The 60,948-nt window shown below is 37.9% G+C and overlaps 1 protein-coding gene across 2 annotated transcripts; it reads right to left on the bottom strand.

Moving 5' to 3' along the window:
* Window positions 1–301: 301 nt before the first annotated feature.
* KIF5B (kinesin family member 5B) lies at window positions 302–36,027 on the bottom strand. Of its 2 annotated transcripts, none has more exons than XM_040547160.1 (26): window positions 35,618–36,027; window positions 26,856–26,943; window positions 25,579–25,652; window positions 24,869–24,973; window positions 24,465–24,513; window positions 24,093–24,148; window positions 23,902–23,989; window positions 22,457–22,581; window positions 20,995–21,099; window positions 20,431–20,576; window positions 18,325–18,473; window positions 17,048–17,241; window positions 16,178–16,246; window positions 14,885–15,091; window positions 13,607–13,750; window positions 12,598–12,786; window positions 11,609–11,726; window positions 11,212–11,273; window positions 11,006–11,115; window positions 10,534–10,635; window positions 8,477–8,537; window positions 8,311–8,382; window positions 8,072–8,176; window positions 7,200–7,416; window positions 5,269–5,401; window positions 302–2,847 (listed from the first exon to the last, which is right to left on the bottom strand). In XM_040547160.1, the coding sequence occupies exons 1-26, from the start codon at window positions 35,741–35,743 to the stop codon at window positions 2,841–2,843; spliced, it is 2,901 nt and encodes a 966-aa protein (XP_040403094.1). In that variant the 5' UTR covers window positions 35,744–36,027; the 3' UTR covers window positions 302–2,840. The 2 variants fall into 2 exon arrangements, with proteins under 2 accessions (XP_040403094.1, XP_040403095.1); XM_040547161.1 differs by having other exon boundaries at window positions 12,598–12,783.
* Window positions 36,028–60,948: the final 24,921 nt, after the last annotated feature.

Genomic DNA, 60,948 nt, shown 5'->3' with positions numbered 1-60,948 from the left:
TGACATTTACAAAAAAACAGTATTACAGCTTCTTGGTTCATTCAAAAGGGACGCTATCCCCAGCCCCTGGTTATAACAAACTTGGACAGACTTTGGGCATGTCACCGTCCCTCCCTCAGCTTAGGCTGGGTCAATGAATGCCTGAGCAGGTTGTAGCTTGCAGATTTACTTGTTGTAACTGCAGATTTACAATGATCACAATTTAAGCAAAGATAGCTGGTCAGGAAACAAGTAAAAAGAATAAATAAATAAATCAGGACAATTTGACACACTGATGTCAAGACTGAATAAATACACAAAATTCAAAGATTTTTCTTCTCTTTATTTAAACACAAATACATTTACAGCATGCAGGTAAGTTAAAACTATATGGCGTCTTCCCCAAACCAATTGTTTTAAATGCATCTTAAGTGTACTGAAGTTAATTCATATTCCACAGGTAGACTTGTCCTCTCATGTCAAATTTAGAATTACGCACAGTAGTGAGTCAGCATTTAAGTTATGTAAATAATTTAGTTGTTCACCAGAAATAAATATTATTTCACTGAGTTCCTATCCTAAACCATCTTTAAAAAAAATATGATCTAGAGGAACATAAAAGTAAGAACCAAAGACTGCAAGTTGAAACAGCAGTGTTGAACATTCCCTGTATAGACTGAATATTAATTTACAAAAAACAGTAATTGTCCTGTCCAGCTGACCTACGACAGTCAAACCAGAAAACAAAAAGTATATATCTTATTTAACACTTTAAGAGGCAGTTCTTGGTAAACTTCATAAAATGTTTAAAATAAAAAGTTTAAATATTATAAAAAGGTACACTGAGCTACAGGTTATCATTTCTTTATTTTAAACAGGAATTTTCAGCACCAAAACCCACGATAACTACCTACAGGAATAAAACCCCCATTCACAGGCATGAGAAAAAAATCCTGCTTCATTTGAATGCATTTTAAAGAAAGTGGGGTTTTGTTTTTGATTGTAAATTAAAAAAATCAAGGCCTGAAAACCTGCAGTTAACGTTGAGGAAGATAGACAGTATTGTTTCCATTATGAGAAATTTCCATTGAAATAGTTTTTGCTGTTCCTTTTCTTTCTGCAGAGTGCTGTCTTTAGACATGCTCTAAAACAACTGCAAGTTTGGAGTGTTTGGCAGTCTTAATGAACAAAACAGTCTTAAAAGCTGAAAACTCCCAAATACTGAGATTTCTGACTGAAACTCTCAACCATTAAAAACATCAAACTATTAAAAATTCAGTCTACTGTAGATATAGAAAACAAGTGGTTCAAGGTCTAAAATCTGACTACACTCCATCATAATATAAATGCTTTGTCTATTTATAATATAAAAGTTGAAAGTGATTTGCTGCCTGAACAGTTATAGAATCTCTACCGTTTCCAAAATAACTGATGAGTACCCATCAAAAAATTCAAACTAACACACAAAGTGGTATTAACAGGGCCTGGAAAGCTATCTAAATTCTTTCGGCAACATTAAGTTCCTTCTTTCTCAAAGACCTGGAAACTAGTTTCTATCCAGAAGGAGGCTAAAAATTATAGTGGCTAAACCCTATAAATAAGTTAGGCAAATTATACTAGAAAAACCTAAACCCCAGATTCTGCTCAGTGGAAGTATTGGAGCTCAAAAACAACAAAAAAAAACATTTCATTTCATTAGCCACTTTAGAGGACTTTATTGCAAAGAGAAGAAAAATATTCAACAACTACTACTTTGGACATTTCATATACCTACTTACAAACGGATTACAAATACAATTCACTATAGTGCTTTATTTATTTTTATTTTAAACACACCTCTGGGATTTCCAGATCCATAGTTTTAAAAAGCTGTATCCTTTATAAGGTGTATCTGAAATTGTTGCTGAAATTGATTTTAATTGAAAGTTAAAACTTTAGCCGAAAATTCCAGTACTGTGTATGCAGTGGAATATCAAATTAAATTTTAGATTGTGCTCATTTCACTATTTTACAACAGCGAAAGTGAACCATCACAGATGTAGACAAATGGATAAACAGGCTCATCAGAATGAAGCAGAATGTTTTCACTCTACCAGACTATACTGTGTGTAGAATCAGGAACAGGACAGATGAGATAATCCATTGCCAGAGTCTTTTGTAAACTTCAGTTTACTCTTATTACTGTACAATATTTAACTCTAAATAACCCGATAAACGGGCATTTAATCAGATAACAGTTACACAGCCTTGTTCATATTGAACTCTTTAGTTCTGTGGTGCAGCGCTCGCAGTGCCTTATGGCAGTTGTCGTAAGCACACTTCAGTATTCTTACACTGTACAAAGAAATTTAGTTCCAATGCTCTATGTAGCATTCCAAAAGAAAACCATAATGTAATGTAGAGTGCTGTTCTAATTCAGTGGGACATGTAGTGTTATGTGAAGTGATAAAAATGAAAATATACTTAAACACTGTTGCACATTCCCTAAGACAATGAAATGTACACAAATTAAGCTAGAAAAATTGAACTAAGATTTTCTTAATGTACATTCAGCTTGGCACAGTGCAAACTAAATTTAAGACATGAAAGACAAACCGTGTAATGAGCAGAGCTACACTTTAACTAACATGTCATTTTTCAAGACGCCAAAATTGCACTCTAGTTTGTTTTTTGGGGGGGAATATGGGCAGGGGGTAGGAAATCAGTTAGCAGAATTTGTAGAAGGGGAAAAGAGCTGTACAGGCCAGGTATAATTTATACATTTTCAAAAAATAATCCTACAGTCCCCAAAGGGAGAGATTATTGTCATGGAATGACTCCCTCTATACGATATCCAAGCCTCCTTACGCTGCATTTACCGTTCAGCAACTGTAAATGAGAAAAATAAAGAAGTGTTTGTACCTCATAAACCAAGAAAGCCAAGCTATTTATATTTACAGTAGATCACATTCATTATTTACATCGTTTTTAAGAGCTCAGTTCTCAAACCACTTAGATAAATGCTAACACATCTGCTTCAGAATAAGACATTATGCAATGCTGGAAGCATTTAAGCAATGCTGGCTGTTACCAATACAAATTTACACCAAGATAAGCTGACTAATGCAATCAAGACCAGATACCCAAAGCAGTGAACATTATAATCAAGCCAATTACAACCCATCTCCATTTCTTACAACATTGCTACTTTTCCAGGGAAGGGGGAGAACTGCCTGGGTACCACAAACCCACCTAACACCTGCTGCAAAGTATTGCCTTGGCTCTTTTGGGAAGATGAGCTGGGAATAAAGAGATCATTTGGCATTAATTACGCTAAAAATGTTTGATCTATGTGAGGAAATAACAGCTTTTTTTTTTTAAACATTTCCAGAATAATTAGTTAAATGGGGGTCTCCAAGTGTTAAACAGCACACCATGCTTCTACTGTACCAAAACTCCTACCCTAACCAGAAACTCCGATGCTTAGTATCTGTATTAATCCTCAGAAAAAAAGATATAATAGACACTACTACAGAGAAAAATGCTACTGACTGGTTGGTTACCTAAGTATTCACAAACTCAGAAGATACTTATATTTAATAATAAAATGAAGTTCAACAAAGTTTTGTTCCCATACTTCCATAAGGGAGAGATTCTTCCAAAACCAAAAATGAGACAGTTCGAATAAAGACAGAGCAATGAGCTTCATTTAAGTGCTAAACTCAGCTTGATTCTACAGCAGTGGGTAATGTGCCAATGCCAGTAGTAGGAAAGCTTTACAACTGCTTAAGGGATCCTGTACACATTATGTAGTGGGGTTTCTTTTATTGTTGTTTTGTTGTTTGTTTTAAAAAGGGACTTTAGCCAATACTTGTATTTCACTCCCAGATGATTAATCTACAAATAGTCCAGAAGTCAAAGTGCTAAGTCTCCTATTTAAAATCCCAGTGGCCAACAGTGAAAGCTCCTTCTCCAAAGCAAGATACAAGCTCAAAATTGAGTTAGTTATCGCTGATTATATCAGCGATAAGTACTCTTAAAGACGTATAAGACTAAATAGACTCTTTGCTGGAGTTGTAGACAACATTATTTTAGCATGAGTTTCCACACGCTTTAAGCATCTAAAAATATATTAAGTCAATCACACCTTCATATGCCTCTGCATTGGACAGCGGAGCTAGACTGATTTCATAGTTGAAGTAGCTGCAAGATTACATTCACCTTGTCAAAATAATAATCAGATGTCCATGAATTGCCAGCTGCTTGATCATTCATATTAAACCTTATTCAAGGTTAAAGTACATAGCACTTCAACCTCTACTTTAAGAGAGGCTACTGAGCAGAACCAGGTACCCTAACTAGTTCTACTGCCTGATTTTCTTCACTAAATTGGATGGAAAACTTTGAAAAGACATTCAACTAATAAAAATAAATGAATACAAGATTAATAAGCTGCTCTGGTGCACTTCAAAAAAAAGGCAGCCCAGGATTTAAGCGCCACACAATCGATTACTTTAGGATTATTTTCAAACTGAAGATGCAGATAACCTTAACTAAGAATTTCTAGAAGGCATTCATATTACAACACTCAAAAGTGAAGACGATGACAGAAGATGCAGTAAAGCATTACTCTTGGGTAACTAACAGATCAACTACAACGCAGACATTAATTAAAAGACTTGATTCTGCAAGTAACTTACGTATATTAAGTACCTGACTCAGTGTAATGATTTATGAGATTAAAGAGAGATTATGAGACATACTTGAGAGGTATTCCCCATTTTTAAAGTGCACATATTGATTCCAATTACCATAACTGTATTTTAATTAGGCAACAAAAAGTTTACTGGATAAAGACATGAATTTTTCCGTTAAATGCTTCCAAATTACTGACACATGAAACAGTGCACAAAGTTAGTAAGAACAACATAAGAATAGGGTCACTTTTTTTTTTATTTCATTGCTGAATGCTTTTTGAAGGGAACCATTAAAAAATACTATTGAGACAAAATAATATGAACTCTCCAAACTCTTCTCAAAAATTAGCTATTTGCTGTGGCTGATAACGATATCCAATCGACTGTTTTTACATTTTGTTCTACTTCATCGTAACTCAACAACTACCATTTTACAATAAGTGCCAGTTTTCGAACAAAAACAGAGTTAGTGAGGTGCATTGTTCCTCTAGCTATAAATTCCTGAAATAAGTTAATTTGATTACTCAAGTGATTTTATACAACAGAATGGACTGTAATAATACTAACAAAGAGTGGTCACACACTTAAAACAAATCCTACAAGCCAAACTTACACTTTGTCCTGCCGTCCTCCACCTCCACGCAGTGCAACTGGCTGGCTGTTTTGAGTGAATGCACCTCCCCCACGAATTGCACTTGGATGAGTTGGAGAAGCTGCTGGATGCTGGCCAGGACGGATAGGCTTAGCTGCACAAAACAAGACATGAATTACAGATATGTACATAGCAATTTCATCTTTCATTATTCAAATTTACTAATGATTCATTTTACAGTGGCCTAGAAGTAATAATCAAAATTGAATGCACTTTGAATTAGAGGAAAACAAGTTTAGGAGATGGTATTCCAAGAACCTGTCAGACTAGTCTCAAATATAATCAGCTCTGAAAAATAGACAAGGTTTTCCTTTTATTGTCCCTACTAGTGTTAAAGCTAACAAAGTTTCTGATAATGATTTTCCCCACATGTATTATCTACCCCACCTAATGTATTTCTTTGTAAGAGTCCTATTTCTTGTCAGTAAGAACTCAGACAATTCACCACTCGAGGTTGTGTTATGTTCCTACAAAGAACCATTATATCCTGCTGTTTCTCTCACACCTCCTCAATATGTCATTAGTTTATTTTGCTCTACAAGCTAGTTATTTTGCTCTATGAGCAGTTCTGCATACTGGTTACTCCACAAATAAACACCACTCCATCAAATACTTACCAGCATATATTATGTAATTTGCTATATTTTGGAATTCATGTAGTTTTGACAGGAAATTCACAAGCTGCATATGCTTTCATAAATTGCTTTCAGTCAGTTTTGCACTAGCTCTTAACAAGACATACACAACTATATAACCATAAGAGTTCCGCCACGTTAAACAGAAAATACATAAACAGATATTAAACTACAGGTAGCAACTACATCAGAGAAACACTTCTCAACTTCTGCCTTGCAGCAAACTAATCTCTTGGAACACGTGTTCAACCAGACACTTACGTACAGGAAGCTTTATACCCGTGGTAAACTCACTAGAGAATTGTTTGTTGTCTTAGAGATCACTTGACAGAAAGATAAAGCAGGAATGCATCAGTTTTTGAGCTGCCACTTGAGGAGACCAAAAAACCCATACCAAAACCCCTCCCAAAAAAAACAAAACGTTTTAGTCTGGAACAGCTCTTTACAAACCTATGGAATACAAGCAAAATTCAACTCCAATGTTCATTTCAGCTGAATCAGAATTTAAGGTAAGTATGTTGATTACTGAAGTCCTGATACAGGTGGATCCCATAATTACTGGTACAACAAAAACATTGTAACAGGCACAGGTAAGTCCTTCACAGGTCCCACACCCTCCTGGTCCTCAGTACTTGACAGCATAATAGCAGGTGGAAAGGAGGACCAAGAGTATGACTGCATTCCACCGCACAGAAACTCTACTATCTATCATTTTTTTTGGCTAAGAAGGGCTACTGAATATTACATGTTTTGGAACAAAGAACCAAAAATACTAGATTAAGGATTTTTGGATGTTAGTTGGGGGTTTCTGTCTGCCCCCTCCCAACCAAGATCTAAAGAAAGCAAGACAGTTTTTGTTGTTGTTCTTGAAGGCAATGACAATCTCTCACATTGCCTTGAAACACCTACTTAGTCTTAGAAATTCTTATGAAATAATGTTACAGAGCTAAGACTCTGTATTCAGTGTATTGTTTTGTTCTAGGAAACAACACACATACAGGACAGAATCCTAGGTAAGACTTTCCCAGCTTGTAGAAAAGTCCAGCTATCAGAAGTCGGTCATAGAAGAGACCCATTTAATAAGAAGCACACAACAAAATGCGCACACAGTCTGACTAACCACAATATAACTCGTGGTTGAAAATACACCATGTTCATGCAAGTGAATACAACTATGGTTGAAAAACGCACACATAAGAAGATAAAAAAATCAGGAGAGAGACAAAAGTTTTAGGAGCCAAGGGATTCTCTACTAACCAATTTGTGCAGAATGTCCTCGTCTGGCCATGTTTTTGGATCTTACAGCTTCCTTTATACGGTCTACTTCCTGCTGATACCGCTTGCGATCACGAGACGCATTCTCTTTGGCTTCCTTCAGTGCAGACTCCAAAGCTTTAACTCTTTCAGCTGTAGCCCTAAGTCGCTTCTCCAGTTTAGGAAGTTCACAGCGAAGATCTGCATTATCACGTACCAGCTACAAAAATTGAATCTGTTATTTTCTTGGTGTCTCTCTCCATGGGGAGAACCAACCAACCAAAAACCCCCACAGACTACTGCATATATACTAATGTGATAAAGTTTCATGGTATACATATATTACAGCATCACATTGCTGTATCTGTATATTTATGTGTGTGTGTGTATATATATATATATATATATATAAAAATAACTGTATATACAGTATAGTCGGGCTACTATACTATGCATACTTAAGCTTCTATTAAGTCCAATAGCTCAGCACTAAGATTATCATTTGAAAGCCCGTTACTGTGGAAGGGCACGCTATCCAACATAGGCACTTGAAGACTACATTCTTATTAGTCAGAGGGAAACAGGCAGGCATCCCTCAAATTGGAACAGTAACTCTAAACGCTAACTTTTGATCTTCCTTGATTTTAATGCAACTATTTTGTTATATACCCACATGCACTTAAAATGTCTATTAAACGAGTCTATAGGAAAACTTTAGTCTATTGTTTTATATCCAGAAATGCATTCCAGGCATGAAAATATTTAATTATAGAACAGTTACTTTATGACCAATAGTTTTTCGGTCACTTCCATAATAACAAAGCTTAAGTAGCTTATCTGTTTTTAATTAAACTTGAAATTAAGCCTCATTGTACCTGCTTGTGAACCTTTGTAAGCTGTTCAAGATTATTCTCAAGGAAAGAAATCTTCTGTTTCTGTGCAGCACTGCCTCCTGTATCATCTGAGTCAATCTCGGCACTCTGCAGTAACAAAGGCAGAGGGAGGAAGAAAAGATGCTGAATACAAATCTGAACTTACATGTTAAGTTGAGTTTTAAACTGAAATTTACACAACAATCTCAAAGACACCAAGTTTCTTTACAGTATCACTTTACCTTTTTCACTCTAGTGGCCAGATCTTGAACAAACAGCTTTCGAAGATTGTGGAGAGTCTGAAGTTCTTTAGCCTACAGTTAAGGAGGAGGGAAAAGACAAGAGTTATTTCTGAAGGAAAAAAGTAAGTATTGACATTTACTTTGGAAAGTATTCTGACTAACTTACCACAGTCTCTTCCAAACCCTTTAAATCTTGCCTCGCTTGTTCCCGCCTGTCCTGCATAACCCTAAAAGAGAATATATTCAACCTGAAGCATCTGAGCAAAACTGGAAATGTTTTAGGAGACAAGAGAGTGGTAAACACTATATGGTATAAATAGAAAATATCTTTTTCAGCTGAAGTCCTCAATTAAGGGTATCACCAATGGATGACAACACTCAAATCCACATGAGGTGGGGGAGAAAGTTGCAGGAAGAAAAGAGGTAGTACTTTTAACACTGAAGGAATACAAACACGTACTTTCAGCATAAGTTATAAATGCATAATATATAATGCATATATAAGCATAAATGCATAAATTACGAATTTCTAAAATGGTTAAAGAAAGATTTTCAGAATCATGTTCAGGAATGTTTGGGAAAAATCTTATCCTGCAAAATGCTGTTAGCTTTGACCAACTGTGAAAGTGTTAATTAGTACCAAGGGATGGCCTTAGGATTACTATTTTTTTTTTTGTTCCACCACCTCATCCCCATTACATTTGCCAAAGTTTGCATCATAAGCAGTGGAATCTCAGTTTCCAGGAATATAACCTAATGACACTACTTTTCAGAGCTGCTGTCTTCCTATTTAATGGGAAAGCACTGACTGCACTGCTAATGTTCTCTCAGAATTATATTGCAGTGCATGTCTTACTCTGACAGGACACAGGGAAGGGATTTGGACTTCTCTTTTTATGAATCAAGGTCAGAAAAAGGCGACCATGGACTGGATGAAAACGAGCCACTCCTATTAAGTGGCCAGAATATTTGAGCTTCTTTTTCTCTTGAAAATTCTCCTCATCCAGTTATGTTACCAGACCACAGTTAAATGATTAAACATCTGAGGCAATAAAAACATTCTGAAGAATGTCATTATCCATTTTCCAGACCTCACTGGAAAAGTCCTTTGCCATGCACATTTATGATATACAACGGAAAATAACTGGATTGAGGGGGGAGGACATTTTTAATGCTTCTTACGGGTCTTTGGAAGAACAAGGTTTCTAACACAGCATGTGCCTTTAAGGGATTAACGCGCGCTCTCTCTCTATATATACACACACACACACATTTTAGCCTGCAAAATGAAATGAAAACCACAAGTGCATTTATCAAATCTTGTAAGACAAGAAAATCTATTGTAATTGACACTGAGTGGCATAAGAATAAATGAGAATAAGATGGATTCACAAGACCAAAGCACTATTAAAATTTAAGTCACTTAAACCAACGTTGTATTTCATAGTAAGCCTACTGAAAAGAATGTGTTATTGGTTACTCGTACAGACCAATCAAGCCTGATTGTATGAACTTTATGATTAAAAACCTGAAAGTTGCCAGGTGCTTCTAAAGAAAAACTATGTGCTTTTGAAAAAGTTAAGTATTTTTAACCTCTGTAAAGGTAAGTTTATATATGCCAGAAATGGGGTGCTACTCATAGTCTAGTAAAATTCATAGATTATGGTGAAATTTCTTGAAGTTCATAACTGCTTTTCAGCTTGACCTGTGGAAGCTTACCCACAAGTGGAATTCAATTTTAAGTTTTGCATTAACATTTCAGTCTCTATTTCAAGAAAATACATTATTTAGTTACTCCATGAAGTACACAGCTGTTGAATCTCAACAACAGGCCAGTTTGAACCACCTGACTAATTAAATTGCACAGAACCACAAAGAATATTGAAAACATTGTAAAGTCAAGGTAAGCCTCTTCCAGTCCTAGAGCATGCAAAACTTAGCTTTAAAAATGAAAAAGTTAACTGCTCCAGCTTGTAGGATATTAACACAACGAGATTTGATTTGGCCTTTGTATATCTTTCATTATTTTAGTTCCAATTTTATATACTAAGGCAGTGAAAAACAGTGAAAAATGTTTTTAAAAAGTTGTTCAAGAAGGCGCTGGAGCCTCTCTTTAATAAGAATATCATATAGTGAAAGGGACTTCATCATCCTATCAGGTCACTTGTTTTAAAAATACAAATGTTCCCACACACATTTGTTTTATGCTTGATTATCACTTACGTAAGCTCATGGAGTTTTCTACTTTTTTCCTGATCAGTTGCTTTCAACTTCTCGTGCTCAACTCTAAGACGTTCTTGTTCAAGCATCATCTTCTGATTTTGGCTGAAGACAAAAGTACATGTTAGGTGTGTTTTTAAAAGGACAGGAAAGAATAGGGAACAGAGCTGCACATCTTTGTGATATCTAATGAAATTAATCTAAAGCAGAAGAGACCTTTGCCTTCTCCCTGTCACCAGAAGCATCAAACAGAAGCCCATTAAGCTGCAATCCAAATCAAATTGTCAACACTTAGTAACCAAGGCTTCTGATACGTTGTGATGGGTCAGTTGATTGAAACAAACCACATCCAGTAAAGCAACACTAACCACATACTGCTGGAGAAAACCTTCGCCACTTCCTTCCCACCCTACCATGCTTCTGTACTTGCACAGTTCAGACATTTGGCAGTACCAAAATGACGACAATTGCTTACTCTTGGAGTTCAGTGATAAGTTTCTCCTTTGCATCAACTTCATCTCTTAGGCTACTGATTTGTTTCTGATGTGTCTCACGATGGCTCTGAATCTGCTGTTCCACAGCTTGCTATTGTAAATAAAACAACCAAACAAACATGTATTATATGCTTTCAGAAGTTGTTATACTTCATTTTGTTTAAGGAAACAAATTAAGTTAACTTACCTTGACTTCATTTGCAGTTTGAACCTTATTTAAGTGCTCTTTCTCCATCTCATGGACTTTTTCTAGTAGGAACAGGGGAGAAACGACATTTCAGCCAAGTAACTTCCATCTTCCCTATAATTGCCTAGTAATTCCCTCAGCCCAACACTTTAAAATCTGGAAAAACTTATCTACCTGTCCCCACACGTACCAGCTGAATGAACAGCATCTTGAATTTGATCATATCCTTAGCACTTCAAACAGCAAATATGCTTTTCTATTGACTAATTCTATATGTTCAGTAGCAAAATGCTATCCTGGAGCTCTTCTCTTCAACCCAGACAGAAGAATTTCCTATTTATTATTACATATTTAAACTTGGATGGGGCATGGACAGACTATAAAAAGCTATGCCTACCCTGTGCTCTAAGTTGAACTAGTTCTTCATTAAGGGAATCCACAGACTCTTCCAGCTGTCTCTTCTTCTGTTCCACATTCTGAAGATATTCAGTCAATGACTTGATCTTGGCCTCATGCTTGTAGAAAAGAAAGATTCATTTACTTCAGAACTAGATACCATGGAATTACTTCTTTAAAAAGAAGTATAAAGTGTTTATGCAGAAGTAACCTGATCTCAAAACAAAAATGGTGCCAACTAAACTTTCGAAGAAGAATATGACTACTCGAGTAGATCTGTAATGTGGCTTGTAAGACAACGTCTTAAATTCATGCCATTCAATGCAATGAAGTAATTTTTTTGCTGGGAGAATAAGTGCTTTTGAATGTTAAACACTATCAGAGGAAAGTGACTCACTGCATTTAGAAAACAGTACTGAAATACACATTTTCTGATATAAAAGATGACCATCTGTATGGTCAATATAGAGAAAATAATAATACCAAAATATAGAGAAATTAAGTTGTGTATGTAGGTCACAATTTTGGTAATTGTTCAAGAAGATCAGCAATGTGACTTCAATCACAGTGAAACGGCTGATCAGGCATTAGAAGCAAGTTTCATCTGCTATGCAAACCTACTGTAATATCACTGTGCTAATGCTACCTCTCCCACTTTCAGCTTGCTGCATTAGAGCAGAGTACAAGACAGTGCCTTCTGTAAGATTTGTATTTGTACAGGATCCTGTGACAGAGAACATACACACACTAGTATTTAATACAATTGCTGCAAAAGCATTATCAGGCTGCAGACATATTGCAGAAATTCTGCCATCCTGTCATATAGTTACTCAGAAGGACCCAAACTGAAAATTCAGGACACAGCCGAGTCCTGTGGCTGTTCAAACGCAACTTACTTTGTTAGGTGTCAAAAATGTTACTGCAACTTTCTCCCCTTACAGGTTAATGGGATTCAAAAGAACATTTAGGAAGATCTCAAGAAATATTTACCTGTGAAATACGGAGCTGACATGCAGCTAACTCCTTTTCATTTTCTTCCATTTTCTTATTGCTTTCAGCTTGTGTGCCTTCTAACTGTTTGCATCGTTTTACCATTGTTTTTACTTCTGATTTCATTTTGCTGATGTACAGTCTTGCAACCGTGAATTCTTCATCTATCATGCCAGTTCCCTCAGGCTGCTGAAAATTGTAGAATCACATTTAGAAAGCTTAGATACAGAAACAGAATTAAAGATGAGGTGGAACAACTTAGTGCCTAGCATCCCTACACCCACCCACCCCAGCTGGTAATCAGAGTACTTGGGCACCAAAACATAACTTCACATTACCTAACATTATTCACATCTGCTGGGGAACTTAAATGAATAGCCAATGTACCTGGAAGTACAGCACATTTAAAAGATTACCTTCAATACCCCACTTCAACACCCCTTACGAGCTTAACACTTACAGACCTGACTCAGCCATTTATAACTTGTATCTGCAGGTTATAATCAATAAGTAATGACTGGTATAATAAACCCTTGAAAATAACTACTAGCTGTTGTGTTGTTCCCCTCCCCCTGTCCAAATGCTTTTGTTTGCACAAAGGTAGCGAGTTGCTTACAACACTGCTTATGTTCCTGTCCTACAGTCATTTTCTCGATTTATCTTTTATTTCAGTTCCATGTTCCATTTTTAAGGTAATTAACATCTTGATTGCCACTGCAAGTCCAAGATGATGCAGTTGAAACTGTCACGTGAAATGGTTCTAACAACAGTATGAATGAAAACACTACTTCAGAAATCATATCTGCTCTATCTTGTCTGTGCGCAATCAATTTCTATTTGGGACTTAGTAAGCCACAGTAGAAGCAAGGAATGACCTTATGCCCAAATTACTAGTGTGTATGAGGGTTACTATAGTAATTATTTTTACTGTACTAAGAAAACTGACCCTACCCATCCGTAATGTATGTGTCTGTGTGTGGCATTAAAAGTTTCATCAACTAAACCTTACCTTGACATCATTATTTCCTACTGCAATTCCTATTTCTGCAAGATCTTTTAGTAAGGAGGCCATCATCTCTGTTGCTCGTTTCTTCTGATGGTTAGTCATTTCTTTAAGTTTTTGAAGCTCTGCATCTATACTGGCTAAAGTGACCTACAGTAAAAGTAGTTGTATTTTAGTAAACAATACACATCTTTAAAACTAGTTTCATATTATTTAAAATAGCAATATATATTTGCTAAATTAAAACAACTACTGAAGTATCACATTGTTTTCAAAGAACATGTTTCAAAAAAATTTAACCGAAGTAAATATTCCATGTAATAAATACATAGAAGTTCTACAATGACACTATTTCTGAAAGAAAAGTTGCATACTGTGGACAGAGGCCTTCAGCTCACAAAATGTAATCTTACAACTCAGCAACAAAATTTATGTCAACTTTGTTAAGCAGTATTCAGAGTTATACTGGGTTAAATATTGCAGAGGATTGCATTTATAGGAAAAAAGGTACGTGGACAACAAGTCCAACACTTTTTGCTATATTTGTAGAGCTCTTAACTCTTTCCTGCTTGGAAATTAAAATATGACACCTAATTCTGAGTGTCCATAAGCACTGCAGTTACTCTAGAGTAGACTTACAGTTGGTTTGAGCTGCTGTGGTTGCAGTGGCTGCAGCTAAAGCAGCTTGCACACTCAGAAGTTGGTGGCTCTTTGCTGATCAGTTTTAAAAAACACATCTGAAGTTCTACAGCAGGAGAGTTCCAGCTAGTGATACAAAAGGATAGTTACTGCTTGGGTTAGCTGTGACAGACTGAGAACATTGAACTGTCTTTACTTTTATATCCATCTCTCAGTTCTGTCAGCTTGCATCAGCATCAAAACTGTGCAATAATCTTGGAATGTTATTGAAAGAACTAGCACAGTTGCCATGGATAGTTTCACTAGACCTGTAAAGATTAGGTGGCATGAAATATACTGTCAGAGCAAAGATGGAGAAGACGGAAACAGATTTTGACAGGGCAAGAAACCTTTCGGGCCACATCAGCCAGGAAAGAATTCTCAGAGGTTTATACAAGGGAAATGAAGGGGAAAAACCCGTATAAAAATTTTATCAGTCACTTAGGTCATCAAATGAGTTTTCTGGTATAGAAACAGGTTTTAGAATTAAACTCACTTTCCCTTGTGAAAACCTTTAAGTGACTCCAAGCAAGAAATACAGCTTGGAGATACAAAGCAAGAATTCTTTTATTGAAGACTCAGCAATTTCTTGACCCATTTTCTTACCGATTTTTGATTGAGTTCATCACTAAGCAGTTCATACTCCTTTGCCTTATCTTCTACTTCCTGAGATTTCTGATCATAATTGACAGCTAATTCTTCAAGGGCTTGTAGCACCTCTTTCACTTCCTCTTTAGAGGCATCATTTTCAGCCTGAAGGCGATTCAACTCTGCTTGCAGGTTGTCTTGGTCCCGTCTGGTTGATGCTAAAAGCTACAACATTGATAGAGATTTGTTTAAAACAAGTCATTACCATCAAGAACACTGCATGAACAAGTAAAATCTTAGTAATGCTTTCAACTACTGTAACTGCCTATATCTACATTTTTATGATGTCTAGCATAACAAAACAAGGACACCGAGGACAGAAAGCGAGGTACACTTATACAGAATTCCTCAGCTTCTGAAGTCTTTGCAAAATGGAAATGATTACGGACGAAGGCACTTAAGACCAGCAACTGGAAATGTGTATGGAAAACTGCAAAAAGGTCACCGAACACTACTCAAGTCTGAAATTGTCAGCAGGCTAGGGATTAAACTTTCAGCACTTTAACACTGTTAGCTGCTGACAAATAGCTAGAACAAAACGAGGAATTGATAAAGACGCAGGTTTATTTATTTAAGTAAAGAGTAAATAAAAAAAAAGCTCCAACTTCCTGAGTCCTTAACCCATTTTCTTCTTGCCCTATACACCAAGATTTTTTTTCATTTTATTTTTTAGACTTCGTAAACATAGAATTATTTGCTCCAATATCTTGGCTAACTGAAATTGCTAGGTACTTTCCCATATAATTAACTTATATCACTGACAGCATGCACATACAAATGGTTCAAATATTCTAGCAAGTGCAGACTGAAGTAGCACTGAGATACTTCTCTTTTTATTAGGGACAATGAAATTCCACGCATATCCCCGCCCACCATCTGTCAGTACAGCAATACTGACCAGAGTGAACTACAAAACGTATTTCTTACGGTAAACCAAGGTATCTTTAGTTTTGACAAACTGCTAGCTTTGTAAGAAGGAAACAGGAGCCAGTGTCTTTATATAAAAGATTTCAGTTCCTTCTGCCTTCATGGATACTCAAACCTGGCTACATTTGATTCAGTTTACTCAAAAAGCACAGCATGAGCAGGAAGAATGAATAAGCAGATCATTTCGAGTCTGATTTAAAGAAAACTATTATACAGTAATAATCAACTATCTTACTCCCTAGGCATAAACTACAACCTATTCAGAACATCTCGAAAAGAAAAGTCAATGAAAAGCAGTATAAAGACGCAAAAAACAAAACTCACCTCCTCCTGATCCAACATTTGTGTTTTCAGTTTTTCTACTAGTTGGCTCTGCTGATTAATTTCTTCATCCTGCAGTTGAATTAAGACTGTGTTCAATACACTGACAAATACTGCTGAGAAAAAATAATCTAAGAGAAGGCAGCATCAGGCATCTAGCCTTTCTATATTCTGAGGCAATTAGACAACTCAAAGCAATAAACTTAAGAAATATTTTTGAATCACAGGCTGACCCATTTAGTATCTTAACATATACACCAAGTATAAAACATTACGCTTCAAGGACAAAATTCTTACGTCTGTGCTTTTACAAGTCTTCTCCAAGTTGTTCCAGCTTCCATTAAATAAATCAGATATAATTTAAAGATTTTTTTTCATATTTAGTACTACTGCTTATGTTTGAAATTATGTTCAATGTATGCATATCTTATTTGAAAGTAAGGGGTTTTACTTCCGAATACCTTTTTTATTCCTTTTTTTACTCATTATTTTCCTCCTTTTGGTATAGAGTTAATCCAAACTATCAGCTTGGAATGGCATACGCCCAGAAAGCAGAAAAGCTATTGAAGATTCTCATGAGCTCTTCCTTCTTATTTTCCTTTTTACCTTTTTCCCCCCCCATATGCACTTTTGCATTCAGTACACTTTTTAGTACTTTCAGCAAAGTGTGGAAAGGGTGCTCACTTAGTACCAGATAAAGCAATTTTGATATTTCTTAATCAGAACTTCAGAAATAGAATAAGCACTCCTGGCAAATATTTAAACAAGCTGTGCTAACAAATGAAGACTGACAAATTAAGCATTACATAACGTAGCTCAAGAAGGATTTTCAAGATGTCTTACATTAAATAAGAATGAATAAGAATGGCATACCTTGTCATCCAGTTGTTTGTATAGTTTGGCAATTTCCTCCTCACATTTTCTTCTCTCAGCATCAGTGAAATTGCCAGTTACTCCAATTGTGGTTGCTGGTTTATCATTAACAATAGTAATATCCTTGTCCACTGCAAAAGCTTCTAAGTTGGCCTTCTCCTTGTCGAACTGTTCATCAACAGGTACAGTCTCCCCTTAAATAAAGGAATACAAAGCATTTTTACTTTGATAGGTAGCCATCTTTACTGCTAAACTGATCTACTACTTCCTGTTTAAGAGTATTTGTTCAGTTACACTTTTATCCCTTTATGTTCATTAACCCTTTTCTGATGAGAACACTTGTCTAACTTTGCATAAAAAATGCCACACATTAGTTAAGGCACTTCTCTGGTAAACTAACCAAATTCTTTAGTAGCTAATTACAAAACACTTTATGCAGTCCTTGGATGATATGGGCTCTTTCCAACATTCCAGTGTCTTGTGTCAATATTCTTAAAGCATTATACTTAACTTTTCAGGTGTGGCCTCACACCATCTCTACACAAGACATTAAAAAAAAAATCACATCTCTCTCAACTTAAGTGAGACCATTTTTTTTTTTTTAAATTTACTCTAAGATGCGGTGCAGGAGTTGTCTGCATGATTGCAGAGACATCTTCTAAAGCTGCAAACTCCAGAACATATCTGTAAATAGTTTCCATGTTTCTCTTTTCCTGAATTTATGGTTTCATAATTAACTTCCATTTTGCCAGACACTTCAATCAAAAAGAACTCAATCATTCAGAGAGGATGGGCACACATTATCTACTGTTAGCACTATTTTTTTTTGCCTACAGAAGTGTAGGAGCTATAAACAAGAACAAAACCTTATGAGACTGATGTGAATTAGAAAGACAAAACTTTCATCAGTTTCTGCAGTTACAATTTTATATATGTGTGTGTGTGTGTGTGTGTGTGTGTGTGTGTGTGTGTGTATTTGGGACGTATGTATGAGGAATGATATGCATTTTTAATAGTTTACCTAGGTCCAGTTCTTCTAGTAAATCAAGCATTGAAAAAGCTAATACCAACATACTTTCAGACATATTTACCAGTATGTGATTATTAAAAGCTGTTCCAGTGAAAAACAGAAAGCTCCAATGTCAACCTAACATCCTCAACTTAATATCCTAGCATTAATATTCTTATTTCTGTCTGACATGGGGTTCTTCAGTACTTTTGGTATCCTGAAGACCGAGTATCAGCTTTTCTGAAGTTTGCACAGAATTTCTTCTTACCATTCCGCCATCTGTTGAGTTCATTTTCTAGCCACTGTATGGTGTTACGCAGAGTCTTGTTTTTCTCTTTTTCTTTCTCATACTTTTTCTTCCATTGTTCTGCAGTGAGCTCGACATTGACACAAACTGTGTTCTTAATGGTCTTTGCTCTGCATAGGAAGACAGACTTCTGAAACTGCGTGTTTGTTTTTTAATTATTATTTGAAAAAAGAATGTAAGGCTTTTAAGTGAAACTTTCACATATTGCTGGTAAATGTGTAAACAACTTCTACCTCTTCCAAAAGGTTGTCTCTGCTCTGTGCCAACTCAATATTCTTTCAGTTGAATAGATACAACCATTAATGGACAGAGTAATACAATAAGCTTTGAGAAGACTGAAAAATCTCAAGCTCGTTGAGTTAGAAAAGATTCAGCTGTATACTTTCACCAGAGTTGGGACAGTGCACATCTTTGAATGAAGGGCAGCATTTACCGTATCTAAAAATACATTTCTCCAACATAACATAATACTTTTTTTTAGGGTATAAATAATTTATTTTAAGGAACTGCTCATTTCAACTAAAAATCCAGTGACTAGATCTCCACTAACCAAAAGAGGTATATGAGTTGTAAAGTTCAAATGCATTTAATTCAGGTGACACACGGTCAGGTAAATCTCATCCAAATGCATCAGCTCTGGAGACAAAACTACAAGCACTAATACAACTATGTGAAGTTAACATGTAGCTTGTACATCAGTGCTGTACCTTGCTTATCTCATAACTCTTACGTATAGCCTTCCACCACCAAATAGCCCCCTCCCCAAAGATGAAAACAGAAGAAAGCTTAATGGTAGTTAGGAATGCGCCCCAGCATCCAGTATTATGACTCCTATAAGCATCTTTTGCAAAGTCTCATTGGGACCAATTATTACTGAAAGGCATAATTTCCTGCTAAGTTACGTAATATTTACTTAACCTTCGGTTACTACTCCTGAGGGTTTCACCATAAACTGAACACCCCCAGAAGGCTGAGATAATATACCAGACTAATTATGGTGACTGATATAGAAATACACTCCTGCAGCTCCTCCAGAAGTCAAAAGCAAGGAACAGTGAATCTACAGAGCTACAGTTGGAAGACATTTCCTGATATCTCATGCTAGAAATACTACGAGGGAAGGACTTCCTAGATTCCAGGAGACCAAACAAGAATTCCACTCCTACAGAATACAGTCATTACTAACACAGCTATTAAGTGCCTATACTCTGCCAGATTTTAAGGAGTTCTAAAGTCATCTAGTCTACTTTCCATTAGCAAAGTCTTCTCTGAAAAGTTGAAAACTGTATTGTTGAACTAAAATGAAAGAGGTAAGCTAACAAAAAAACAGATGAAGTAAATGAAATGCTGATAGCTTTTGTAATCTGCTCCAGTAAATGCCGTGATTAAATCTAGCATTCAGAAACTGGAATATTAAGGTGGAACGTTAACAAAAGTGTGGCAAAGACGACACACCTAACCAAATATCAGATTTTGAATAGGTACTTAAAAATTCAGTTACAAATTACATAGGAATTTACAAGTATTAACTCAAATGTTACTAGAATGCTAAGACAGGAAACAGACTAGAAAATGTAATTCAGTACACTATCAAAGAAAGGGCAGCAGACAACAGGCTCTCCCTTATATCTTCCTGACTCCAAGACTATACGTTAAACTGCATTTTGAGCCAAACTATATGTGGTTCTTCTTGAAATAGCGGCTTCAGGATCCTGTCCAGTTTAAAGATTTTTATATAGATCACAACACTTAGCCATGTGTGCACTGAAGAATTAAGGAAAGTAAACACTAATTAATTAGGTTTCGGAATCTTGACTGAGTAGCTTATTTCTCATTCTGCATTTATTTCTGAGTTTAGTGAGAACAAAGTATTGAGCTACACTTACATGTGCAATCAATTAGCAGTTAAGATCTCAAACTACATGTTTTTTAAGAATGGACTTTGTTTATTTTTAGAGGTTTACTTTATCAGTTGTTGTTAGGCAGGATACACATACACAATGCACACATAGTGCTTGCTTTTCTTGTGAAATTCTGTTTCTTGTCCCTCTTAAGTCATTTACTCACCTTTGGCCAAAGAGAAGAGTAGATTTTGTTTCAGATTCATTGTATGAAGACGGAGAACAGCAAATAACAATAGTGGTTCTGCAATTACCACCTAGTGAATCTTGAAGGATTCTAGTCATCTTGCTATCACGATATGGAACATAAGTCTACCAAGAAAACAGTTAAATGAATCAGTTAGTTTTTCAGATATGTTATTTAATTTGTTGAAGAGCTATGTTTTATCTAGGTATAGCCTCATTAGAAAGATTAAATTCTACTTTAATTCATAAAGCATGCAGTTTTATGAATTCATGAAGTTTGTACAGGATGACAAAATCTTTTCACGTTTGTTAACTTCTTGAGTACAAATAAATTTTTGGTGTGTTTAGGTCCCTTAAATACAACTTTTTTATTCATCAGTGACAACACAGTACAAAAGTAACATTTGTTTGCAATGTATTGGTGTAACTGGATTAGTTTAAGAGACTCCACACACATCACTGAGATCAGTGAAGAAATTCTTCATAGTATATTGTACAGATACAAGCCTTTAACCTTGAAGCATAAAAAAAAGAAAACACTTACACTGCTTTCAGCCAAAGCTGAGATGACATTTCCAAGAGCAGATAAAGACTTGTTGATGTTCTTAGCTTCATCCAACACAGCACCTTCTGCTCCAGTTTTACTAACCTATACAATATTTTAGTAAGTTACTAGATACATCTGCAAGAAAATCTTCCACATTTAATACAAAACTTGAATAATTTCCTCACCTTTAAGTCAGTCTTCCTTACTTATAAGGCTTATGTATTCATAAGCCAGCTGCATTAGAATAAGCAAATTATTCCTCAAACCCCATCCCTGATTCACCCTTAGTCCAGTAGTCAACCTTAAAAAACAAGCCAAACACCCATGAAAAACACTACCACACAACCCACGCTGAATATAGCACGACATCTTATTAGCAAGAAAACCAAAACAAAGCCTTATGAGAACACAGATTTTAAATGATGAATTTGACCTACAGGAATGCTCTAGGAACTTCTGTAGGCATCAGCAAAAACGTGGAAAAAAGTTATGTCCTGACAATTCTATTTAACTTAGCTCTTCTGCCTCACAGCCAAATTTGACTCATGGTTCTATAACCCTGCTTTTACTATTCTTCTCATCAAGCTGTGATCATGAACACAAATAAACAATTCTATTTGCTTATGGTTAAGGTAACCCAAAACAAGGCATGAAAAACTCATTTCTTTCAAGAGGACTTGCAAAATTGCACAACAAAAGTTTGTAATATATGTTGAAAGGAACAAGGCTACAGAGAATGGAGATCTGCAGCCTGATCCTTTAAAGTTTGTTTTCACTTTAGTACTTCCAGTTTCATTTTTATTAAAAAAACTAAAACAGATGACCACGAAGAAACATTCGGAATAAAGAAAGGATCAAAGATGACAATGTTATAGAACAATGTCAAAGGCAACACTAAGCAGGACAGACTGGAGACAAATAAGAATAATCCCAGAAGGAAAGAAGGAATAACATCAAAAATTTAAGTCTTAAAAAGTTACAGTAAGAAGGGTAACAGTAGTATAGAATAAGCAACATGGTACGTGACGTTTCCTTCCCTTCTTTAAACCACTAACACAGGAAAGCAATCTGTCATTTTAATGTTCATCAGAATTTCAAAATAAGGAACTTGGTACCACTACAAAAGAAAATGTAGATATCCCATATCCATAAATACCCTTTTGACTCCAGTACCTGTCTAGCCAACACACCTATACCGTTTTTCTTGCTCTCAGATACTGAGATTGAACTCTAGCCTACTTCACCACCCTGTTCCATATTTACAAGCCCTCACTCCAGAAATGCAAATATGCTTAGAGGTAGTATTTAACAGCCAGTAAAGACTAGGACCCCATTTCAAGATCAAAGTTAAAAAACAATTCACAGATGACAACTGAACAGTCAGTATTACATTACTGGAAAGTGTTCAATTGTGAAAAATAGATCATTCTTTAAAGCTGGAAAAGGAATGTAACGTTACCTTTTCACTACCTGCCAAATCCACAAGGTAAAGCTTTCCACTTAGCTTCTGTTCTGTTTGAGTATTCTCTTGTTTTACATTAATAAGAAAAATACTATGACTTCGAGAGCTGTGTTCATTCATATCTATAAGAAGAAATACATAAATTGTCAAAAATACTTGTACAACCACTCTAACTTCACTAAATAGTATCTTCCCAACAGAGAAGCAAGAAATTTAAAGCAAATGAAACTGTACGCAGTATTCTCCCTACGACAGTAGAGGCAGCAAGCAATGGTACCACCTAACTGAGTAACAAAGATCCAGTCTCCGTTGGGCTTCTATTAATACCACAAACATGCTGATAAGGTTGGCTAGCCTGTCAACTATGGATGTCACACTTAATATACCGTATTAGAGCAAAAGGCACACATTCGCTATGATACCACAGCACTTTGTTTGCAGTATATTGCATTTAATAGTTTCATGAAAATTTGAACTAGATGGCCAAATTCTCTCATCTCTTTCTGGTTTAAATACTTACTGCCCCCCTCTACTGTGAGGCATGCAGGGTAAAAACTCATATTGAACCTGAATTATTTTAAATCATTAACAAAATCTAAGCTGACTGCAATCTAAATGATGATGTTTGTCTACTTCTTCCTTTTAACTGTAAACCTTTCACAGGCTTAAAAGGACCAGCTAACTGATGCCACAGAAGCAGCTCAACATGAAAGAACACCCTTCTTTACAAATTTCTGCTATTTCTCTGTTGCTTAGCCTGGTCCCCATTTCAGAAGCTGACCACCTACGAGCAATAAAGCAAAAGGGAACTTTTGCATTATCAGATTTTTTTTAATTCCCAATTCTTAACCAAAGAAATGGGATTTTTTTTTTACTGCATGTTCTTTCTTCTCCTAAATAAATGGGAAGAATAACTGACAAACCTCCATCATTTTCTAATCCTGATTCTTATGGAGTTCGAAGACCTATGACGTGACTCCTTGCAACTCAGCTGCATGCCTCAGGCCAAAAGCTTGGGACAAAGGGATGCTGCTTAAATCTGCAGCGTGTCTGAATATATATTCTGATCAGCTCTTCTTAGAATTTGCAACAAAATTGACGAACTGTAGTTGAGCCACTGTGCCTTACTTGTAGATACATAGGTTAATTGTAACTCCCCAAGCTGGTATTCTGCACTATTCCTAACATAGAACTAAACTTTTTCCTCTAATGATTCAGAGCTCTTCACTGATCACTTAACTTCTCTTTCCAATCCAAGCCTAAGTAATAGCATCTAACAAGAAACAAATTGAAAGACTTGTTTCTTAAGAGACATGCCGAAACTGCTTGCATTAGACCTTTAAAACACCATGATTTAGTTCACCATTTTAGTCTTCCCCACTTTTTGAGATATACCAGAAGGCAAACAATAAAGCACTAAAGGAGATAAGGATAACACTTACTTGTAACTGCTACATGTCGGTTTGACTTTCCTTCATCTATAGTATCCATAACTTCTTCTGGACTACATACAAAACGCTCTGTGCAACCCTTTAAAAAACAGGGAAACAAAGGGTAAAGTACCAACAAGCCAGAAGTAAAAGGTGTACACTAGAAGAGTAAGAGACCAAAATGGTATCAGACCGACACTAACCTTTACATAGGGAACTCTATTTTTGTCTTCATGAACAGAAAGATTGGTCTTTGAAACTGGAAGAGAAAAAGTTCTAAAGCTAAGGCATCTATGATTTTTTTTTGCAAAACAAATGAGACATTTACTACAAGTCACAGATGTTATTTTTCAGCAACTTTTCAAAACCAAACATGCATTAAACAACCACTACTTCAGCTTTAGTTGCATCATACAGATTAGCTGCATGCTTTCTCATTTTGATGTACCTCTAACATACAGGTTACTATTAGCACACCACATATTTATCTTAGTATCACATTACAGCTTTTTTTTTTTTTTAAACATTTCTCTCCAGACAGATTTACTTGCTATGTTCAATAATAGAAGGCTTACCATCCAAAAGGTCCCTTATTTTATCCAAGTATATTTCAAAATATGACACCTAGAAGTGTGGAGGGAAATAAAGATATAGCATAAGAAAGCAAAAACACTTAACTTTTCAACCACAGAGATCCAGTATGATTATTATGAACTAAAATACACCTTTAGGAAGAAAATATTTTGATCAAAAGCTTCAAGCACTATCAGCACTTCCACTAGTTATCAAGATAACTACCATCAACATTTAATGGAAACGAGATTGAAGTGTTAACTTAATTCTTTAAGAAGTGCCAGTTACTTCTGAAATAACATTCAGATTTTCCAAGTTACAGGCATTCAAAACAGATACAGAACATCCATTTAACCAGACTACTTCTAGTTGTAAGAGATTAAATAATTAACACAGGAAAGTTTACCTTAATATGAAATTCAAGATTCTCATCCATAGAGTAAATATAATTAAAAATGTCTTGCACTATTCTTGGAATAATTCCCATTCCATCTGGGTCGTGAAGCTTCCCCTTATTAGAAAGGAAAACATCAAAACATTCATACCTAATCCAACAGCACCAGGTACTTGAAGGAGAAACAAAAAGTCAGACAAGCTAATTTTAAAATGCTGGCAGGTACAGTGTACTTATGTTATCTGTAGAGGAAATGTTTGACTGGCCATTTAGGCCCAGCTTTTGCCAGGAGTGAAAAGATCAACTTCAGAAGTCTCCCAAACAGCTAAAAGTGAGAAATCCACCACGAACAATATTCTTGTGTTTCTAAAGCCAGCTACTGAGGGCTGAATAAATACAGTAATTGCCATTCCCAGTCCTGAAAAACATTTTGGGTATCAAAATGTTGCAATGGAAAGAAAAAGAAAAGGAAAGATCTAGATGCCCCATCTCTGCAAGTGTTCAAGGTTAGGTTGGACAGGGCTTTGGGCAACCTGATCTATTGGAAGATTTCCATGCCTGTGGCAGGGGGAGCTGACACTAGATGGTCTTTAAAGGTTCCTTCCAACCCAAACCATTCTGATTCTACAAGAACAAGCTGACATCTCTCTAGGAAAATAAGACTATTGTGGTGAAAATAGATGACAGTGATATTAAGATAAAATTATTTCAAGATTTCTTACTTCCATAGTGTGTGTCTTTCCAGATGATGTTTGCCCGTAAGCAAATATTGTACCATTGTACCCCTCAAGTACATCTAGAGGGAAAGAGTATTTTCATTAGAGTTAATTTCCTTTAGAAGAAGGAAAGTCAAATGAAATAGAAACAGAAGCAGACAGTTTCTAATACATTTATCAAGTTAAATCATTCCATGTTTGGGAACTCAGTGTGAGATGGGGACGATGTTCCTCCCTACCCCTTTAAAAGTACAAAGCCACCACTGACTCCATTTTAGAAGTTTACTCTATTAGATTCCTTCAGCCATAAAAATCCAAGATTTCAGAGTCAGGAACAAAAAGGAAATCAATACAACTGCTGGGTTGAACAGATTGCCTTTGACAATTCAGAGGAAGAAATCATACATTAGAATGTTACAGCATTTGCTGCCTTCACAGTAAAGTTTAAGTGTCGGATCGTTAAGGCAATAGGCTATGCCCTAAGTTTCAAGCACCTTACTCTTCAGCCATAGGTTCGTATTTTACATCATGAATGAACCAACCTGAAGCTTTAAATTGGGGGTAAGGCCGTTTTGTTTGTTTATTTAACAGTCAGTTACTGTGGAATCACATCCAACAAGCAAACAAAGGGAAACAAAGATTAGATTTTTAGATGGGGGAAGAGGAGCAAAGGGGCTGGGTACAATTCTTCGTTAACTCCATTTTTTAAGGAACAAACTTCTGATCTAATCCTGATTACTATTTAACTCACTGAAGAGTTAATGTTTGCAGGAGCATGGATTTTTAACAGCAATTTACTTTTCTGATGATTAATACGAGTCTGAAAAAGAATCACATCAAAAGTCTTCTTTAAACTGTGTATTAAATAAAAAAGCTAAGAAAAGATCAATAATCTACACATGGTTTCTCAAGTTTCCTTTCATCTTATATTCCTCCAAACTAAAACAATTGTAGGATGTTTTCCAATATCAAAAAATAATAAAAACTACAAGTTATTTTCAAACAAAAGACACTTTTATTAATTTCATACCAATTATTTTGAACAATCTTTTGCAGAGATTTTTAAAAATATAACGACAGGTAAATATTATCAAACATTGCAAACAACTGAAACAGCATTTTTTAGCGCTGACATAACAGCTCAACTACAGGATGATTTTATACTGTTATGAACCGTGTTGGCTCTTATTAAACAATCTGAAGGTAAAAGGAAGCAAGAGAAGTATTAATTTTCAACATCAAAATCCACGCAAATGTGACACTTACAGTTTGTTCCACCTTACCTTTGACAATCTTTTTAGCACAATCATTGTATACTTGTTCCTGTGATGTGTTTGACTGGAATACACGGTCAAATATATATGGCTTGGACTGTAGAAAGAGACACAGAAGAATTACTTATAAAAAAATCCTCTAAGTACAACTGAAAGGTGTTTGTTCATATAGTTTAGAAGTAGCCTATTCGGTCTCAGTCCAATCTTATGTTTTATTTTAAGCACTTCAAGGCTGTAGTGAGGAAATCGGCTTATGTATGTGTATGTGTTGCCTAACTCTTCACACGCTTGCCTACAAATAAGGCCTTGAATTAAATATATTTGGTTTCAAAGTGCAACCTAAAGAGTTCTTCAAAACTACCCTGCCACATGACTTCAACTTACTTGATTTACGATGTAAACCAATGCCTAGTCTGTACATCTGAGAACCCTTTATTGCCTTCTTTATTCTCTTCCACTCCTCTGGTAGTGTGTTTACTCTGGTAAACCCAAATTACCAAGAACAACTTACACCACATCACACAGAATAGCTGTCGTCATAATATTTGTTAAAAACCTCAAACCAAAAGAAACACTGAGATCACCTACAGTCAGCACAAGAACTATTTCTCCATACATGATAACCCTACAATAAAGCTCCATAAACAGAAGGAAAAGGCCATTTTGGGGGAAGGAAACCTTTCACAGAAGACTCATTTCAGAAGACCCCAGAAGAGGAAGCTCTGACATAGCTTTCTGAAAGGAATGTTGGATTTTTATAACAATTATAACCAGCTGACAGACCATTAGGATATGAATTATTATGCTGATCTTAAGCTGAAATTTTCATAGCATTTTTGGACCTTGATTTAGCATCTCCGCAGACAGCCGAGGTTTACACAGGTTCTAAATCAGTTTCTACTGCTAAGTTCACTGTAACTGATAAGTGCTCCATTTTGCCTAAATTTAATTCATCAACATCCTTTCCCTCCCCCAAGGATACTCTGGAACTGCCTCCCTGGCAGCGAAACAAGTCTAGTTTCCATCTTTCACCCACCCACCACATTCCCCAGCCTGACCTTCCATTTGCCTTTTAATAACATCTAGCAGAACACCAAACAAAGCTTGTTAGATCCAACGCGTATCCATCTGCTTAGAGGGCTTGAATTCAGATAGATGAACTCCCTCTTGGAAAAAAGAAAATAATTACAGAGTTCACAGTGTAAATATGCTTAAGAAACCACAAGACTCAGTGGGCAGAAACTATCCCTAAGGTGCTAAAGTCTGCCAGAACCTTTCTTTCACAGGAGGGAAAACACAAGCCTTCCCAATTACTCATGTTAGCTTTGAACGCACCTCCAATTCTTATGTTCTAGAGGTAGAATAGATGCCACTACACACACCAGAAGACAAACAACCAACAAGTCTAAGTAACCCTGAGGTAAGAAAATAAAGGCTGAGAACATGTTATGTAAAAAGGTTAAGTCACTGCAGAAAAGATAGCATTAGTTATAAGTCTCTCTCATTAGCAGCTATAATTTCAGAAAGCCTTCAACTTCACTGCAAGTAACACTGCAATTTACCCACATCACAAAACTTTTGGCAGATTTGTTTCACGCTCAGGTTCATCTGTGTGTTTGTACGCACAGAAGTAATACCCCTTTTGGAGGAACATGCTTACCGTTATACAGTGGAAAAATCGAGTGGGGAAAGCGAGCGCCCGACATCAGTGGTGCGGCCGATAACTAGCAGGAAGGGATATCACCCAGACAGACCCTGCCAGGCCATGTGAACCACGTTACATCTGACAAGGCCAAGCACCAGGTCCTGCACCTGGGTTTGGGCAATCACCAGTATCCATCTAGACCGAGCGATGAATAGGTTGGGAGCAGCCCTGCAGAAAAGGATTTGTTGCTACTGGAGGATGAAGAACTGGATATGAGCCGGCAATGCACACTTGCAGCCCAGAAAGCCAACGGTACCTTGGGCTGTATAAGAATAGTGTCCTGCAGCTCCGGAGCACAATTCTCCCCCTCTACTTTGCTCATTTGAGACCCCACCTGGAGCGCTGTGTTCAGCTCTAGGGTCCACAGAGCAAGACTGACAGGGGCCCGTTACCTGGAGCTGTTAGAGTAAGTCCAGAGGAGTACATAAGGATGATCAGAGATCTGGAGCACCTCTCCTGTGAAGACAGGCTGAGGGAGCTGGGGCTGTTCAGCCTGGAGAAGACGAGGCTCCGGGGAGACCTTACAGCGGTCTTCCAATGTTAATGGGGTTAATAGGAAAGATGGGGAGAGACTCTTTACCAGGGTGCGTAGTGACAACACATTTTTAAACTAAGAAAAATAGTAGATTTAGACTGGACAGAAGAAATCAATGAGGGTGGTGAGGCACTGGTACAGTTTGCTCCGAGAAAGCGTGGATGCCCCATCCCTGGAGGTGTTCAGGCAGGCTGGATGGGGCTTTGGGCAGCTTGGTCTAGTGGGAGACGTCCCTGCCCACAGCAGAGAGCCTGGACTAGATGATCTGTAAAGGTCCCTCCCAACCTAAACCATCCTGTGATTCTATGATCATTGCAAATAATCTGTGCAACATAAAATTTAATTAGTTTAAATCGTTAAATTCTCCAAACTATTACTCTTGAAAATATTTAGATAATAATTCCAATTAAGTTGCATCTTATTAAAATTTCCAAATATTTTAGAATAATTAGGGAACGTTCATGGACAGAATCTTCTGACGGTTTATGCAGCTACTATTAACAACACCATCTTCTCACAGATCCCAACACAACTTATCTTTGCTGTCCCCAACTGAGCATGACAGCTATGAGAACAGAAAAGTACATTGAAATGCAAACATTATTTTCCATACTATATGTATTTGAATGTACACACATTTTGTATATTACTACAGAATATATCCAATGCCAAACAGCAATTTTTTATTCCCTTCAAAGAAATCCAGCTAAAAAGAACTAAATGAATGAAACCAGCCCACTTTCCAGTACAGGAAGATGCCTTGTTTATAAAGTACAGCAGGCAAGAACTGAGCTGGTCTGTAACTATCCTGCAATCTACTGGTTCTGAAAAGCTTTGCTTCTCTAAGTTTTAAACACTGTTCAGAGGCAAGGTTCTCCCCCTACACATACACTCTTCTGGCAAGCAAACGTTGAATGATTTACACTCTTCTTTTTCATCTGTGTAAAAGGAAAATTGCGTTTACTAACTCAAGACTAATCCCTAGACACAGAACACTTTGAGACTAGTTACTCTAATTCGGCTGTTCTCTTATGAAGGCATCTGAATGGTAACTTGAGAGTATCTCATAATTACCGTCTCTTTTGGTTTACAAAATGTTAATATAAAGAATAGCGCATACGATGAATGCCATAGATTAGTAAGATGAGGAAGTCAAGCTGCAAGGACCTCACGCAGGCAATAATGCCTTTAATTGGAATTTGTCATGTGCCTCGCAGCTTTCCCTGTATAAATAAAAGAGATCAATCTCCCTCAACAACCGCTACCAACTACAAAAATTAATTACAACCAAAAGAATCCTCAAAAACAGCCCTGTTCATACCCCATCCCTTGCGGGTGGTACGTGGTATATTTGTTTACATGCCCTCAGCATTACACTTTTCTAGATGAAGCTCAAATACAACTTCAAAGCATTCAAAACCCCAATTACATACTTTCCTCCCCTCCCAGACTGCAGTACATTTCTTTATCACACCTATGACAAGCCCACATCAGAGGTATGTCCCTACTCCATCATTACTGAATCAATACCTCACCAAGTAGGTTTAACCAAGCAGGTTCCTGGATAATTACGTTTTAAGAATACAAGTTACTCCCACCTAGTGTGGTTTCACATCAATGACATCTGCATACCATGTCTTATCGCTGCTCTTACAGTCTACTTTCTGCTGTAAACAAAGGAGGAATAGTATCACACAGATTACCCTGCCCTAGAAAGCCTGGTCATTACCTTTAAGGGATTAATCAAGACAGATTAAAGTGTCAGATATTTTTTTTCCTGTATCAGATGCCTTTTCTTGCCCAAGAAGTAAACAGTTGGATGATACGAAGGCAATGAAAACACAGGAGGCCGAAGCAGCATTACCACAAGGTATCCACAGTGGTGGTAGTAATATATTGTCACTAGTGGGATATGATGCTGCTTTGACATACTCAATGTCAACAAATTTTCAGCAACCCTACAAAAAAGATTTAAACATGTGCCCTATAGATGACACAAAGCATCAAGCAACCAAGCAGAGCCTCTGACTTCCTCTCTCCAGAGAGGGGATTTAACACTTACATTCACTCCTTGCCTGGCGTTTGTTCTGCTATCAGCCACCAGACAGCTCTCGTAGCTCTTTGTACTAACGGAGGTTGTCCCACAGCAAGAACTTTGCGAGCACTCCACAGCCCTCAGAAAGTACCTCTGCCAACATGACTGAAGCGGTAGCTGAACTGAACACAGGGTTTACATTCAAACAGAGAGTTTTGCAGTTAAAGACCAGTTGTTTTTCTCCACTCGCTAGAACAGACTGCTGAAACACCGTCATACGTGCCCTAATTTCACCTTGGAGGGAGGCTGAAGCAAGAAGTAACGGGCCTACCTCTCACCTTTACATTTTGCAACTTTAATATTCTTCCCAGGAGCACAAAATACACGAAAAGAAAAGGCCCACACTGCATGATCTCTGGAAAGTATGATGTCAAATACCTGACTCAGTTCTTCCCATCGCTAAGCTAAGGTATTACTGCTCGAACACACCTACCAGTGCTTTCTTCTTGTCCTAGCTCTATGCTTAGGAAACTGCAGCTGATACAGAACAGTTAGTGAACCTCAGCTCTGCCTGCCCCATTTTTCTCTTATTTCTGTGCAAATATTGCAATTCAAGTATCAACATGAACACAGTTAATTTTTACAGCAGTTATTTATTGAAGAAGGACTAAAACATGAGATTTTTTTAAAAAAAAAAGTGACTGGAAACTCAATTTCCAGCACGAAAACAGAAGTTTTGGAACAAGAGTTTCAGCAAAGCTTTGCTTTAGCATAATGTTTCTTCTAAAGAGAAAAGTCCATGCTGCTGGCATAAAAACAGTCATTGAATTTCAGAACGAAAGATAAAGATGAGACAAGCGAGGTGTTTTAAACAAGCGGTACAGCAACCACTGAGCATCATCCTTTAAATATTACAGTAAGCTGAAGTATTTGCTTTCTGTTAAATTGTTACACCAATATCCTCTGAAAAACGTCTCAATTATCCACCATTTCACAGAAGTATTAAAAAACAACACTGAAAGAACACCATTGTTTCAGCTACAGATAGTTATTTTCTATTTATGTTTGAAGTTGTACTGCAAGCACTAATTATTTTGTGTTTCTAGTTAAGCGTGTACTTTCTTTCACACTAGCAAAAGAACACAAAAGTTTTTTCAAGAACGTACTTTGCTTCTTGCATTGACATGGTTCAGCACAGCCTTTCCTGCAGCAATGCACATGAATTACATTTTCCTTTTGAATAATCTTGTGCCAAAAGCTCCGGTAATAACAAGTGATCTTCATTAATCTGATTCTAATGCAAGTTAAACCTAGCTTTGCTCTCATTTACTATCCAATATTAGTTTAAAAGGCAACAAAAAAGAAAGCTAAATGTCTCGAATTCTTCACAGGGGTTACAGCTTACCTCTAGAAAACAGTACTCTATACAAATATGAAAATACAGGCAGGTAAATCAGATTTTTTTCTTAAAAAGCATAGAAATAGTTAATATACTATCATAATGACTTGAAACATCTGGAGGGCAGAGGGATACCGCCTATTTGTGTGACTGCCCATAACACCTCAACGCTTCAGTCACTTGATAGTACTGTTCTCAGTTTAGGTGTCAGTCCGAAAAAGACCAAGTGTGACTGTATTCAGTGATTTATCTTTTGGACAGTTGTAAGATAAGCAAGACTAGGTATAGAAATATTTTTTAAAAAGGTACAGATACGCTATGCAGAACTACAAAGTTATCCAGTCTCAAGTAGTTTTACATTTAAAAAAAACACAAAGGACAATCACACCTATTATAACTTTGCTGTTCCTCCTTGTTCCATCTTATTCAAAAGCCTGAAACTCATGAACAAATTCCTATCAACTGTAGCATAAAGGTAGATTTATGATGTTTAACATAAACATCACATACTCATAACAAGCCACCTCATTGTCCATTTTAACAGAAGCCTTTTGTTTACTTTAAAAGAACCATTTAAAAATACTTTGTCATGTATTAAAATAGAAAAAAACTCCTTTAAATTAATAATGTAAAAGCTCTTTACTAGCTTAAAAAAGAAAAAGTTAACTTGTGGAGGGATAGCAGTTTGTTCCAAAGTCTACTCTTCAGAACAGACCGACACCACACGTCCCCTCAAATTGCTGCTATGCACTAGCTACAATTAAAACAAGCGTTTTATCTAACACAGATGAAAACAACTCACTTGTCCAGAAAGACAACCATGCCGTAATTACACAGGAGCTAGGAAAAGAAGGGGGAAGGGAGGACAGATAGTTCAGAGATGACAGGGGAGTCAAGGAGGGAGGAGGGAAAGGGTTTGGCTATAGTCACTGATCTGCCTCCCCACCCTCCTCCACAGAGGAGTCAAATCCGCAGTCTGCTACACGCTCTGCTTCCACTGCCTCCTGGCTTCCACCTCCTATCTGCCATTCCAGGCAACTCCCAAATATTATTAAAGAAGTCCTCACTGTTTCAGCATAGACTTGAAAGGTGAAAGTCCTTTGGGCTACTCAGTTCGAGGCAGCTAAGGAAAGCAGCTATAAAAGTGGCTCAGCTGCTGTTCAACAGGCAGCCAAAATCACTTGCATGAATAAATACGGAAATCAATCAGCTGATGGCAACCAAACATTCAGCCTGTGGAGGAATGTTTTTAGAAACTGTTTCGTGAGAAGACCTGTTTCTGTTACCATCCTCTCTTTGGCAATTCCACAACACACAGGAGAGGTGGTTGACTACATTGTTAAGTTGGAAGGTCCAAGACTTTACAAGCTCTGTCAACTTCTTTTTTAAAAAAAGTCCATGGGTTAAAGTAATTGCCTGAACAGTTTTAGATAATCTAGTTCCAACTTCGAGAACATCAATCTTGTCATATATCCACTATTATAAAAAAAAAGTCAAAACCCACAAGACATCAATCCTATATTAAGATTTTCTGAAATAAAATTCAAATACTGCCACTGCTACCCAACCTAATAATTTTGGGTGGTTATCTTTCCAAAGTCAGGCACAGCAAGTCCTGCATCTGGGACCACTGAAGGATTTTTTAGTTTTAACCAATGCAGAAAACACCAAACGGAAATTTTAACTCTAAATGTTAATTCCCTGCCAAGTCCCAGCAGAGAGCCCCACATGATCCCTCTGGAGCACACCATCAGACTGTTCTACACAGATTTAGAGCTATCTCAGCCTAATTTACATTTTAGATATTTTTTAAAGTGTATTTAAAGAGCATGTAAGCAATGTAAGTTTTTCTTGGTCTCTCTAGCCCATGAACTACTTTAAGAAGATGTGGAAAAATTGTTTAAAAAAAGTCTGAGAACATCAAGATTTCTAAAACTAATCTTGTATTTTAAGCAGAACATACACTGTCATACTGAATGGATACTCATTGATTGAAGTGAGATCACTTATTCTAATTAAGTTTTCCATTTTCCAGGCTTGGTTCCTTACTCTGAGGAGTTTACCTGTATAGCTTAAGTAAGAGATATACTCCAACACACTGACTTGCCAACTGAAATAAGTCTCAAATTACCTTATTTCATGAACTTGCTGCCCTTCTTGTAGCTCCAGACTCATGGAATTCTGTATTTTATTGACAATTTTGTTGAACTTTAACAAACTAATATTTAGTAATTGATACTAAAAAGGAGTACATTACTAGATTGCCTCGCTTCGACTTCAGGTACAGTGAAAAAGGAAGCTACTGTTGGGAGTCTCAAGAAACAGTATCCCAAAGACTAAATTTAAGTCTGATTGTAACTGAAGTCTCCAAGTTACTTTCTGCAATGCAAAACCGACAATATCTCTTGAGAAAAAAGTATTTCTATGAAAACACAAGTTAAAAGTTTGCAAAAATAAACACTGTGAATAAAGCGCTTGCACAACGCTAACCAAACCAAGCAATGAACTCCCGTATTTTAAATTCTAGCTCCCCTCTGTAGCTAAATATGACACTCTGAACAAAAAGGAGAGGATTATCTTCTCCCCTGCAAGATTCTGATTGTTTTATAACAGGCCTCATACTTCACAAGGTGGCTTAATTAAAACGCATTTATAAGCGTGTAATAAGCCAAATTATCTCAGTTTATACTGGTTTGAAAAAAAAAAAAAAAGTTATCGGCCGATGACTGATTTACAGACGAGGAGCCCCGACGAGCTGGAGCCCGCATTGTTCCGCGTTTCTTCGCACAAAACCTCTCCTCAGGCGGCCGGGTCTGTGGCAGCAGCTCCGGTGCTTGCACTTTGAAGGCGTTCGGCGGCCAAACCCCCTGCGGCCGCCCAGGCCAGGGGACACCCCGCAGGACACGGCGCCTGCCGGCCGCCCCCACGGCTCCAGCAGCGCCTCAGGGTGCGGGGCTGGAGCCTCCCCGGCCCGCTGCCCCCCGCCCGCCCCACAGTCACCTCATGGCCGCCTCCCCCTGCCCTCTGCCCCTCCGTGCCCACCCCCGGCCCCCATCCCCAACCCCGCCCGACCCCCCCGTGCCGGGCTGCCCCTCACCGCGATGACGACGGTGTCCTCGCCCTGGAACTTGGCGATGTACTTGTCGCCGCGGGTCACCTCGGACTCGTTGAGGGGCCTGAAGCGGCACATCACTTTGATGTTACACTCCGCCGGGTCCGCCATCTTAGGGCGCCGCCGCCCGCGGGGCGCTCAGCTCGGCTCGGCTCCGCTCCGCTCGGCCTACCGCCGCTGTCCCCACCCCTCACCGCCACCGTCCGGCTCCGGGCAGGGTCTCTCAAGACACCTCCGCCGCCGGGAGGCCCGAGATCCGCCCGGGCAGAGGGGAACGGGGAACACGGAAGGGCCCTGGCCGGCCGCCGCCTCCCGCTCTCACTCCCGCCCCAATATGGCAGCCATGGCGGCGCCCGATGCCGGCGAGGCCCGGCACCGCCCCCTCCCCCCTCCCCTCCCCGGGCAGAGCATGGGGGTGACGTCACCCTCCGCAGAGCCCCGCCCCGCCGCCCTCCTGGGGGCGGGCTCGGGGTGACGCGAGAGCGCTAGGGCGCAGGCGCCAAGGCTGCTGTGAGGGAGGGGCGGGGCTTCGGTGAGGGGCTTGTCTCTGGGAGGGGCGGGGCCCCCTGAGGAGGGGGGGAGCCGAGAGGTGCCTGGTGGCCGTGAGGGCGGCCTCACACGGGCCGTGCCCTCATTTTGGGGGGAGTAGGGTTTGGTCAGGGAATCCGAAGTGTGAGGTGAAGGTTTCAAGCAGGAGGTGGATGTTGAAACCCACATCCACATTTCGTGGATCCTCACCTGTGTTTAAGTGTTACAACCGCCCTTTGGTGTTTTCCGCGGTGATCAAACCAAAAAAGTCCTTCAGTGGAACCAGGTGCAGCACTTGCTGTGTCCGACTTTGGGAAAACAAGGCTGTAGAAATGCCTTTTCAGCCCAATTAAAAAAAAAACAAAACAGTATTTTGTTTTGGTTGGTTGGTTTATTCGAAGTTTTATTTAGTACTGATCACAGCTTTAATTCTAGTCGACAGAAACTTATGGACCGTGGGCTAAAATGTTGTCAGGTAAACCCCTGAGATCAGAGATAAGAAGTGTCATGGGTTTGCCACCATACCTCCTACATCCCGGAATAATGTGAACGTTCAAATTGGGGCAAAGTACGAACTCGCAGCTCAGATCAGGCTGCTTCCTGACAGAAATCACGAGGTATGATGGAAACTTCTCATATAGTCTTGAAATTAATAAAAAAGGGAGCTTTTTTCTTAAATTAGTCAATGTCCAGAATGACTGTACCAATGCCTCTCCCTTTAAAAACAATAAAAGAATGAATTTTAAAAGAGACCATCTGAAATTAGCCTCCATTTTCAGGGGCCTTTGCAGTTGAAGGATTTGAAGGGTGTATTTACATGTAGGTTAGGTACACAGTGTGAACATTGCTTCCAAACTAATCCAAGGGACAGAAAAATTACCTATTAATCTAGTTTCATCTACATTTTTTTACACTCTAATACAAAGAATATTTTTGTGTCTAGTTTGTTATGAGGTAAGAAATGTCTTCCAGATTGAGTTCATGTTGTAACAAGTTTATTTTTCTGCTGTAGTTAGTTCTGCAGGACTGTGCAGTCTTATTCAGGGCAGCAATAATTACACCTCCCAACCTATCAGTACATGTGCAAATAGTTGTCTGGTAAGGCCAGGGTGTTTACTTGGTCTTCAGAAGGTGCACTGCTGCTTCACAACACCTAGCTTGTGATATATGGACTTCTGTCTACAGTGTTTATCTGTGTTTTCAATAAAACGTTTCAAACATAGTCATTGTTAGCCCCAAGATGTCGTAATGCCTATTTCTGTTGATTGCTGTTTTAGAAATTACAAATTTATATCAGTCAGTAAGACATATTAACATGTCTAATACAGTTATTTCTGGGATTATTCACAGGCTTATGGCGAGGAATGTTCTTGTACAGCTGCTGGATTTGGATTGTCACAGATTTCCTATGATAGGAGGGTATTATTTTTATGAAGGGCATGTAACATATTTATAACTTTTCCAATTCATTTGATTTCATTCATGAGAAAAAAATAAGTGCTGGCTGCAAAATCAACAGTTTTATGGTTACTGCTCCCAGAAGTGTTTCAGCTGCTGAGACATCCTTTCCTCCAGCCTATTTAAGAAACTTCAAGTTCTCATTATCCATAACCAAAGGGGGTGTATCGTTAGCTAGCTTTGCTGACCTGTAATACCCAATGTATGAACATCTCAGTAAGGAAGAAACCTCATAGTGACTTGATTTGAAAGAAAATAGATGTTTGGGCTCACTTACCTTTTAAATGTTTAAACAGCAAACTTCACAAAGAATAGAAACTCATGAATAGGTGATTACTCATTTTAATTACGATGGAAACAAAAAATACCAGGAAGTGTCAACTATGGAGAAGAAACTGCCCACTTCTAGGCTGTTGGTTCTAGGGAAGCTCATTGGAGAACTGACTGATGGTCTTTTGTATACTGGCTGTGGGAGGTCTTCTTATATGAGCTCTGTTGAACTAAACAAGCACGTTCTCATATCCATTTCAGGTATTCTGGTTTGAAGTTCCTCGTCTGTGATCAGCTGTTCAAAATATTCAGCATCCATCGTTTTACCAGACCTACTTTAAGTCTGACATGACGCAGCGTGCACAAATAGGGCAGGATGTGTCTCTGTTGGCTGTAATGTGTGACTCTTTTTTACAGATGTGGTGTCATTTTCTTGAAAACAGAGCAAAGACCAAATATCCTGGTAAATTTCTCATTTTGTCACAGTTACAAAAAGCTCCTCCTTTTCAATTGGAAATATATTTACTATCTTCCATATTGCTACGTAATGCTTTGTCTGTAGCATACATTTTGGTAATTTACACTAAGAGACTATTTAAAAGTAATCTATTATAGTGAGAAAAAAATACGTATTGATTGTCACAAAAGTGAATGTTTCTGTTTGGTATTTAAACCTAGTGCAACCTTATAAATCAAATACATTTTCAAAAGAAACATTTTATCTGACAAGTAATTTCAGTAAAGTTTCTCAGTAAAGACCAATGTATGTTTCTTCTCATTTATGACTTGGGCAATAAACCTCTGGATTCTTTAATGATTTGCATTCCTTTAGATCTCTGGTCTATCCCAGCAATAAAAGCATGTTAAACAAAGAGAATTGGCAAACCTGAGCCTTACTGTGAAACTGTATCTGGATAATGATGTAATTAACCAAGAAAATTGTTTCGGTAGAGTAAAATGATTTGATTTGATCCTAAAAAAAATTACCTATTTGAATAAATCTTTAAAACAGGTGTTTCTGGAGAAGCAAAATAAAGCTGCTTCCTCCTGCCTTTTTAAAGAATTAAATTCTGAAATTCATCAGTTGACAGTACTTGTTGACATTCAGTGTTCCTCATGCAAACTCAAGGACTCTTCTCATTTTAATTTGCAGTGTGCTGGAAAAATACAGCACATGACTTTTGAGAACTTAAGGTGCTTTCCAGGTCAAATTTATTCTGAATTTGCAAATCAATTTGTACAACAAAAGAGGGATTAATATGCCTGCAGGATATGCTGTACCTTGGACAAAATTTTTTGTTGCGTGTAACACTCTATCTAAATAAAGGCTATTAAGATGATTTATGTACTTTAGAGACATTGTCTGACACTGGAAAAGCATAATTAAAACTAACATAAAAATATGGCTCAGACAGCTGATTCTGTGATTCTGTGATTTTACCAACAGACTGTGACTGGTCAATTCAGCTTAGCTCAATAGCTAAATAAATTACTGAGACCAGCAGAAAATTGGCAGTTGAAGTTTAGTGTCCTAAGATACCGTTGAAGTCAATCTAGATTATCTGAAGCTTTCATGCAGTTATGAAATTATAAAGCTTTTTTTTTTTTTTTTTTTTTTTTTCATTCTAATAAACCGTATGATGCGGAACATATCTCCTGTACCAGGCAAGTTTAGACTTTCATGTGGACTAGAAGGATGAAACATGCTTTGAGGATGCATCTGCTGATACGTGAACAACTTCTTGTCCTAAATACCAGTAGTTCTACAAAGCAGTTTTATTTTTACTTTTTTACTGGAGATGCATCAAACTCAGAAAAAAAAAAAAGTAAAAAAAAAAAGAAAAGAACTTCTATCTTATTCCTAATCATCAAGATCATATTTGATTATTTCTAAAAATGTTAGACTAATTAGAAGCAAAAGCAAGCTCTGGGAATAATGTCACATTTTAGATGTTTATTTCACCTTCTTTGTGCAAATTAACACAAATGTTTTGTAAGCTGACTACCTAAAGCATCGACTCTGAATTTTCCTTGAAGAAGGAACCTATTTTTGGACTGTGTTTATATTTTAACCATTAAAAACATGTGGCATGTGTTGTCTGAAACATCCCATCATAAATCCCTATTCTCAGTTGCTTTACATTGTTTATAATCCTTACTAATCACCACTGGATTGTATTTTAGCTTGCTTATTCCTGCCTGAACCACTTTTTTTATATTTATGGCGAAAAAGGCTTAGCTGTTTCAAAGAGTGAGATTAGATGTGCATTGTTTGCTTAAAAAAAAAAAAAAAAAAAAAAAAAAGCTCTGAAAATTATTTCATGTGGGAGCTATAGCAGATATCGCAGAGAATCTAAGGATCAAATTTTGTTAGGGAAGTCCGTGTAAGGGCTCTGCTTTTGATTATCTAAAACCACTCAAGATTTTTTTACTTTTAAATGGCAAAAAATAAAAATAAAAATTAAGGGACACAAGTTACATGGTGAACTTTATCCAAAGATCATGCATCCTTTAAAGTGTCAGTCACAGCTCCCCACTGATATGACGTATAGATCACCTTGCTTTAATATTCTAAGTGCTTTTCTGTGCCAAAAAGCATCGCTCTAATATAATCCCAGTTAGGTCATAACTAATTTGTCTTACTTCTGACCCCAGACTCAGAGAAAGTAGAGAATGGAAAGTCGATTGAATGACAAGGAAATGCCAAACTATGTATTATGATCATATATTTATATGTTAATTTCTATCAGAATACTTCGGTGTTATATGTCGTGTACTTCAAGGTATATATTGTGTGCTTCAAAGCAGTGTCATCAGTGGTTTCATATAGCTAGCTATAAGGGCGTCAGAAATTGTATGCAGTGCCCCATCATTTTGAGAAAGAGAGAGAGAGCACTTCAGTCTCGTTTTGTACAGGGCATTTATCAAGATTTTATGTTCACTGATTAAAAAAACTTCTGATGGTCTTATGAAATCTTCTCTGACACTTTGCCTCCACTGGGATTAAGTGTGGTTCATCAGGCACTTGCAAAAAAAGTCTGTATTCATGTGTTTTACTGAATTTTGATTTACAGATACCAAAGGAGTAAGCAGACTACTAATGTAGCTTTTCAGAAAACATCTTTTCATATGTTCCTTTAAAAAGATGACCACACACAGCTTTTTATTTAGCAAATAAGAAGTATGGTTGTATTTAAAATCATGCCTGAAATCTATTGGCAAAAATGTATGTTATTAATCTCTACTTCATAAGCTTTGCAGAAATAAGCTGGAGGAGAGGAATCCAAAGCTTTTTCTGGGTCTTTTATCAACAGAATTATCTCAGTTCTGACGTTTATTGTTGGTGACAGCACATGAGATATACAGACCAGAACTGACTTTCAGCTGGAAATTGCTAGGCTGAGAGCACTTCTTAAAGTTGTATGCAGAACAAATTTCTCTGGCGATGGTAAACAAACCATTCGTGGGGGGTGAGAGGATGGGAGAGCTGTGCATCCAAATAAACCTTTTGTATTATCTTAATTTCCTGCTGACCTCAGACAGACTCACCATCCTGACTTCTCATCTTCCCATAAATGGATGCGTGCCTCGCATGCAGAAAAGTGAGTCTTCGTTAGCTGGAGAGCTGCCCTAAGCAGAGGGAGTGGGGTGTGTGTGTGTGTGTGCATGCATGCACTTGTAGTTGTCATAGTGCAACCCGTACAGTCTTCTCCATTTCCTTCAAGTCATTTCTTCACCAAGCTCTTTTATCATGCCATCCACAGGATACAGTAGAGAGGTTTCATCAGCTTTTCAAGTTTTTAGTAAAAAGTCTTCTTTTATAATCTGGATGCTTGCCAGATGTTACGACATGGAGATGCTATGTGGAAAAGCAGCAGTTCTTGGTGGTTATTCGGAAGCTTTGGTGCCAAAATGCTGACTTAGCACACTAAGGAGTGGCCGAGTTTAAAAAAAAAAAAAAAAAAGAAGGCAAGGAAGGGATGAGGCAGGTACTAATCACTTTCTGGCAACTTCTGAAGAGCTTTTGTCATCCTAAATAAACTCCCATCACATCCGTATTTCATTCATGGAGGCAGTCAGTTTCAGCTTTTTTATAGCCATACCCTGCCTATCCAGCCTTGTAATGGTTTTCCTTGATACATTTTTTGCTTTATCAATGTCTAGCAGACATCACAGGCAGTTCAAAAGAAGTATAGCTCTTAGTTTAATCTTTCTCACCCCTTGCTCTAACCACATTTAATTTTCTCTTCCTTAATTTGCTGTTCCTCTTCATGATCACTCCTTCTATCATGACGCCTACCAAAAATGGCGAATAGCATGCATGAAGACAAAGGAACAGTGAGAACAACTTATGAGAACCCTTTTATTTGTGATATGAAGAAGACATGGATTCATCTTCAAAGCGGACCATGGTACTTCTAAGTTCTTCACCAGACATCAACAGCCTTTTTGTTTTCCTAATCATCTGGAGAATGTTACAAAAGATTGCCAGAAATTAAAAGAAAAAGTGGACTAGTGGAACTGAAATTGTGATTCCCATGCCTCTTAAATTGTTGTATTCTGATCTGTCTGTATGAACCTCTTTCAGAAACAATAGTATCTTCACAGCTGGCAAAGATTGCTTCCTTCCTCGGTTACAGCTGTGAAGACAGGGTTTGTACTTGCATGGAAAAATACGGAAATTATATCCTCAGTTGATGAAATCTCCATTTTTGGAATCCCTCAAGAGCATTGGACTTGCTACCAACTAAAAGAGAAGGAAACAGAGATTTCAGTAACATTTATGTCTTTTAAAATGGGAAATAGAGCCCCTTGCAAGTAGCTGAGAGTTGCATTGCTTACCATGAGTAAAATTAGAATATTCTATATCTCCTTTATGCTGGCCATGCATTTAACAAGCAGCACACAGGGGTACTAATAATTTCTTCATTCCTCCAAACAGCATTTAGTGATGTGGGTTTAAGGGTTTACCTTGAAGAGTATGTGAGTGTTGAGATAAGAAGAAGGAGTTGAGAGGGAGGAAGCTGAAGCACATGGTTCATTGGCCACTGCAGATTAGCAGATCGGCCTGTAAAAGTTATTTATTAAAGCCACTGTAGATATGAAGTCCTGTCTCTACCAAGGAGAGAGCTCAGCAGGTCTGCACGGACCTTATGCCATCATGTTGAGCTGTCCAAGTTAGCTGCTCTTCACATACTTGAGGTATGTATGTACATATACATATGCTCAAAGCGTGCAGTGATGAGCACTGATTCTGAAGCCTGTTCAGAAATGGAATTCTTACAGAGACAATTTCATTTGCGTAAGGAGTATCATGTTTTTTTTCCTTCTAGTACTGATATCTTGTATAGATATGAACTCCCAAGGGGATGAAGGCAAATTGGAAATTCTGGAAAAAAATCGAAAAAAAATTTTGATGGAAAATATTTTCAGTCATCATAATCAGTCAAATGATTGTAGAATAACATGTAAAATGTTTTTACAGATGCACTTCAAAGTTCTTCAGAAGATTTTCCAAAGTAAAGAAGTATTAAAATTAATTGAGACTTCTAGTGTGAGACATCAACAGTTCTTGTATGCTGTAGGCCAAGTTTACATTTTTCTTAATGCTATTCAGAGTTAGCAGCATCATAAGTTTCTGTGTGGGTGTCAGGGTCCCTTTTAAAGTGTTTTCTCTGGAACAGACCCTTCCTCCAATATTACAAAATTCTGTCTCTGTGTACCCGTTAATTCTGAGCCTCATCAACATAATCTTCCCTTTCGCTTCTAAGTCAATAATATTGGTGCTTTTCATTTTCAACAGTTTTATTCCTCCTGTTTTCAGAGATATCATCACATAAACAAAATGCTAAAGTAATTTTAGCATGGAAAATTTCCACTTCTATTATTATGTGCATTTGTCACTATTCAGAAGTAAATAATTCACGTGTATTTACTTTGTAAACTTATTACCATTATTTCATGTGATAACCAAACCACGTATATTTTTCACTGTTAATAAAAGTAAGTCCAGATGTTCAAGTACCTAATGCAGATATGATTCCCCAAGTTCATTTAAGCATGAGAGAAGAAAGAATACTTCTTTAATCCTTTCCCAATTTCTGGAAATTGTCCCTCTCTAACCATTGCTACTTATCAGTGTTTCACGGTTCACAGTGGTGTAGGTGAGTACCAGACCTACTAAGCTTTGAAAAATGTATGCACATATATGTATTTTGCTTTTAATCTATGATTTGCAAGGTTAATTGTATCAATCTTTTACATGTGAATTGACTACCTGGAGCAACTGTCCTTTCTGAGTCAGGATGTATGCCGATTACGGGTGCACCGGTCCTACTTCCTTTGCTGGAAGGCCTACAAGAAACAGCACTGGATGTTATTATTTTAGACTTGTGTAGTACTTAACGGAATAACATAAGGGTTAACATTCAAGTTCATGTTGTCTTAATAGTTTTTGAAAATGAATTACATTCCTGTTGTATTCCCCACGGCTAGATTTCCCTGGGAAAAGATAGACAACAACGGTAATTGTTATAAAAAACTGTAAGTGTTTTAAGATGGAGGTTGATAAGTTTATGGACGGGGATCACAAAACAAGATAAGAAGAACTCTGAAGTTGGAATTAAAACCTGAGATAATTGTTCTTTTGTGTCCAATTTGTTAGTAGGGCTAGCACCTAACTACCTGCAGCAGAGGAGATTTCTGTGCTCGTGTTTTAGCCTCACCTTACAGGACTTCTGTTACTTAGCTCTGGGAGTCAGGTAAGGGTGGTGGGCTTGGGGCTTGGCAAGATGCACTGCTGCTGCTTCTGGAGTATCTCGGAATATCTTAGGAGCTTTTGGACAATTTACTTCTAATTCTTACTATCGTAAGGATGTTGGGAAATGATCACTCCTGCTTTCTTCTTACGGCCCATCAGAGGTACAGCTCTTGTCCTTTGTGCCTTCGTGTCTTGTTTCTTCGTGTCTTAAGCCTGTACAGGCAGTCAGGAGCGGTGTGCACTCTGAGGTGTGGGACTGGTCATGGAGCAGTCGTGTGGCTCTCCTAAGACTAAGCATCCATCGCGGTGATTCTTGGACTGCCTGGGACATCATTCAGTGGCCCAGGAAGTCTTTCTCAGCCCTTTGTTGCTATGTTCTAGACAGTGCTAAGATGTGAACCCAGAGAATGAGAAGCAGTGCTTGTAAGCTTGGAAGACTCTTTTTTAACTCTGAATGGCTTAGAGCTCGTCTTTCTTGGCCAAATGAAAGATTTCTTGAGAAGTCCCAGCTGAGGATTTTGTGGCTGTTGGAAGTGTACCAAGAACTTTTCTGCTCTGAGTACGAAGAATATTTTTGTTTTCTCTTATTTGCATGTAGATGGGGAAGCATTTCCCTAGGAGGCAAGCATTCCCCTTCTTTCTGTACTTCACAGCTCAACAGGATGACTTGGTCTTCAGAAAAATCAAGTACTAGCATGCTGGTTACATTGCTTTAGAATTAACTAAAAATTCCAGTGTGGTATAAATCTTTATTAAGATCACTAGATCACTGGACACCTTATAAGATATAGAAGATTTTACAGGAAACTCTTTCAGAAAAAGTAATTTGCATTAAGTATATCGGAGTGCTAACACCAGTGTGTTCCGGTACATAAAAGGTTTTTTAAATTTAAATAACATTTCTGTTCTGAGAAAATAAATTACATGAAAATGGCAGATTTTTACTTTGCAAATCAATTTATTCTCTTTTTATCTGTACACACAAGTGACAAAAGTAATACTGCTTTGCTTTTATTCCTGTGAGACATGGTAATTACGTGGTGGTAGGTAATAAGTTGAATTTTATACCTACCTATATACATGGTCAACAGAATTTACTGTGTTGCTAACAGGTATATTTATATAACTTAATAAAGAAAAAGAAAAGGGGGCCAAGGTTTCTTTTGCTTCAGGGAGGCTTCCTATGAGATTACCTGTGTTTGTCACTTTGATCTCTCCATCTCTCCTCAAGGTTCAACATTAAAGTCAAAATAAAAATAAACAATAAAATAAACAAAATAATTTAAATGAGACTTCAGAGTTGCTGTCAGGTGACTAATGGATTATTAATTTCTCCAGATTAGTTTGCTGCCACAGAGAAAAACACAAAAACTAGTCGAGCTAGGACTAAAGTCCATCTTTTATTTTTGGGAACACTGTTCTGCTCCGAGTGGATTTTTTTGTAGACATATCAAGAGAAAACAAATTGTCTAAGGAATCATCATATCCCACAGCATATAGGATTCTTGGTATTCATGTTTCGTAGTCCAGATGGTGTCGAGGATAATCTCTTCAGCATTTTGACTGGGGACAGGTGAAGTTCTGCCAGCTGGAGAGGTGTTGCATTCTTTATTTGACCTTGCCTGGGGCAGGATGCTTCTCAGAGTATTAAATAACCAGAATAGTTGAAACCTAGAACAGTTTTACCCAGCCTATCATAAGCACCTACAGTTAAGTCCAGCACCTAGTCTAGTCATCCTGGTCTCCTCTTATAGTCTGTGAACAACTGTAAGTACCCCGGAGGGTGATTTATGTCACTGCCAGATAAATTGTCTGTTGGAGAGGCCACGTAGACTCAAGAGCCCAAGTACACTGCCTTTGCTTTGGACAGCCACATCCTGGATGCCTAAAGCTTATCTAGGATGGATGCTGAATTGCATCCTCCTTAAGCAGCAGGAGCTTTAGTCAGATACTTGAATTTACTCATGGAGCTCTTAATTGCAAATTAGAATCCACCTTAATGAGATTTCCATAAAAATGCCTATAGTAACAATGCATCAGTCTCAGAACATGCTTTTTAATTACATGATAATCTCACGTGTGCCACACATATTTCGTATCCTTCTGGGGACAGTTTTCCAAAGCAGAATCTGTGTGTGGCACTCGTTGGAACCAAAGTATTCAAGTGACAGCGAACCAAATCAGTTCTCTCTGTATTTTGCAAAGATCAAACAGAAGCCATTAACATGTTATAGATTCAAACTTTGTATTGAAGTACTCTCTGTAAAGAGCTCTGTCATGAGCCCTCTGAAAGGCCTTGTTAGACTCTAACGCGAGCTATTAGCACACAGAAGATGCAGCCACCAAATGGTATTCATGTACAGGAGTTAGCCAGGGACAGGACGGGACGATCCCCAGAGCTTGCTTCCAACCTCAACTATTCTGTGATTGTGTGATAACGGCATTGCTGGCACACATGTGCGTGCAGATCCTCCCCTCCTCCCTCTGTGCCAGGACTTTTCAATTGTTCCTGTCATCCCTAGTACTGCACTTTCTCTATTAACAAAACAAACAAACAAACAAAACCCACCACAAACTCTGAATTTGGCTATGTAAATGTTTTAAATTAACATTTCGCTTCCATGTCAGAGAGACAGATGCCTGTGATATACTTGAAAGAAAAAATAATGAGCAAAATGTCTCTCTTTAGAGTCTCTCTTTAGAGACTGACTAAACAGCCTGCCAATGATGGGCTATTGTGCACCTTTCCCACCAGGTTCTGGAGACATTCTTGTCAATGACTGCAGGTTAAGCTGAATGATAAATAGAGTTAATTTAATGAATACAAATCCTAAGCATAGAATTGCATATTGAAATTATCAGCCCACACGGTGTTAAAAATGATTTACTCTTGTAGTAAATATATTTAATGGACACTTTGCAAAGATCAAAATCCAACATTTCACTGACAGAGCACAGCATATGATTTTCCTTTTAATTTATAGATTGTTTTACGTGGGTATCAGAGTAATCTTCTTTGGATGGAACAACAAAGGCAATTGTGTGAAAAATAAGCTACCATGTGTTATTTCTGGGGACATTTTTGCTATTTTCTTTTTGTCCCTAAGTACACAATTCATTTTCATAAACTCCAGTTTATTAAAGGGCCCTTATTATCATTTAATGCATTTCAATAATTAAGAATCAAACCACAAAATTGTCCACATGTGCAATTAAAATTAACTAGTAGAGCAATATCAATATTTTGCAATATTTCACTGTTGCAATTGAGTTATGAGTAAACATAAGGAAGTTCAAGATGTGGAATTTGAAGATAGGAAATGGTTTAGTATCCTATCTAATACCAGACTCCTACATCAGGTAATCACAGTCTGACTCATCTATATGTAATATTACTCATTCAAACAATACGTAGGCATTTTTGTCTAGCCTTAACCCTGGAGCAATGCTTATGATTTCCTAAAGAATTATTGAGGGGGCAGGGGCTGAGAAAAAGTTGATGAGTAAGACTATGGAAATTTTATTTGCTGAAATCAAAATATGGAATAATTACTTTGATTGAATGAATTTCCTTTTGATGATTTTCTGCTTTGCCATACCATGTTTCTAGGTGACTCGAACTGATGAATGAAGAATAAGGACTTAACATTACCTGCATATGATGACACACTGCCAAAATTCAAGTTCTTTGACTGCCTTGTATTTTCAAATAATGTTAATGGAGCATCTATTAGATGATGGATATTTGTCTTTTAACTGTGCAAAGGAATGCAATGGATAACTATCATAAATGTTTTGGTATTTCCGAGGTTGTCGTAGAAAAAATATCCTTTTCAACAGAACACTTAATTATTTTGTTAGAGAAACATGTATCTTGTTGACAAAACTTGCAGCATTTGCCCCAACAAGCTGCATCATTTTAAAATACAAACATTGGATCTGTACAACTGACTGTATTGTATTATTTTCACAATATACTGCTTACCTGCTGTATGACAATCTACAATAAACAACTCCACATAAACTAGTGAGAGTCAGTACAGAAAACTTTCATTCATTTTGCAAACTACTATTTTCTTAAGGCATGTGCTTTGTCTTCTCATTGTGAAATTGTCATCGTCATCAAGATCTTGCAATTCAGGTTGGGAATGTAGCCAGGTAAACTTGCAGAAAGAATATGTAGGCTTTGCCAAACTCGTAGTCATTCTGATCGCTCTGTGTCTACTGGAGTTTGTACTAACAAACTCTACGTATTAGCTTTTTACAGCTAGTGGTTAGCTTGGGATTCATATAAAATAAATAAATAAATAAAAACACTTTAAATATCAAAGAGGTTAATTAATAATAATCCTAGCTGCAGATCTTTTAGATCAGTTAGAGCTATTTTGCAGATACATTTTAATCTTACCTTGTATGTCTGTGTAAACTTTGTAAAGAAACGTAGAGACCTTCAGTGTTGAGGCTGCTTCAGTATTCACTGAATCCTTATTAAAAAAAAAAAAAAAAAGCCAACAACCCCACACTCCCAGTGCCCATGCAAAACAACTGCTATTTACATAAGCTTTAATGAACCTTTCCAGAACTTTTCTCCCTTGCATGCCATTTCTCTGCCTGGGTTACAAGCGCAAAGAAAAAAGTCCCAAGAGCATGGCACAACTGACAAAGAACCAAATGCAGAGCCATACCTCTGATCTCTGTTTCAAGACACAGATCATCTTATTTTAATCCATTTATTGAAGTCTCATACTTTTACAAATGAATTCTTTCTTCATTTTTCCATTTCTTCGTAATTTTCTGTTCAGCAAGGTAATATCCAAAGCTGTAAGATTTCAGGAACAGCTGCAAACAGTTCTGTTGTATTTGATCTGCAAATACAAACCATTAGACATAGGGTTTGTTGCTTGTTTGTGGGGTTTTTCTTTGTTCGGTTTGTTGTTTTACATTTTGTTTTACCTCCTCTTTTCTACCTTTTCCTTCAAAAAGCAAAATATCTACATTATCTAAACAAGTCATGAATTGAAGGAGAAAGATTACACACTGGCTGTATGTAGGTCAGCTGCATGTGAAATACAAGTGACAATTCTTTATTCTGATCTATTTGTTTTGATTTGCATTACTTCAAGTTTTTTCAAGAGGCGTTGAACAGGAATCAGCTCTTGTTAGGACAAAGATTAGGCTCTCCATTCAATAATTGAAATGAAAATAGCAGAGGTTTCAGCAATTTCCTCTCATACTCAAACACTATTAAAAAAAATAATAATCAAAATTTCTCAAATTCCCAGGTGCTTTGTAATGGGAAACATAATCTTGCACTTCTAACACTTCTGCTTGACTGTCCCACCAGTTATTTGCTTGGGGACACCAGTTATTTGCTTGCTGTTCTGCAAGAAACATTAGGCCACTTTCCAGCACAGAGATATCTTCAGCACTCACGGTATGTTTTTTGTCACGTGTAAGCGCTCTGTGCAGCAGCCAGTGATGAAGGAACAGAAGAGTGACAAAACTTTTGCATCCTACCAGAGGTCTTTTCAAGTTAGGATTGCGATTCTTTAGCAGTGGGAGAAAACTTGCGTTGCTGCTCCCTTCCGTCACACAATTGCAGATGTAATTTCAACGAGTGCAAAAGGCCCACACGGAGTATTAATAAATTTCTCTTAGCTCTTCGTTTGGGCGCAGTGGGACTAAAAAGAATGTAACTTCACAATGTGCCTCAGAGCACAGTACGGCGCCCTTCTAAGGCAGAGTGCTTTTGCAATTGTCCTCTAAAAACAATGTTCTCCTTCTGATTAAAATCCGGGCTAAAATACTGTACCGTCTTGGATGGGATTTTTCAGCTGAGAAGCAGAATGAAACACTAGAAATTCTCATTGTATTTCCCTTTCCCTGTCCTATCTTCATCCAAACTACACCCAGGGACTTCACTACCATAGACAAAAGCAGCAGGGTTACTGTCCTGCACTCTGAAAGGAGCACAGCATCGCTAGTCTGAACCTGACCAAAGTAACTCAGAGAAGTAGTCAAAGCTGGAGCTAATTTTTAATTGAAAGAAAAACAAACAAACAAACAAACAAAAAAACAGTTACTGCTTCCTTGGCGACAGGATTATTCCTCTACCATAATGCTGAAATAGATTTCAAGGAAAATGCATGTAGTTAATTCATTGCAGGTAGAGTTTGGAAGCCGTAAAGAGATCTGGTTTTGCTGACAGCAGAGACACAAGAAAAAAAAAGAAGTAAAAATATCCCGAGCAGCGCGTGTGGTAATTATAAACACACAAAATAAGCTTTCCATCACTATCAGTCCTGCCCTTGCCAACCGACCCATCTAGGCACCGTGAAGGTCTTCTCATGTGATTTCTGTGTGGAGTGCGGCGGTGTTCTCGGACTGCTAAAAACGCCCTCCTTGTATGCCAAGCAGAGCAGGGCGCACCCTCGGTCAGCTGATAGGGTTAACCACGAGAAACCCTTTTACAGGTTTTTTCTGGGTTGAAAGTTGGAGGAAAGGTTATTGTGAGATTTTATAAATCAATGTTTTTGGTTTTTTTTTTTCTGTTCAACATGAAAAGGAAAATTGACTATAAAATCAGTAGGTGACATTTGAAGTGGATATATTCTAGCCCCTACAAAATTTCCTGTAGTAGGGATTAATTCATTAAAAGAAAGATAATTCTTCCAACTGTATCACATGCTTTTTCCCTTTACAGACACAGAAATTTCATGTGCTTTCTCCAGTGAACCCAATATAATGACATTTTTCTCTAGGAGTGCTCAGGGGCTATGAATTCACACGGCCCAGGTGGCACCCCTCACCCTTCATGGGAGTGAAGACACGAGTGACAGCCAAATAGAATAGAGTCTAAGGACTGTCACTGACCTGTACAAGTGTCCTTTTTTAGAGGCCAAAGGACCTCTAGTACTGAAGGCTGGGTGCTACAATAACCCTACATCCCCCACTGCCAAGGAGAGAGAGCAGCCAGCCGGGTGAGGGTAAGGGATACACGCCGAGCTCTCCCACTGGCCCCACACCTCTCCTAGGACTGTTTAACAAACAGCCAAAGTTAGCTGGGGACAAATGCTTCTCTTGCCCACAGCGTGTCTCTCATCCTCACCCGCCGAAAGGAATCCTGCGCTTGGCACCAGGACCCCACCAGCGCGGGATCACTCCCCCTGCTCACCCTCAGCCCATTTCAGTGCCAGCCAGAGCAGAATTCATCCAGAAAAATTCAGATTTGGAAACTAAGCAGCAGTAAGTCAGTGTTTTGTCTCTACCCGCCAGCAAATAGTTTTTTGTTTTGTTTTTTTGTTTTTTCCTAAAACATGGGTGGTTTTATGTTGTTGCTGTTATTTTTTTTTTCTTTTTGATTTTTGCCTCAGTGTCTGGTTAGCAGAAGATTTCATCTGTTGAGGATCTCAGGAACTCTGCTTGACCTCAATTAATGCTTTGGGGAACTAAGCTAATAAGAGTTTGAGACATTACTTTACCATCACAGAAATATATATATTAGAAACATGTGCTTTGCTAAAATGGTCTTGGAACAATTTCTACATGCCTTTGTCCCCCCTTGGATCATTACTGCCATTCTTTCTGTGCTGGCATTCCAGAGCTGCTGATTCACAGACTACATCTGGTTCTGCACCGTTCTTGCCAACTCAAATCCTGATGCACTCCTCGGACACTTCGCTTCTTACAGTCATTCTCCCTCTATCACTGACTTGTTCGTTTCAACATCCTCTGTGTTATAAATACATTTCTGCAGGGCCTTTCCGCATTGTATTTGATTAGACTATTTCATTTATCAGAAATGAAGTATTTTCTTTCTTTATTTGTTTCTCTCTCTTTCTGTCTTTCTTCTCAGCTGTGCAACAGAGGCTAAGAAGACAGTTGCTGATGCACATAAGTAGGCCTGCTGACTTCAGAAAGGTATGGGGTACATGAAGAAATCTGCCTAGGAAGAGTCATCAGGCCCATGATCAGGATCCATTTCGATGCTGGTGATTTAAAAAACAGAGCTTTCCAGCTCTCTACTGTGGGCAGTCACTTGGGATTTTTGAAACCTAACATTAAAATGTTTGTAGACTGACATATAGCCCAACTGTCTGATGTTGAATTGTAGCTGTGTTAATTCATTTATAATTATCAATGAATTTGAATCTTTCTGTCATGTAGTACAACTCAGACATCAAAGACAACATGTGCAATCAGATAGCAGCTGAGGTTTCTACCTAATTTATGGGTTATTAAGAGGCCGGGAACAATAGAGCAGTGACTACACCCCACTGTAAGCATGTTGGGAAGGATGCCTCTTGTTCTTCTTTAAATTCCTGTACTAAAACATATGTAAAGTTAAGTGATTTGCCATCCTGTGGAGTTCATCTCTTCTCCATCAGAAGTGGTTAAGATTCCATCCTATTAAAATCAATGAAAATTTGCAAGTAGTTTCAGTGGATCTAGGATTACTTCCAATAAAAATATAACCCTTGCATTTAAACAATGCTGTTTTTTTCTCTCCAGCAAATTCCATGAGAGTTCCTCATTGGAAAAGCTGCTTAGGGCATGACTGACTTTTATAGAGAGGTTTCTCCACTGCAATGTTTAATATGGGTAGCAGCTGTGCAGCCCTCTTCATCCATGGACCTCACAACTCTTCCAGCCTTGCTAAGGGATGGATGTGAATTTGGTCTCCATACCCCTTCAGTCTTTTTGTATTTCTGTTGAAACTTAGTTATATTGCCAAGGTGGTCACACATTTGGTGATAAAGGCACGGTGCACTGAGAACAGAATGGGCGACCTCCTGAGCCATTTCATTAGGAAACTGCTCGTTTGTACAATGCTTTCAGTGACTGGCAAGGTCTGAGTGCTCGCTGTTCTCCTAAAGCCAAAACCAGCAGTCTTTCAAGAGCCCCTTCTGTAAACTGACACAGAAACCCACCATTACTGACTTATAACAGGAGTCATTTTATATTTTGAATGGATGGATATGGGCTAGACACTGGCTATAATGGTCATTATCAGTAGCACAAATAAGCAACAAATTGAGGATCAAAAGGGTCCTGGGCTTCTTCAATATAAATGTTATCAGCTGCCCCCAGTTTACAGCAAGCTTTGCAACACCAGTTGCTTTATTTTTCTTTTCTTTTCTCTTTTCTTTTCTTTTCTTTTCTTTTCTTTTCTTTTCTTTTCTTTTCTTTTCTTTTCTTTTCTTTTCTTTTCTTTTCTTTTCTTTTCTCCAAACCGCAATCCTTTTTTGACAGATATGTTAGAATTTTCACTTTTAGGATTTTTCACTTTCAGGAATTTTCTTGCTAGCAAGCATGTCTCAAGTCTTTGAAAAAATGCAGTACACTTTACTGTCTCAGGGCCAAAGGACACCGTCTGTGTTTTTTCTTTTTTTTTAATTTATTTTCAGCCTGTCGTGACTTTTTTCATTGCGTGAATTCACAATCTAAGAACCGAACTGATGGAAGTATATGGTAAGATCTGTTCTTCAAGTGCAAGCTGTTTATTGCAAGTAAAATATATTAACTAAAGCAAGAAACTGATTTAAAGATCCCTGGTCCAGTGCCTATGAGCTTTACATCTGTATGGTGTCCTGCCTCCTTTCTTTGCTTTTCTCTCCCCTGAACGCCTGTCCTCAGAAGCTTGAAAGCACCAAAGCTGGATTTCTAGTGGGTCCTAGCCAGCTGGTCTGAAGTTATCTCGGAAATATGCACTGCACTGCAGGCAGGCCCTGCAGTGGCTGAGTTTCTCAAGAAGCCCTTCCTTATGTACAGGAGGGAGTAGGGGCTGAGCGCAGGTTTTCTTCTTCCTTCTAGACAGTGTCCCAGGTCAGGATGCAACAGGAAACAATATGATTTCCATTGCGGGCATCTCTTTGTGAAATTCATCCTGAAGGTTTCCAATCTGAATTATTTAAAGCAATAGTGGCATTACAGCCAAAAATGATGTCTCTATCAGCAGATAGAGCTGAGCTGAGATCACAGAAATCCCATTTGTCATATCCTGAATAAAAGCCTTCATGCTGAAAACAAAAAATAGTACATGAGATACTTCTTCAGTGCTGAAAACAGCCTAGTTTAGTGCTGGCTATAACTGGCAAGGCAGCTGTGCTTTCTGAACAAATACTAGGTTACAGAGTTCAGTGCAGCTACTCCATGCAGTAGCTTCTCTATTGGAAGTGTCATGAAATCCATGGTGTCTACATGGGGAAGGATAACTCATGAAGACCTGCCACACAGCCCTGTTGACCAATTCTTTTCTTTCTGTGGAGTAATCGCTACAATCAAATGATGGAGCTCCGTTGCCGACCAACATAAAGTCAATCTGGCAGAAAGCCAGTTCCAATTCACGTCTGAGTTGTGTTCTGAATATTTTTTTCTCATAATCTTTGTGCTTTTCTGGATAGAATTCACTTTTCTGTACTCCCACTGAAGTCTTCTCAAGCCTGGGGCGGGTCAAACAGCCATGCTTACAGTGAATTACTAGAAATTTGTACCAGGAAACGGAGCTGGAGGGACAAAGAACAGCAAAATGAACCCAAAATGCCTAGTGAAAAGAGGCATAAAAACCAAAGTAAGTAAGAGAGGGAAGGCTTCTGGATGCCAAACATGCCATCACTGGAAATCTTCTAGTAGTTATGGTATTGGCATTTTGAAGATACTTGGGGAAAAAGTCAATAAGTGGAGCTAGATACCAAGTCACTGTAAGAAAATATAGTAAGAGCCATGTGAGAAAGGCCACTAAGTCCAGTGGCATGGATGTAATTCACTCCCAGGCACTGTGCCAACTCAAGGCCTAATCTCTGCCGAAGTATTTTTGGGCCTGGTCTCTGTGGTTGTTGATGAATCTGTCTTTTTCCATCTTACTGTAACAGGGTGCTTAGCCACAGCGGACACATGAAACTGAACAAGCAATTTATTTCAGGGAATGGGCTTAATGTTCCTGACAAGATGGAAAGTTACCAGCTGGGTTATCTTCTGCATCTAGTCCAAGTCAAATGTTTTTATGATAATGTCTATTAGACCAAGCATAACCGAAAGGTAGATTTTCCCAATATCCATAAAACTCTATAGCAATTAAGAAAAAGGCCATATGTTATGTCTTATATTGTAGTCTGTATCTAATAAGGCACAAAGCCTTGGCAGCTTTCTACACACTAGTGACTGCAATTTTAATGTTGTTCTCATAGCAATAATCTCATCCTTGCAGGCTGTTTGTTCAGCTGGTCTGGCAGAGCTCGGTATGTTATAGGAAAGACAGATTATGGGATGTCTCCCTGAAGGGTTAAAAGTAGAAGTCTTGCTAGAAAAGTTAGGATATGAAGATATTCAGCACCTCCAACCAAATTGCTCTTGCTGCTGAGGAATGACTGTGCACAACATTTTGAAACATCCATCCGATTTCTTGCAGAATGATCTACACTGGGATTATCGCTGGCAGCAGTGTGAGGTGCCCAAGTGTTAACAAGATTTTTTCTGCTCTCTTAACAAATTCAGAGTGAAGTGTCATATGCAAAGAGGGTCCTAGTCCTGGTTAGATTATTTTGTTTTCTGGAACTTCAGTATTAGGTAGAGTTTTTGAGCATGTTATTTTGCTTATGGCTTAGTCCTGTTGCATGCCTCTTTGTGTAGGTCTCTTCTGAGAACATATCTCTATGGGGAATTCCGTAGAATAATGCCTTATCACTCTGATTCACAGGGAGTGAAAAAAAGTATTACATCCCTGACAAATCATCTTTATCGACACTTGACTTACTCTGTAGGAAGCTTTTTTGATGTTATCAGCAAGGAGGCATTTACACAGCTAGATTCAGTCTATATGACCCATCTTTGTGGTGGCAATACTAATGTAAAACAATTTTTTCCTAGACCTGCTTGATGCAAAGGTGCAAGCTTCCTTTATTACCATTAAATGTGAGGTGGAAAACCAAAATGCAGATTCCCATTGAAAGGAAACTTTTACTACAGCAGAGCTGTGATGATATATCCTGTGTTAGTTCTGTTGAAAACCTAATCTTCACTGCAGAGCTTTGAAGAACATTTTTATTTTTTACTTTTTTTCAGGACTGAAATTGTGTCATGTACCAAGCCATTTACCTCCTTCATGTGTCTGCTTACAGAGGTCTAAATTAATTGCAGTTGTGGTGATTGGTTTTGTGATAATGATGATCAATGTCAGGACCTGGCTTGGGACCAGCTGTGCACTTTTGTGTTACCAAACAGCTAAAAGATGTCCTTTGTTAAGCTCTGGCCTGTGCTGGAAGCAGACAGATGACCTCAAGGCAAGTCTCTATGCCGTATTGCAATGCATTTGTGCCTTCAGAAGTCTTTGGACCAGACACCTTAACTATAGTAATTTTGTTTATGTCAAAAGAAACAGAAAGGTCAAGCAGAAGGGCAATAGGCAGCCTGGAACAATTGACAAAGCGAGAGGAGCAGCAGGGGGAAAAAAAATGTTGATGATTGGTGAGCAGCTTGGGATGGCAGCTCTATGAACCCCAGGAGAGAAACAAAGACGAACAGTTTGATACACCAGATATAAAAATGCATGAAAGTGGGTTTGGCTGATGACAGCTGATTGCTGTCACCAGCCAGTCAGGCATTGCTCCAAAGCACGAAGCGCGGTCTGACAAAGCGCTTATCCCAGCTGCTTGCCAAGGCTGTGCTCCAGCAGGAAGAGCGTTGGCGCCAAGGAAGCTGCAACGGAGGCTGTTTATTTTCGTTTGCAAGGTTTGTTCAGTGTTTACCCACAGCCATCTCCACATCCTGGGGCAATCTTCTCCTCCTAGCCTCTCCCCACAACCCAGGAACAGTGACACAAGCCTTCTGCAGAAGGGACTCGGAATTATTTTGAGTTTGCCAGCCGTGCCCCTGAGGGGCAGTGGTTAATGCTAGTGCTTACCCACACAGACATGCAGAAGTGTGTGCTGGTGCAGTGGTTAGCACAGGCATTATGGCTATGGTAATGCTTACCCACACGAATATGCAGAGGTATTTGCTGGCATACTAGCCCCTGCCTGCTAACTCATACAAATCAGGAGGCTGGTTATGGAAATGAAGACTGGGATATATGGTTTCCTGATGGACACACTTTAATGCCTTTCCTAAACCTTAGCATATGCTTTTTTTTAAAGATAGAAATTATACTGATTATCTCTAGAGCACAAGCAAAATATTAAATCAAAGAACACTTAGGAAGTTTTTCTTCTGAAATTTTTCAGGTTAACCATATTGCCCAGAAAATAATAAAACGCTCTGCTGATTCCAGCTCCATGGCATCTCCTATGCTAAAGCAACAGCTATTCCTGTAGTAAAGATCGAAAAGTTTTAAAGCTTTAAATCAGGCAATTTTTGAAGCTGAAACTTATGCCTGCTGTACTGATGCTATCAGCGTACCACAAGCTAAATACTCTAAAGAAGAAAATAAGCTTTGAACTCACAAGAGATGCCAAACTTCAGATTTACCTATGCTGTATTATCTCTAGTCTGATTTTTATGTGGCTGTTTTACTTTAGTATATATGTACTTTAAGAAATAGAATTATCACACAGAGACATGCAAATAAAAGAGAATGCAGACTTCCAAGCCTTATAAAATACGCATCTCTAAAACTAATATTACCCCTAAGATGATGCCATCTTTATGCTTAGAAAATATGACTAAACATGAAAAAGCATTTGTTTAGATGATTTGGTCGCATTTTATCCATCACCTCAATTATATAAACAAAGATTAGAACAGTTGTTTCTTTTTCTTTTTTTTTTTTTTCCAAATTAAATTCTTTCATGATAAAAACTGAGTTTATCCCAGAAACTTAATGCAATAGAAGACCAGTTTTGAAAACATGATTTCTAACACAGCCTCAAGAAGCTGGACCATAATACCTCATGTTCCAGTGCTTGGTAGTATGGTTGTTGGTGTCTGCAGAGAGCAGTAACCTAGTGCAACAAGTTTCTCTACTGTCGATGTGGATGAAGGAGAGAAAGCCACGATCCTGGTCCATTTGTGTGTGTAACATCATCTCAGTCATATGGAGGGGAAACATTTTCTTGGGCACCAAGTTTTGGTCTGACCCGTGGACCTTGTGCTCATGCCCTGCACAGTATTGATTTTACATAAGAATGGTTGTTCTCTTCCACTGCATCAGTCAGGTGCAGACCGATAAGATTTTAGATACTATATTCAGTGAAACTTGCCTTAAAATCTTACCAAAATTATTTACAGCCAGTGTCTTCAAATATAGGCTTCTCAGATAGATAGGAGCTAGCTCTCACGCACGAAGTTCCAGTAAAAACCACATTGCTGAAAGCAGTATGCGAAGTAGTTTCAGTACTAGTGACTGAAGTTGTTTTGATCCAGTAACTGAGAAATCCTCTTCTTTGACTCCAGGAAGCCTTTGATTTCTCTGCACCTGCTACAGCCTGAAACACCACCGTGGGTCCCGGCACTACCCTGAGCTGATCCTTCCCTTTCTGGTGGTACTACAGCTGTTCCCTTCTCAGCTAGGAGTTACCTCCTGAGGCTTCGTGAATGTATTATTTCCTAAGACAGTACATCTTGTAAGGACATGAAAGGAGAAAGAAGGGAAACTGACTTTTTCAGTGCACTTTGTGGTCATCCACTGAAGAGACCTACTCTGCTTGCCCTTAAATGAAAATGCCGTAAAGTCAGTATTTTTTGCACGTTTTACTCAGATGCTTGTCACAGAGGTAGTCTTCATCCAAACAAAGCGTATTTGTTGTTAAAATAGCTGAGAAATTTTATGATAATTAGGATTGTAAACTTAAAAGAAATATCTAAGCCTGTATGGAAACTTCTAGTTTTTGAGCTGATTCAATTTCACTGAATTAATTTGATCATTTTATAGAGTAAGTGCAATATCTGTCCCTCTAAGCTTAAAATACTAAATATTGGCTTCCTAATTTGACAATTAAAATATATTTTGTTTTCCAAAGGCTTTTTAACTTGCTTTTTACTTCTGCAATCATAGGAATGAGTTTTGGAAGTCATCTGTTCAAAGCTACAGGCTCAGCTGAATAAAAAGCTGAATTTATGCCCTATTCTTTAATGAACCTTTACATTAGCTACAAGGACATGAGCTTCTAGTCCATAATTTCATTAGCAGACTGTACCTGCTGTAATGGATGGACTAATTTGCTTTTCCTGATATTCTGTTTTTCATGCTCGGTGCTGAGACCAATTATTCAACTGTGATTCAAGCACAACACAGTAAGAGACAAGGCCAAATTAAAAGCAGTGATGGAGCAACTTCAGGACTAAGAACATTTAGAATTACAGGGGACTAGAAGACTATGACAGCTAAATGTGTAAAGTAAGCTTAGGATTTTATTTATTTTATTTTTTTCAAAATAGGCAGCAAGTGTTATTAAGAATTATAAGAAGATATAAATATGCAAATAAAGGAACAAAGAATAGCCCAAATTTAAACGTTTAAATTACTATTGTAATTTAATGTATTTTGCAAGTCACATTCAGATGTTCCATGGTCCATGTTGAGAAACACTGGTTGGAGCATTGTCTAACTTGAGATTTCAGATCACCTCTGGAGGAATCTGTCCTTCTCTACTGGCCATAGAGACTTCCTAGGTTCAAGTTAGCCTTTGAAATACTGACCTGTCAACACATCCAAACCATTTGTTTTAAATTACTTAAATCATAGCAAAAGGAAGAATGTGGCAAATGTGATGACAGAATCCAGTTCCCCAAAGTGGTATTTGATTGCCTTGATCACAAAAACATCCCATCTCATCCCCTGGCTGCCTTGTTCACTGCACATCTTCCGTTTTTGGACACAAATAACTACAGCAGTTTCCTTTGCTTTTCAGGCTGGGACAAGGACCTCAGTAGCTGTTCTGGGTGCCCTGGCTGAAGTGAATGTGCTGAGCTGTAATAATGTGTTTAGAAACTGTGCTCCATGACAGATGAGGCCATGAGAAACATTACTCCAAATCATTGAAGTTGCAGGGAACCTAACAGAGATCACATATTTGGAAGTGTTGAGTAAGATTAAAATACAACAGGCTCATATCAAGCTGCAATAGCTCATATGCTGCAACTGCCCTAGATGTGTTTAAATGACCAGGGTGAAATTTTCAACTGGGAATAATTCAGTCTCCCATTTATCATGAGAATGAGAAAAGAAATCCGTTTGAGACCATTAGTATTTACATATTTGATTGCACATGCAAATTAAATGCTTAGACATATAAAGAGCCTAATTTGCTTTGATAGATTACTGCATATTATTAACTGGATCTAGAATTTGAAAACCTGGCCCTAATTT

The sequence above is a fragment of the Cygnus olor genome, chromosome 2, assembly GCF_009769625.2.
Source record: "Cygnus olor isolate bCygOlo1 chromosome 2, bCygOlo1.pri.v2, whole genome shotgun sequence".
In the NCBI taxonomy this organism is placed as follows: Eukaryota; Metazoa; Chordata; class Aves; order Anseriformes; family Anatidae; genus Cygnus; species Cygnus olor.
This window is presented reverse-complemented; position numbering and strand designations above follow the sequence as displayed.

Excerpts from the sequence above, each read along its gene's own strand:
- KIF5B (XM_040547160.1), bottom strand. The coding sequence starts at position 35,743 with ATGGCGGACCCGGCGGAGTGTAACATCAAAGTGATGTGCCGCTTCAGG. Across the intron at positions 13,751-14,884 it reads ATGAACTCAATCAAAAATCG|GTCACTTTAGCCAGTATAGA; the intron begins GTAAGAAAATGG and ends CTTTTACTGTAG. Across the intron at positions 11,727-12,597 it reads GTCAGCTCCGTATTTCACAG|CATGAGGCCAAGATCAAGTC; the intron begins GTAAATATTTCT and ends CTTTTCTACAAG.